The sequence below is a fragment of the Trichosurus vulpecula genome, chromosome 3, assembly GCF_011100635.1.
Source record: "Trichosurus vulpecula isolate mTriVul1 chromosome 3, mTriVul1.pri, whole genome shotgun sequence".
Lineage (NCBI taxonomy): Eukaryota > Metazoa > Chordata > Mammalia > Diprotodontia > Phalangeridae > Trichosurus > Trichosurus vulpecula.
In genome coordinates, this window is record NC_050575.1 from 442,170,931 (window position 1) to 442,243,019 (window position 72,089).

The following is a 72,089-nucleotide window of genomic DNA, read 5'->3' on the forward strand; positions in this document are numbered from 1 at the left end:
AACTACATCTTGCTAAAAGGAACCATAGACAATGAAGTAGTCTCTCTCTCTCTCTCTCTCTCTCTCTCTCTTTCTGTCTCTTTCACACACAACTATATATTATAATTATATACAGATATATAAACACACGTAGAAATATTTAGATATACACAGATATATGTGCATATATATACATATATAATACACACATATATATGTGTGCATATATGTGTGTATGAAACTAATCTAATCTTTAACAAAATCAGTGGATCAAAGAAGTGCTCATAGAATCAATCAACGATGACATTAAAGATAATGAAAGCAACGAGATACCGCAGCAAAACTTTTGGGATGCGGTCAAACCTGTATATAGAGGGAAATTTATATTTCTGAATCCTTACATCAATAAAAGAGAAGATACTAATTAATTGAGCATGCAATAAAAAACTAGAGAAATATACTAAAGATCCTCAATTAAACACCAAGATAGAGACCTTGAGGATGAAAAAAAAAAGATTAATATTAAAAATAAAGGGTAAAACCCTTTGAACTAGATAAAACTAGGAGCAGGTTTCACGGAGGAAAAAAAAAAAACAATCGAATAGATCAAAATGAAGATCAAAAAAAAATGGCCAGGATCAAAAATGAAAGTGTGAATTTATTACAAATGAAGAGGAAATTAAAGCAAGTATTAAGAGCTATTTTGATGGCTAAATTCACCAAAACTGAAAATCTAAGTGAAATGGATGAACATGCCCCAAAATACAAATTGTCCAAATAAGCAAAAGAGGAAATAGAATACTTAAATAACTGCATGTGTGAAAAAAAAATCAAAAACAACAACAACAACAACAAAATAACAAGCCATAAACGAGCTCCTCAAGTAAAAATCCTCAGGACCAGATGGATACGCAAGTGAATTCTACGAAATCCTGATAAACAATCAATTTCAATACTTTATAAATTACTTGAAAAAATAGGGAAAGGAATCCTACCAAATTCCTGCTATGACATAAGTATGACTTTGATATCTAAATCACAAAGAACAAGAACAGAAAGAATCTATGGCCCAAATTCCCCAATATTGATGTGAAATTTTAAAATAAAATAGTAGCACAGAAACTATGCCAACATATCACAAAGATTCTGTACTGGGGTGCTGAAACTAGAGCCTTGAGGCTACATGCGGCCTTCTAGGTCCTTGGGTGAGTCCAAGTTTTACAGAACAAATCCTTTTATTTAAGGGATGTGTCCTGTGAAGTTTGGATTCAGTCAAAGGGCCACACTATAGTCTTAATTGGTCACATTAATTTAAAAAAAAATACCCGTTTATAGATACAGAAAAAAACTTTTTTTTAAAGAAAATACAATGCTTAGTCTTATAAAAACAGTAGAAAGAATAAGAATAAATGGAGCTTTTAAAAATAAGTAGTATTTATCTAAAATCAAGAGCAAATATGATATGTAATGGGGATAAACTAAAAGTCTCAAAAGAACAGGGATGAAATATGGATGCCCCTGATAACCACTATTGTTCAATATTTTACTAGAAATGCTATATATACATATGGAAGGGCAAGCAAAGTGGGACTTTTTATTCTCAGCACTAAGGCAAACAATTGCCTTTGATTGAGTCCTGCCTTTGTTTGTAGGAAGGCCCACACCCTTCTGCTAATTAGGTCGCCAGACCTGTGAAGTCTTTGAGAGGTATGAAAGGTAAAAAAAGGGTATATATATCCAGAGAATACCCATTGAACTCAGAATCAAGAGTTGAGAATGGAGAACTCTTGGAACTGTGGGAGGAGAGGTTTAGCTTTGGGGGCTCACTGATTGGAAGGCTCTTCCTGTGATTTGGCCAGATAAGACTCTGGGTAGCTGTTAAGGAGCACATGGCCCCCACTTTGAAAACGCAGATGTTGGTGCTTCTCTCTAGTAACTATGTATTTATACCTTTGGTCAGATAGCTAGAAGCCTGTTTGTTGATTTGTATTATTTGCTCTGTTTATTTTTTCTCTGTTTGTAATTTCTGTTTTTGTTTTCTCTGAAGTGCAGGTGCTGACTCTTTCCCCTGAACTAAGTGAATCATATATGTATGTTTAATTAAAGTAAGATTGTTAACCCCTTAAAGTTGCTTTCCTTAGAAAAGCAGATCAAAGAACTTGTGCTAGCAGCCCTCTTGTGTGCTGGTGTCACTAGTCTTACATAGCCACAGTAGCGGCAAGTAGCCCCAAGGGGCTACAAATGGTCTGGGGCCGCTCCATGTCTGGGGGCTAGAGGAGAAGGGGATGGGAGGTAGGATCTGGAGGCAGGTCCTAATCCTCCTTCAGTCCAGGACACAACCCATGACCTGGGTCAGGTCCTGCCCCTCCAGGCCCCAGTCCTTCCCTTTTACTGCAGGTGTGTCTGTTTGCTCCTCCTTCTGCCCTTCCTTGTGGCCTCATCTCCTCCTTGTGGCATCCTCCTGGGCATCCCCTCCTTTGGGAAGCCTTGCCTGATAATGCAGGTGTCCGTGCCCCACCCCCTCTCTGAGTGGGTCATATATCTATTCTCCAATTTTGACTCTAAAGTGTGATAGCCCCCCCCCCAGGAGAGAAATGATTGTTTCCTTCTGCTCCACCCCCATCCTCCCCTCCTTAACCCCCTCCCCCCACCCCAGGAGAGAAAGGACTGTTATCTTCTTGTCCTCTCCCCCCCTCCTCCAGCACTGCACACTCCCCAACCACCCCCATTCAAGACAGAAAGGGGTCTTCATGGTCTGTGAGCAGGGCTCACGCCCAGCAGCCCCTCCTCCTCACATTCTCCTTTCCTACCCAGCTCTGCCTCCTGCAGCCTCTGCCCTGCCCCCACAGGTAGGAGCCTAGAGGGAGAGGGAATGGCTCCTGCGCTGACAGCCAGGCCAGGACAGGTGAGTGCCATGTGCTGCTGCCCTGAAATCAGGTGTGGGGTCTGGTTCCTTCTCCTGTGCCATAACCCAGGAAAGTGTGGGTGTCGAGAATCAAGTATTTAGAGCTAAATGACACCATAGCCACCAATTTATCCCCTCCACACACAAAAAAAATACCTGACAATTACTTTGGTGTTTTTTAAAAAAAAAATTGAGTTCTGAATACTCTTCCTCCTTTCAGTCCTTCCCCCACCCATGGAGAAGGCAAATAATAGGATTATCATGTTGATTGTGAAGTGACACAGAATATTCTTATATTGGCCCTGTTCACAAAAATAGTGCAAGAAAAATGAAAGTGAAAAGGAACATGCTTCAGCCTGCACTCCAAGTTGATCAGTAATCATCAAAATGGTTTTATACTGGCTAAGAAATAGTGTTGTGGATTAGTGGAAAGGATTAGCTACATAGTACAGAGTACTAAATTAGCATAGTAACCTAGCATTTGAAAAACCCAGATCCGAGTTTTTTGGACAAAAAGTCACAATTTGATAAAAATTGCTAGAAATAATTGGAAAGCAGTTTGGCAGAAAGTAGGCATAGACCAGTATTTTGCACTAAATATCAACATAAGGTTAAAATAGGTACATGATTTAGAAATAAAGTGTAATATCATAAGCAAAATAGGGGAGAATGCAAAATTTTGTATGTCACATCTATGGATAAGGGAAGAGTTACCAAACAAGAAATAAAGAGGATCAAAAAAAGCATAATGAATAATTTAGATCACATGAAATTAAAAGAAAATATTGCACAGATAAAACCAATTTAGCAACATGTGTTGGTAAGCAAAATGAGCTCTTAGCACTTAGTTCAACCTAATGCTCTTGAAGAGTTTGGTTTTTGTTTCCTTTGAGTAATTCAGTGTATTTCATTGAGTCTCACTAGGTGCTACACCCCAGGCCCAAACCCCTATTAGGTGTAAAACCTATGTGGGTGTGGATTGGTAACTAAGGTAGGGCCCAAGGTGGGCCTAACTAAGGGGAGGTTCTAACACCAGAGTCAATCATAGAAGCCTAAGTTCTGGTCATTCAGACGACATTTGATGATGTCTGAAATTCTTTAAGAAGAGAAGACAGAGCCATTTGCGCAGGGCTCTCACTCTTGCTGGCGTGTGGAGACTCTGGGTAGCTGTAGCTCCTAAAGTCGCATGCTGAGTCTTTGTTAAACTCTGGTAACTATGTATTGGGATTTGAATCAGACAAGGTCTGTCTGCTAATGTTTGTACTTTGTTTGTATTTTGCTCTGAAGTTCAGGGTGCTGGTTTTTTCCCCTGAACTAAGTGAATGACATGTGTATGCTAAATTAAAGTAAGCTTGTCAACCCCTTAATGTTTCTTTCCTTAGTAAAGCAGATCAAAAGAACCTGTGCTTTTGCAGCGTGCTGGTAGCATTCTTGTTCCTGGGCTTGTGTTGGTCTTTCACCCCCCACAACAGCTGCTGGCCGGATTGTTGAAACAAATCATTAAGAGGGAAAAGAGGAAATGCAGTTGGTGATAGTGGGGGGTGCATAGCAAATTTTTCTGATAAATGCCTCATTTTTCAAATGTATAGGGAACTGAGTGAAATTTATAAAAAAGGAATTATTCCGTAATTGACAAATGATCAAATGATATGAATAGTCAGTTTTCAGAGAAAGAAATCAAAGGTTTCTATAGTTGGGTAAAACAAATTTTATGAATTATTATTGATTAGATAAATGCAAATTAAAACAACCCTGAGATATCACCACATACCTATCAGACCTCATAACATGATGAAAAAAAAATGGAAATAACAAATACAAGAAGGGAAGTGGACAAAAATAGATACAGTAATACAATCTTGGAGTTGTGAACTGGTCCAATCATTCTGGAGAAAATTTTGGCCTTATGACCAAAGGGCTAAAACTGTGCAAATCATTTAACCCAACAATACTGCCACTAAGATCTGTATTGCAAAGCATTTTTTTTAAAGCAAAAGAACCTATATGGACAAAAATATGTATATCAGCTTTTTTTGTCATGGCAAAGAATTAAAAATTGAGATGTCCATCAATTGGGGAATGGTTGAAAAAGTTATGGATATACGGTTTTGATGGAATATTATTGTGCTATAAGAAATGATGAGCAGGATGGTATCAGAAAAAAAAAAACTGGAAAGACTTATATGAATTGATCTGGAGTGAAGCTAGTGGAACCAGGAGATTATTGCACACAACAATATCTTAACAGTGATTGTGAAAAATTTAGCTATACTCTTCAATAAAATGCTCACAGACTATCCAAAAGATTCCTGATGAAAAATGTCATCCACTTCCAGGAAGAGAATCCATGAACTCTGATTGCAAATTGAGGTATATGTGTGTGTATATATATATACACATACATACACACACATGTATGTATATGTATATGTTATGTATATGTATGTATATGTATATATATATGTATGTATATATATGTATATCTGTGTGTATATATATATAATTTTTCTTCTTTTTTCTATCATGGCTAATGAGGAAATATGTTATTCATCTGTTATACACATTTCATATATATGTATATATATATATATATAATTGATATCATGTTGCTTGACTTCTCAATTGGTGAGGGATAAACAGAGTTGAAGAACATGGAATTCAAAACTTTTTTTTAAAATGTAGTTAACAATAAATAAATAACAAATTTTATGAAAAAATTATTTTCTTGAAAAAATTACATTGCACCCTATAGGACCATGGTTATAGCCTAATAGCTATATCTATACAGGATTCAAACTTTAGATAAATCCTTTCTGCATCATTACTTTGCTCTGATGAATTAATAATTTTTGCATAATTGTTCTTCTTATAAAAGGGAAGAATCCAGGCCAATATGAGAAGTATCTTACAGTTCTTGAGGATTAGTGGGAAAAGGATTAGCCCTGTTTTCTTAAAAAGCTCCAAGGGCCAAAAGTATACTGAGCTGATGGAACCTACAAAGAGAAAAAACTAAGTCTTGATGATTTTTTTTAAAAGACAAAACAAAACCAACTTCAACAATTAGAACTATATCTCAAAAGAATGGATAGGGCTATCTTGGGAAGAAGTAGGTTTATCTCATTCCAGCTCTTCAGTCAGTGGATGTCTGAATATCTGACATTATTATTATGTGTTATTATTTCATTACACTATACCTATATTATAAATAGGATTCTTTCTTGAATATAGCCTGTTCTAGGCACTCTTGAAGGCTCCTTCCAATCCTATAAATCTATGGTTTTAAATCAAGCAATTTTACCATCATCTAGTTTATATCTTCCCATCATCTCACAGACTATAAGAAGCCTAGAGTAATCAAAATATATGATATTCAAGTTACTTCCATTATATTTTTAGTCAACTTCCTCTCCAAAAGGAAATCAATTTAAGTTGGAAATAATTGTTAAGGAATCCAGCATGGGTTTTAGCAATTACTACTTTTATTTCTAATTACCCACATAGTTTGCCTTTGATAATTGATTCTAGAATTTTAGGAAAAATGATTAGTAGGATTTTTGGCCTGATGTTTATAATATTTCTAACCTTTTAAAATTCAGTAAAATATTTACACTTATACAGTGTCAAGGCATCCTTCCCATTTTCTATTATTGCTCAAAAATTATGGTTAATAGCATAGCATTGATGTTGCTAAGTTCATTCATTACCTAGAAATGAGGGCCAGATAATAAATTTATTGAGGACATGTAGGTACTCACTTAAAAAATATAACTTATCTACCCTGGCTCAGTCCTACATAATGTCTCATCTAGGCTATTTCAACAGACTTCTAATTAACACCCACCTCTTGTCTTTCCTTTCTCCAGTCTTCACATATGTGTCAATTTTTTATGCCTAAAACATAGATCAGAACATGACACTCTCCTGCTCAGAAATAGTCACTGGCTTCCTCTTGCTGCTAGGAAAATTATGAAATACACAGCCTGGCATTTAAAACCCTTCACAATCTATGTCCCACTCATCTTTTATAATTTTCCACTTGAATTGTCTGACCAAAGTCAAACTGGTTTGTTACCTGTTTTCATACACTGTATTCTTTCTCATTGCCTTTGACCTTGGTGAGGATATTAACAAGTGTCTAAAATGGACTGCCTTCTCAATTCCATATCATATGATCATGATCCTTCTTCAAAGCATAGCACAAAATGCCTTTCCTGATTTTCAAGTTTCCTGAATTGTTACGTGTCTTCTGAAAATCATGTCATTATTTTATATACACCTTGCAATTGATGTATACGTATTTTTGTTGAACCATAAGCTCTTTGTGATCAGGGACTTTAATGTGTTAGTGGTTTTTTTTAATTTCTAGTGCCTATCACAGTGTGTTGAACAAAGTAGGCACTTAATATGTTTTTGTATTATATTACATTGTATGTTATTGTGTAGTATTGTATTACATTGTATTGCGAGGTGTATCATTGCATTATATTGACTGGTATATCATACTGTCCACCGTGCAAATATATTTTTGTTCATTCATAGTCATATCATATTGAATTTCATTGGGTCTTTACTTTAAATTTCCTTTTCTCTTATTTCCTATTTTTGCATATTTTTTTCTTTTGGTAGAGAAACAAGAGATTAGTAATTTGACCTCTTTACTTAACAGAGTTCCATAAGCGGTCATTCCCCGCTGGGTATTCTGTGGCACCTAATCTTCTCGTCAGTACCATGAAGGGATAATTCAAACAATTGACTTCAATGTTTGTGGAAGTTAAATGAAATTATGAACATGTCAATTCATAAGGAAAATATTCTGTAAGCATGTTAGTTATTTTAAAGGCAGCACCTTTATCAAGCTTTGCTGGATGTTTGAGTGAAGACTATTCTGTTTTAAGTAGAGGGTGTTAATGTTTTAAACTCTGTCTCTTGAATCAAAGACAGAGTTAAGTGTTTTATAATCCAAAGGTTGCATTCTAAAGGTAAACACTTATTATTATCACTTTTTGCAAGCAGCACTTGACTGGATTATATTTAGGAAGTTCAAAGAGTTGGCATGGTCCCACGGATTAATATAATTTAGCTTAGTGCCTCTAAAAGCATTCATGAATTTTAGGAAGGATATAGATTAACATACAAGATCCTGAAAAAGGAAGCAAGATTTTGCAGATCTCTTTCCATCATGTCTCACAATAACTGGCTTAAAGAACATGTAAGAATTTTTAGTTAAATAAAGAAAAACAATTGATAGGGACTGGCTAACTGTCTTCAAGTGTTTGAAGGGCTTTGATACAGAAAAGGGATGAAATTTATTCTACTTTCTATAGAGGGCAAAACTTGGAGAAATGTTCAGTTACAAGCAGACAAATTTAGACTTGATAGGAAAAAAAAATTCTGACAGAGATTCACTGAAATGGAATAGAGTGTCTCAAGAGGTAGTGCGGTGCTTGTTCATTGCAAGTCTTCAAAGAAAGTCTTGGTGACTATGTGCTTGGTATATTGAAAAAGAACTTTCTTGCAAATAAATAATGGACTTGTTTCTTGTGGTTTCTTCCTATAATGAGATTCTTGTCATTCTCTGAAATGGAGTGGTATGTGAAGCTGATCATTTCTGCCCTTTGAGTTCAACTCAACAATTATACATTGAGTGTATACTTTGAATGAGGGACTTTAGGCCAAAAAAATAGCAGTCCCATTCTTCAAAGACAGTGCAATCCATTGGAGAATATTTCACATGTAAATGAATTTATATGACACAGGCAGAAGGTGATAGAAAAGGGTCATTACAGGAAAGGGACTATAACATTAACTGTGAAAATGAAGATCACTTTGATTCATTTCAATTAATATCGTCATTGAACCCTAGACTTCTCAAATGAATCAAACAAAAGGGTAAAATAAATTTGAACAAGACCTTAAGTAATTTGAGTAGAATAAAATTCTTTCAAAGGCAAATAGTTGGCTCAGTGGATAGAGTGCTGAACCTGAAATTGGGAAGATGTGAGTTTAAATCCAGTTTCACAGACTTCCCAGCTACGTGACACTGGGTAAGTCACTTAACCCTGTCTACTACCTCAGTTTCCTCCTCTGTAAAATGAGCTGGAGAAGGAAATGGGAAATCAGTCCAGTATCTTTGCCAAGAAAACCCCAAATGGGGTCACAAAGAATCAAACAGGGCTGAAACAACTGAATAACAACAAGAACAAAAACAATGAAATTTTTTCAGCTTTGGAGGAATACAAATAGCATCACACCAGATATATCTTGTGATTGGCTACAATAATCAGACACACCACTGGACCCATAATTAAAAGTAAGCTAGTTCTGAATTGTGAATGACAGCATCTGAGCAATTAAGAGGTGGAAAATTCAGGGATAAAGAACTACTTGGTGATATTTATCCTTGAGAGGTGAGGAGGAAGTTTCTCTCCTTCCTGCCTATGAAACATATCATAAATTCGTGGATTTCAAAGCATCAGGAGATTGTTTGTCCCCATTGGATTTGGTAGCAGTGTCTTCAGAGCATCAGTGGGAGACATCAGTATCTGTGTCAGAGTTAAAACCACTCTGAGCACAAATTAGATATTCTCAGAAATGGAAGCTGTAGGATAATGTCAGTGTTCTGATCTTTGCCACCAAGAAGAGAATTGCATGTCAGGAGAATTTTACAAGGATTCCTGTGTGAGAAAAGGACTTCCAGTAACCAGGAGCTGAGAATTCAGTCTTTACCCATGTATGCTCCTTAACTTTAAGAACACTCTCCCCTTAGACATTGTGGGTGCAAGAAAAAAGTAATTTTGTGTTGGGGTGGTGATTCTATGTCAATCATCCTCCTACACTTGTTTAGTAAATGTCCTTTCTAAAATGCAGCTAACTCTGAGTTATAATCAATACTGAGCACTTTGGTGAAAGCCTGTTAACTCTAACCCTCAATACTTATAGAAGGAAAAAAAAAGAGAGCAAATAATTTGTCTAATCTGCATTCAGACTCCATAATTCTTTCTCTAGATGTGCAGAGCATTTTCCATCGTGAATCTTTTGGAGCTGTCTTTGAACCTTGCGTTGATGAGAGGAGTCAAGTCTATCAAAGTTAGTTCTTACAGATACCATGTGTCTGTAATTGAATATTATGATCTCCTGCCTCTGCTCCCCTCACTCAGCATCAGTTCATAGAAGTCTTTCCAGGTTATAATGAAGTCCATCTGCTCCTCAATAATATTCCATTGCATTCATATACTACAATTTGTTTAGCCATTCCTCAATTGATGGGCATCCCCTTGATTTCCAAGTCTTTGCCATCACAAAAAGAGGTGCTATAAATATTTTTGTACATACAGGTCCTTTTCCCACTTGTGTGATCTCTTTGGGATATAGCCCCAGAAGTGGTATTGCTGGGTCAAAGGGTATGCACATTTTTATAGCCCTTTGGGCATGGTTCCAAATTATTCTCCAGAATGGTTTGATCAGTTCACACCACCAACAATGTTCCAATTTTCCCACATCCTCTCCATTTTCCTGTTTTGTCGTGTTAGCCAATCTGACAGGAGAGATGTGGTACCTAAGAGTTTGGGTTTTTTTCCTTCTTTTTTGGTTTCATTTCTCCTTTCTCATGACTCATTCCATTAGTTATAATTCTTCTTTACAACTGGACTATTATGTAAATAAGTTCAATGTGAAGTTATATGTAGAACCTACATTGGATTATATGCCATCTTGGGGAGTAGGAGAGGGAAGGAGAGAAAATTTGGAACCCAAAAAATTGTGGAACTGAGTGTTGTGAATTAAAAATTTAAAAAAAAATTGTAATTAAAAAACAAACAAGCAACAAAAAAGAAGTACTTGTGGAAACTTAAGGGAAGAATAGTAGTCATTATTCTCTAGGGACTTAGCCTGCAAAAACGAATGGGAGTTAGGAATTTAGTCCTGGGGGTTTGATGCTACTCAACAAATATTTATTGATTACCAATTATATCTTACATAGATCCTAAAAAGATACTATTAATTAGTATTGCATGATCAACACCCTAAAGGAAATTAATGTCTATTGGAGAGATAAGAAAAATCACCAATTAACTATAACACAAAGCAGTATGGGAGAAGCTCTATTTTTAGATATTAAATGCTTCAAAATTACAAGTATTAGAAAAAGACAGTAATAAATTAATACAATCCTATAAGATTATAGTGCTAACAATATGCTAAAGTTATTTTTTTAGTGAAAGAAGGTAAATCGTTCCACTAGAAAGACCAGGGAAGGCTTTATGTGTTGCATTAGACTGTGAATGATGCATAATAATTCCACCAATGAAGATGGAAAGGGAACAAATTTGTGGAATAAAGAAACCATCTAAGGACATTCCAATCAGTTGTAGGATGGTACAAATTGTGGGATGAATAAATTTTGGTATATGGGTTTCCTAGAATATGATTTTGCTGTTATAGATGAGACAGTTTTAAAGAGGCATGTAAAAGAAGTATAAACAAAGTAAATGAGTTAGACTAGAAAAACTATAAAAATGAAGTTTTGTAGGACTTAAAAACTCTGCTCAACTAAATGATCCAACATGCTTCCAAGCATTGATAAGAAAAAGCCCTGTTCACTTAATGACAGAGAAATGAGACCAATATGGCAAGATAAGAAATGAATTTTGGTCATGCCCATTGTAAGAATATGGTTAATTTAATTGTGCTTATGTCATACAGAGGTTATGTTTCTTAACACCACTGACATCAAATCCATTGTTATTTAATTACCCCATATTACTATAATGTTTGGGGAATTTTTAGAGAGAACAGATAATTGAAGACATAGAAGCAGATCAGCTCACGAAGAGAGAGAATATAGAAAAATGATCAGAAAAGTGATATCAAAAGGAGAGATATGTGGATAGTGGTCACTGTGGCAATCAGATGTGTTTCATCAAGGAAAAAGTGTGTTCTCCCTGAGATGTCTAAATCCTGAGACAAAGACCTATTCATCCCATGTTATTTATGCACCTCAGTAGGATTAAACTCACATTTGCACATGCAGGGATATAAAAACCAACAAAATGAAAGAAGTAGATAGGAATGTCATTGCAAGATATGTTTTCAGAGCCAGCCTAAGAAAAGAGCTAGCTGAATAAGACTCTCAGAGAAGGGGAAAAAATCTATATTTAAAGTAATTTCTCTGTACTATCAATCATTCAATAAAAAATATTAAACTTCTACTCTCTGTCACATGTTTCAACTGGGCACAGGAAGTCAAACATCAACACTGCCTCTACTCAAGAGGTGTACAATCAGAAAGTAGTTTTTCCATCTGTTTGCAATGAGACATAATTGGATAGTTGTTCCACCAGAAACATTTTTAGATCTCCCCTTCCTAATTATGAGAACCAGTCCATTATATAAGAATATTAAATATTATTGTGAAAAACAAACTCTTTCTTGTTCTCTGTTTCTCTAGGGCCCCCATCATTCTTTTCCCTTTGTGGGGAGTATTGCAACACAAAATAAATTGCAATGTTTAATGTAAGCATATGAGTCCAAACTTTTTTCAGGTACTGTCTACAATAAAGAGATACTAAAATCAATTCTGCTAATGTAGGATACTCTCTTCTCCAGAGCATAATTAACCTATCCAACTGGCATTTTGATATATTCCTTTCTGGGTTCTCTAATTGGTGATTCGTTGGGGTAATGTGCTTTCTGCCTTGCCAATGAAGACATTGTTCCCTTCCCTTGAAATTTGTTGCCTTCATCTTGGCTCCTAATAATTAGCTATTGGGGAGAGTGAAGGAAGTGAGAAGTGAAGAAAAATGAAGGAAAAAGGATTTGATGAACTACAGAAGACTTAAAAGCAGTTTTTTGTTAGGTATTGCCATTTTAAAAGCCAATTCTGCCCCAGGCAATCAATATATTGATTAAATCACATATATTCTCATAGATAAAATATGTAAACATATGCATACCTGAAACGCATACACATACCTGGACATACCCATCTGTATCTATGGCATAGAAATCTAATATAAACACAAATATCCTGTCCCAATGGCCCTGTGACACCCACAGTAGAGTTCTATTTAATGAATGAGTGAAATCTATGTCTAACACGAGGTAGTTGATTTTTATGCACATGGCAGTACAGTTGAAAGTTTTGGACTTCTTCCAGACAACATATGTGAACCTCTCATCATTGAGCCAAATGTTTTTGCCTCTGTTGTTTGTGGTTGACTAGCAGAGGACAAAGATGGCTGATGAGTGAGTATGAGAAGAGAGAGAGAGCAAAAAAGGGAACCAATGATACTGAAGGATTTAATTTCTAATCCTTTAAAGGAATCATGCCATTTTAGCAATAAAGGAAGAACTGAAGCTATACAACAGAATTCTGTACTGGATTGTCACCAGACAGACAGATGATACTAAAAAGTAGTTTGTTTTAAATCCAGAAAACTTTAAATTACTTTGTAAACATAAGTTAAGAGAGGACTCAGAAAGTAATAATACTTACGCCAAGTGACTTCACGTAAAATTGTGTTAAACTTGTGCTTATGGTGTACAAAAAATAAGGATTCCAAACTCATGCTGAGAATTTGGAGAACTTAATAAACATTTATTTTGTCAAGTGCTTACTATTTTAGATAGATATAGACAGATAGATAGATAGATAGATAGATAGATGATAGATGGACAGACAAATGGACTAGACAAACAGAGACGAGAATGCATTTATAAGTGCTTACTATATGCCTGACTCTATTAGGAATCAAAATCAAATAGTCCCTTCCCTCAAAGAACTCTAATGAGATAACAGATATGGGCAAGAAAATTCAAGGTGAATTTAAAGTTAATAGAAGGTAACTTTACAAAGAACAGCGTTAGGAGCTGTAGGGTGTAGGTGAGCAGAAGCAGGAAAAGCCTCCTGGAGGAGCTTGCATTTGAGTTGGGGCTTAATTAAAGCCGGAGTCTGAATTGGAGATTTGGAGGGATAACATTGCAGACTGTGGGTAAATGGCAAGAGAAAAGCTTTGAGGTGGGAGACAGGCTGTGCTATGTGAGTAATACCAAGAAGGGCAGGAAAATTGGATCATAAATACATGGATCTAAATAGAACATATGTCCATCACTGCAATACACAAACACATACACATACATACACGAACATTGCAATAGTACAAATGATCAGTGATGAATGCTTGACTTAGGATGGTGGCTTTGTTATTAGAAACATAGTGCTGGGGAAACAAAATTATAAGATTTTGAAATATATCAGATATGTGGAGTATGCTAAAGCAAAGAGTCAAGGATCACACTGCAGATCAAGCAGGGTGACTGTGTGAATCATGGTGCCTTTCCCAAGCGCAAGGAATTTGAGAAGAGGGTAGGGTTTTTGGTAAAAAGGCAAAATGTCATTTTTTTATACACTCTCTGAGATGCCTATGGATGAAATAAGACTAGCTTAGGAAGGAGATCAGGGCTACAGGGTAGAAAGGATTCATAAGAAGAAGGGGAAAAAGAGTGTCAGATACCACAGAGAAGTCAAGGGGGATGAGGATTAAGAAAAGTCCATGAGATTTGCCAATCAAATAATGATAAATTTAGAGAAGATATATTCAGATGAATTATCAGGTTTTTGAGTCAGTTTGTAGTTTAGAAGAGAATGTGAAAGAGAGGAAGTAGAGTGAGACGAACACTCATAGACGACTTTTGCAAGGTTAGCTGCAGAAAAAAAAGAGATACAAAATGATAGCTAATGGGAATGGTATGATCATGTGAGAATTTTTTGTTTCTTTTGTTTTTAAATGATGGGGGAGAATTGTGTATGCTTGTAGGTGTTTGGAGGAGCTCAAAGATAGGGAGAAGGTAAAGATTAGAGAAATTTAGTTATTGTAATAGTGGGTATGACCTTTTGGAGAAGATGAGTGGAGATGGTATCTAAAGTACATAGGCTTGACAAGAAAATTGATTAACTCATTATAGATTAAAATGAATAAATAGATAGTGAGAAATCATGACAAATTGTTGTGAAATGAGGGAAGATGAGAGGACTTAGTAAATACTTGTCCAGTGCTTGAAATAAACACTAAATTCCTCATCTGTAATTTGTTCTTTATTTTCACTAACTTCAACCTAACATTTCTTCAATTATTTGAAAGTATTATTCTGAGAAGAAGTCAGTAGTTTTCAACAGATTGACTGCCGAAGAAATCCATGACACAAAAAATGTAAAGAACCCCTGAAATGAAGGAACTCTAAGATGGGCAAGATGAACTTTGCTCTCTGAATCTAGGAAACTGTGAGAAAGTGAAAGTAATTTCAGGTATAGGGGGAAAGGGGACTCTAAGAATCTGGGGATGTGTTAGGAAAGGGCTTTTGTAGGGAGCACGTGTTTAGCTGAGTCATGAATGGCCCATTCCCATTCCAAACAATCAAGGTCACCTACCTTGTTATAGGCTGGAGTTGATTTAGAAGACCAGAAGGCTCCTTGTTTGATTCAAGATGGCATGAAATCCTAAAACATCGGATGTAGTAGCAAGGATTGCAACAATGAGTAGAGAGTTTTATTACTTCTAAGTCCTATTTAGCTCTAACTCATATGCAGCCAATCCCTCTTTAGATGTTTTTATTTATTTCTGAATTTGCAAATTCTCCTACTTGCAAAAATTTATTTGTAACTCCAAAATAAATACTTCTGGCATTTCTAAGGGGCAACCATCAAAGAATTCTCCTTCCCCATGGGAACATCATCCTTCCCCTATAAATATACCTTCAGACTGACCCTTTAATTAATTTCCCTCTCCAATAAGCAACTCATTCCAAAGTGCAGGTCCTTAGTGATTCTGTGTTTTGATCTGCAGCTTCAAAGAGGAATCAGAAATCTTTCATATGTTGAAGGACTTTACCTCATACCTTCATTCTGTAGGAACTGACATAGATAGATTCTGCTGCTATGTTCTAGCGTTTGACAGTCAAAGGCATGGGAAGCATCTCTTAACCTTTCCTTGTCCATCTCTGAAGGTCCATCAGACCTGATTTTTTAGGATTTTATGCCCTCTCAAATCAAACAAGAAGTCTTCTGGTCTTCCAAATCATTCCCAGTCTACAACAAGGCAGGAAGCTTAGGTTATATGGAGTGGGAAGGGTCTACATTTTCATATGATCTCATTAAATGTGAAGTCGCTGCACCAAGTTTACTTTATTTTTATATTTACAACAGTCAAAGGCTATGATGTCCACTCTAGAGATTCACTAACCTTTGCAAAAATCAAGCACTGAAAACCATCTTAAAATTAACTAAAATTCTGATAGGCGAAGGGACTGCATCTCTCCAAATGCCAAGCAGGCCACCTGTCTCTAAGTGAAAGCTTCACATCTGTGCTTTGGGGAGTGTGAGGGAGATCAATGTCATCCTGATTTACTATTGGAGAGTGATATAGGCTGGTGAAAATGCCCCCTTATACCAAGAAAGAAAAGAGCGGTGTTGGGGAGAGAGAAATAAGAAGACTCACTTATGGACATAGGAATGAATCCCTTGATGTTGGTGGAATTCTACCAACCCATGTGTTTATTTAATCTGTAGTATTCAAGTGGGCATATCTTGAAATGACTGGAGTCTAATTAGATTATATTTGATCATTGTAAAATATCTACCTTCTTGCTTGTTTCAGTATAAAATTGTTATATTATATGTGACAGTGAGGCTATAGCTTATCCCTTAGTATTTTGAAAAAGTGTAATTGGCTAAGGTAAAATCCACATCTCTCAATTTTTCATTTGTAAAATGGAACCAATTCATTTTATATCTAATAACTAATACAGTATTAATTAATATAATATCTCAGGAACATGGGATGATGGTGATATCATTGGGTACCAATAACTAAAGTGGACAAGATTGTGTGAAACTTTCATCCATACAACTCTCCTTCCTATCTATCAATCTCTTTTGTCCAGATACTAGCAGGGATCACAAGAAGTGGAGAAGCCAGTGGAATGTTTCCCTGACCTGCTCAGATCTTACCAAGATCTTCCTTTCCCCACAGTCCCTCTACCAATATCCTCTCCTTCTTTCCCACTTCTGTCAAAAAGACCACTCTACACATACATTTCTACCTCTTCCAGATTGTATCCTGAGGAACAGTTCATCTCTGACCTTCAAGCCCCCTCCTCCATTCCCAAAGACTATAAGGTCATGCCCACTAGTACCCTGGTTGTGGATGGAGTTGGCTTCTGACGCGGCTTTCATGTACAAGAATGTACTAAATATAGTATTTCTGATAAGATGTTAGAAACTCCACATATTAACATTTGATTTGCCACTGTACTGTGAGGCCCACTGGGCCTTTCCAGCAATTCTTCATCTCCCTATAGGTACTATTTTTCCCAATTAGAAAATGAGTTCCTTGAGAGCAGGGATTTCTCTCATTTCTCTATTTGATTTCCTAGAACTTAGCACAATGCATGGCATATTCTAAGTGCTACATCCATCCATCCATCTATCTATCTATCTATCTATCTATCTATCTATCTATCTATCTATCTATCTTCATCATCACCATCACCATCATCATCATCACCATCATCATCATCATCGGCCTCATCATCATTATCCTCTCTCTCTCTCTCTCTCTCTCTCTCTCTCTCTCTCTCTCTCTCTCTGTCTCTCTTGCTCCCTCTCTGTCTCTCCATTCATTCAAGATAAAAATGAGGGCTGACATTAGCATATCACATTAATGTTTACAAAACACTGTTTCTGTTCTCTAACATGGCAGCCAAGAAAGAGTGATGGATATGGAACTAGAACACCTGTGTTTGTATCAAAGCTTTGCTATTTTCTCTTTACTTGTACATTTTCATTATGGATAAACCTCTGGATTTGGCATCAGGAAGACTTGAGTTCAAAACTGGCCTCAGATACTTGCTAGCTGTGTCCCCTTAGGAAAAGCATTTAACATTTCTCAGACTAAGTTTTCTCATCTATAAAGAGGAAATAGAAATAGTATTTACCTCACAGGGTTGTTGTGAAAATAAAGTGAGATAATACATGTAATATACTTTGTGAACTTTAAGGAACTATGTAAATTCTATTTTTATTATTGATATTACTATGAGGGGCAAGGTCTGGATGATCAGTGCTATATGTGTACTGTAATGATTAACCATCTCATAATAGATAGCACTTTTCAAAAAAAAATCCACTGGTGAAACTATACAAAGATTGTAGAAAAGGTTAATTCTATGTTAGGAACATAATAGCCACAAAATGCTGGATGCTCTAAAGTATATACAAATAACATCTATTTTTGTACGCCAAAATGTTAAGCTGAGTGCTTAATTAAATATAATTTTAATTGTCATCCTCTTTGAAAAATAGAAATGGTTGTCACAAAACAGCAAGAGAGAACACAGAATTTTGGTGCCTATTTCAATGTAAGAGAGGATGGGGAAATTCCCCCCAACCAACACAACCTTTCATTGTATCTAAAGGAATGCTCTTGCTCCCAGATGTTTCAGTTCCTTTATTTTAGGCTGTTGAAATTTCTTCTGATTCTGCCAATCAAGTTATATGTAGTTCTACATTTCTTCTTTCTTGAATCAGATTTAATGCCTGGGGCAAGATCTGAACAATCTAAGGAAGGTGATTCTCTTGGCCTACTGTTTAGGGGCAAGAGATTCATCCATGTTGACGCAACATCAAATACAATGGTTTAAAAGACCCAAGTTTTCCCAATGACCTATTTATTCAGCTGACTTTCCTGAATGGTTGCTAATCCTAGATGTTACTTAAGTCCTATTAATATAGTAGTAGTAGTAGCAGCAGCAGCAGCAGCAGTAGTAGTAGTAGTAGTAATATTACTCATTTTGACTCTGGTAGGTAGTGCAGCAGATAGAGTATGAGGCCTTGGGAAAGTCAGCAAACCTCTATCTACTTCTGTTTCCTCAGTTGCAAAATTGGGATCATAATGATGATATAATATTTATAATTTATAAAGATATAATATTTATAATAACTTATTATAATGAGATAATATGTATAAAGTGCTTAGCACAGTGCCTGCCATAGTACTTGCTTAACAAATGTTTGTACTTTTTAGTACTATTATAAATACTAGTAATTATAATAATAAAATACATAATAACATGTATCTGGAGCTTTAAGTTTTGCAAAGCACTTCACATATATTATCTCATTTTAAGCAATCAAAAATATTGTGAGTCAGGTTCACTTATTATCTCATTGCCCAGAGTCACAGAAAAGCCTGAGAGAGCATTAGAACTCAAATCTTCCTGACTCTGGGTCCAGCACTCTATCGTCTATACAGCAGATACATGGACAAATATGATCACTATGTGACTCATTCATGCAAATAACTTAGAGATTCCTCTACCACATGACTAAATGAAAGGTAAAGTTAAGGGGTTCTGTGGTATAATCTGGGATTTCTATTCAGAAGACATGGGTTTAAATCCCCTCTGGATGATTTAAAGATTGTGTAAATTTTGACAAGTAACAGTAGGGAACATCAATTAAGAGACAGAGAAGTAAAAAAAGTTTGGAAATCACACAGTCCAACTTCCTCTTTTTATACATGGGTAAACTGAGCCTCAGAAAGTTGTAGAGATTTGGTCAAGGTCAATGACTGTAACAACAATGTGGCTAGCATCTACTGTGGCTGTGTAAGATCAACAACAAAAGCACACAGAAGGGCTGCCAACAGAGGTTCTTTAATCTGATTTTTTTTGAACATCTGCTTTTACAACTTTGAGTTCCAAATTTTCTCCCCCTCTTCCTTCCCCACCCACCTTCCCTAAGAAGGCAAGCAATTCAACATAGGCCACATGTGTATCATTATGTAAAAACTTTCTACAATACCCATGTTGTAAAAGACTAACTGTATTTTCCTCCTTCCTATCCTATCCCCCTTTATTCAATTTTTTCCCTTGACCCTGTCCTTTTTCGAAAGTGTTAGCTTTTGATTACCTCCTCTCCCTATCTACCCTCCTTTCTATCATTCCCCCTTTCTTATCTCCTTCATCCTTCTTTCCTGTGGGGTAAGATAAGCAATTGAGTGTGTATGTTATTCCCTCCTCAGATCAAATCCAATGAGAGCAAAATTCACTCATTCCCCCTCACCTGCCCCCTCTTCCCTTCCTACAGAGCTGCTTTTTCTTGCCACTTTTATGCAAGATAATTTACCCCATTCTATCTCTCCCTTTCTTCCTCTCTCAATATATTACTCTCCCATCCCTTAATTTGATTTTATTTTTTTAGGTATCATCCCTTCATATTCAACTCCCCCATGCCCTCTGTCTATATATATACATACATACACATATATATGTGTATATATATACATATATATATATGTGTGTGTGTGTGTGTGTGTGTGTATGTGTGTGTGTATGTATGTATGTATGTATGTATGTATGTATATTCCCTTCAGCTACCCTAATACTGAGATCTCATGAATTATACACATTATTTTTCCATGTAGGAATGTAAACAAAACAGTTCAACTTTAGTAAGTCCCATATGAATTCTCTTTCTTATTTACCTTTTCATGCTTCTCTTGATTCTTGTGTTTGAAAGTCAAATTTTCTATTCAGCTCTGGTCTTTTCACTGAGAAAACTTGAAAGTCCTCTATTTTATTGAAAATCTATATTTTGCCATGGAGCAAGATACTCAGTTTTGCTGGATAGGTGATTCTTGGCTTTATTCCTAGCTCCACTGACCTCTGGAATATCATATTCCAAGCCCTTCAATCCCTTAATATAGAAGCTGCTAGATCTTGGGTTATTCTGATTGGGTTTCCACAATACTCAAATTGTTTCTTTCTGGCTGCTTGCAGTATTTTCTCCTTGATCTGGGAGCTCTGGCATTTGGCAACAATATTCCTAGGAGTTTTCTTTTTAGGTTCTTTTTGAGGAGGAGATCAGTCGATTCTTTCAATTTCTATTTTACCTCTGGCTCTAGGATATCATGGCAGTTCTCCTTGATAATTACTTGAAAGATGATATCTAAGGTCTTTTTTTATCATGGCTTTCAGTAGTCCAAAAATTTTTAAATTATCTCTCCTGGATCTATTTTCCAGGTCAGTGGTTTTTCCAATGAGATATTTCACATTGTCCTCCATTTTTTCATTCCTTTGCTTCTGTTTTATAATATCTTGAATTTTCATAAAGTGACTAGCTTCCACTTGCTCCAATCTAATTTTTAAGGTAGTATATTCTTCAGTGGTCTTTTGGACCTCCTTTTCCATTTGTCTAGTTCTGCCTTTCAAGTCATTCTTCTCCTCATTGGCTTTTTGGAGCTCTTTTGCCATTTGAGTTAGTCTATTTTTTAAGGTGTCATTTTCTTCAGTATTTTTTGGGTCTCCTTTAGCAAGTCATTGACTTTTCATGATTTTTTTGCATCACTCTCATTTCCCTTCCCAATTATTCCTGTGCTTCTCTCACTTGCTTTTCCAAATTCTTTTTGAGCTCTACCATGGGCTGAGACAAGTTCATGTTTTTCTTGGAGCCTTTTGATGTAGGCTCTTTGACTTTGTTGACTTCTTCTGGCTGTATGTTTTGGTCTTCTTTGTCACCAAAGAAAGATTCCAAAGTCTGAGTCTGAATCTGATATCATTTTCGCTGCCTGGCCATGTTCCCAGCCAACTACTTGACCATTGAATTTTTCATCAGGATATGACTGCTTGTAGAGTATAGAGTACTTTGTCCCAAGCTTGAGGGGCTGCACTGTTTTTTCAGAGCTATTTCTCCACAGCAAGATCTTCCACACCAGTGCTCCTCCTCCCCCAAGAACTGCCAACCCAGACTGTGGCTCAAATCTGAGCAGGTTCTGCACTACCCATAACTCCTTTCACTCTGTCACCACAGTTTTTTTTTTCCCATTAACCTTCTCTGTTGGTTTTTTAACCATTAACCTTCTCTTTGGTGTTTGTGGGTTGAGAAGGCTGGTAACTGCCACGGCTCACTGATTCAGGATGCTGGGGCCTTTTCCACGCAGCTTTTGGTCTGGTTGGTCCAGGCGCAGCCCACGTTGGGCTCTGCTCCCAACTACATGTGATAGACCTTATCCAGCGACCATCCAGGCTGTCCTGGGCTGGAGCCCTTCTTCCCTCTCCTATTTTGTCGGTTCTGAAGTTTTAAAATTTGTTCATAGTCATGTTTATAGGTTTGTGGAGGGTCCTGGGGGAGAGCTTTAGGCACGACCCTGCTTTCTAGCTGCCCTCTTGGCTCTGCCTGATCTGCTTTTCTAAGGAAAGCAATTCTAAGGGGTTAACGATCTTATATCACTCACTTAGTTCAAGGGGGAAAGATGAGCCCTGAACCTCAGAGCCAATATAAAGAGAAATTACAAATCACACATATCATATAAAACTTTCAAACAACACAAACCAGTCTATCCATAGTAATACACAGTTACCAGAGAAGCACCGTCATCACTCTGCGTTTATCAAAGGCGGGGGCGGGGGGGGCGGGTCTTTTTCAGCAGCTTGCCCAGAGTCTGGTCACTCCTTCAATGGGCGCATCCCCAAAGGTCAAAGGCCAACCTTCCAGTACATACACCCTGTTCAGGACCCCGAGGGCTCTAGGTTCACCATTTAGGGTGTGCTGCCATATACATTGTTTCCAATCAATGAGTCTCGATCCCACTTTACCTGCCCCATTCAAACAAAGGCCAGACTCGTCAAAGGCACTGAAGAGAAGACAGCAAAAAATCTTGCCCTGATTACCATTCCAGTGACACATAATGTCATTTGACCACCATCACCTTCAGTTTCCTCATATTTTAAATTATGTTAATGGATTTAAATGTATCTAAATCTATGAACCATAGACTTATACGAGAAGAGCAGTGGGCCACCTAGTTTAACCCTCTTATTTTAGAGATGAGAAAGATGAGGCCTAGAGATAGTAAGTAACTTCCTGAAGGTCCCAGTGGTCATGGCAGAGACCAGATTGAAATCTTGGTCCTCTGACTCCATAGTCAGTTCTCTTTGCACTATTTCTTGGCTCCAATTAAATTTTAAGGCCCATTTTAGCTATAAATTGAATAATTCAATCCTTCTGTATTTGTTGATTATGAATTTGAAAATTCTGCTCTTTGCTAAAATTTATTTGCAACTTCAAAGTGAACATTCTTGGTTTTTCCATGGTTATGTATACACAGTGATGAAAAATTTGAGTCACCTGATGTATACCTTCCCGGCTAAGGTCGTACAAGGTCATGCTCTTCCTTCTTATTGAAGATCTCATACTGTAAACAAGTATCCTTTTTGCAGTCTGTTTAGTGCCATATTTCTTTTTTGCATTTTTGTGGGGATTTTTGTTGGTGAGGACTCTATTGTTCAAAATGACTCTTAAGTATAATGTTGGAATGTTATCTATGTGCCTAAGTTTAAGAATGGCATGATGAGCCCTATGGTGAGATTGCAGGCAGGAAAGATCTTCAAATCTAAATGACTATTACACACACACACACACACACACACGTGTATATATACTCATACAAACACATATATACATATATGTATGAGTGTGTGTGTGTGTGTGTGTGTGTTAGATAAGTTTCATTTGGTCATGATTTCTACTGCTGTTGGCTGTGAGTTTAATGCTAAAGAATCAATAATACAGCACATCCAGAAAAAAAAAAAAAAAAACAACTTTGCTGATCTGTACATAGGACTGCTCCAGAAAGTGCTAGAGTAAATGTGACCAGAGCCTCCCAGCAACATAACCCTGTATTTCCCTGAGGAGGAATGGTTCGGTATTTGCTAATTCAGTGTTTGTGGTGACTTTATAGAATATAACTAACTATAATGATGAGAATCAACTGTGCTTCAATGTGACCAAAACCTTTCCCTTGTCTCTAGCTTATTTATATTTTCTTCTCTTTATCAGAATACCTTTCATTGTAGTAATCAACATTTTTCATATGGAATAGGATATGTCCCTTCTTTGATTTACTTCCAAGCAAAATTTAGAATGTTCAGATGAATTTATTTGTATTCTTTTTTTTTTCAGAAATTAAGAAAAAAAGCAACCTATATAGTCAAACATTTTCTGATTTTTCCATAGCTATAAAAAAATTCATATCCTGCCTCCTACTGATACCTTTATGTTTTCAATCTTTTAATAGACTTCTAAAGACAGGAGTGAGACACCATGATATGAACAAGGTTAGGAATCCCAGTATTCAAATTTGATCTTTGACCCATACAACATGTGAGAACATGTGCAAATTACTTAATGTCTCATTGCTCTAGGTAATTCTATAAGATACTAAATTAAAGAGGAGTTATAGTCTCTGCCTCAGGGGAGGGAGTCACCATAGTGGAAGAGACCTATTACAATGAAGTCACTGGAAAAGTTTGCCTTCCCCCATTTTGCCTGAAGGAAGATATTTGTTTTTATTGATATTAATCATATTAATAACAGTCCTTACTATATCATAAAATTAGTGCAAGATGGGAGCTTAGACATCAGGTGCTCTAATCCTCTAATTTTTAGAAAAGGAAATTGAGGAAAGGAGATGTTGTGATCTGCCAAATTCCTGTAAGCCACAGAATAAGGATTTTAACTGAAATCCTTTATATTTCTTGATGGACTATGTAAATACTTTTAATTTAATTTACTTTTTACTAAACCAATTATTTCATTGGCTTGGGGACTTTCTGGTGAGAAAACTCTCTCTACTAATATAGGTGGTACCTAAAATGTAAGTTACAGTCCTATAGATTTTCCTAATAATGAGAAAATATGTGATCATCCCAGAATCATCTATCTATTATGTTTTAGAGAAGGGAATTGAAGCCATGTTGCTCTAATTCCAAGGCTGAATCCTTTCACTATGCTCAGCTACTATGACCTTTTTTGTTGGTTTATTTGTTTCAGCAAGTTTTCACTTGATTCTTCTAAGACCACATTTTGGACTCTGTTGGAGCTTCCAAGATCTTATGATTTACTTTAGTTTCTACATGAAGAAGGCTGCGCTCAAAAATAGGCCTTCTTATTTCATTTCAGTGTCAAAGTATGACTGCAGTGGCTTATAATTCATAATATTAAATCAAACTAAAATGTGCATGTCTATGACGCCAAAATTCCATTTACATTTAAAGAAGCTGAATCTTTTTGGAGAAAAAAAAACACCCAAAGTTTGTGGTTGGTGATAAGGTTTATATGTGTGTGTTTCTGTATATGTCTATTTAGTACTTCAGCGGGTGGAAATTAAGAAGAATTGTATGTTTAAAAGGCAATTTTCCTTGTAATTTGCTTGAAGAAATACTTAATTTTTATTTTCTGCTGATTCTTCCATATTGAGGATATAGCCTTGTATTTATCTGGCTTTGTTCTCTATATTCAATTTCTTTGTGTATTTCACAAATCACTACTATTTCTCCCACTGATTGTTCTTTAAGGTAATAGATTTAACACAAAAGCAATTAAAAACCCACTAATGAGCTATGATTCTTTATATTGTCTCCAAATTGCTCTTGCAACTATGGGAGTAAAGCAGTGCATAATTTTCTGTTGTTTCTTCCGTACTTCATCCTTTCTTTTCCCAGGCCAGTGGGGAATTGGTCCTTTAAATGCTAGTTTTCTCCTGGAATTATTGGTTTCTAAACAGATTCTTCTAGGGGTGGACTGGGGAAAGATCATGCATCCTGGTCTTTCAAAGAAAGATGAATTCCTTGAGAAATTGAAAAAAAATACTAATAGCCCATTTTTTGGTGTCAGTGGAAAGAACTCTGCTTTTGAAGGCAAAGGAAATACATGTACATCCCTGGTGTGCCATTTATTTCACACGTGACCTTGGGCAAAGCATCTCATTGGACATGCCACTTACTGAGAACACTTCCTGATAACCAGCAGCTCTTTAAATCATTTCTGGTGGTTTCTTTCAAGACTTATCCCTAGTATTACCTTCTGTTAAAGTCTCCCCCCTTTCCCAATTTCTAGTTCTTTCCCCTTTAAGGTTACTTTGGAACTCATAAATATACATAATATGATACACACATATGTATATACACATATTTATAAATATATGTATATATAAAATGTACTATAATATATATGTTGTATATCATATATATACATACATAAACATATTTATGTGTGTTTTGTGTATGCATGTAGATACAGACACACATGTATGTATGTATGTATGCAGATATGTATGATCTCTTCAGTAGAATGTAGGTTACTTAAGGGGAGAAAATTCATTTCTTCTTCTTTGGAGTTGATTGAGTAGGAGAAGGACCTGATCAGATCCCTTCTCTCTGGAGGTCTTAAAGCAATGACTCAGTAACAATTTGTTGGCTATTTCGAAGTGAGGATTTCTTTAGTGTGGGTGTTGGACCACATGGTTGCTGTTGTGTCTCTCCCAACTCTCATGTTCTGTGCTTCGGTGATGGATCCTTAAAATTACTGTAGCAAAAATATGTTGGATGGAATGGAGTGGGCAAACAGGTCAAGAAGTGAGCGGGTTGTTTGCTCTTAGTGAGAAGGGATGAGTACCTGAACTGAAGGAATAGCTCTGTGAGTGAAGCAAAAAAGTCAGATGAGGAACATGTTAAAGAGGTAGAAATGGCAAGATCTGACAGTTAATTGGCCAGGTAGGGTGAGTGCAAGTGAGAACTTAAGGGTAACAATGAGCTTATAAATCTAGCAGGGTTAAGATGGTAGTTCTTTTGATAGGAATAGCAAGGTTTGGACGGGGATTTGGTATGGAAAAGATAATGAATTCCAATTTGGACAGGTTAAATCCAAATGTAATGGGAGGTCAGAGAAAGGGGAACATTATAAGATAGAACCACTGGAGAAATTCCATGGCGATAGCCTGGTGGGTTTTGTGGTCTAATGCCCTGAGTTAGAAACCTGGCTCTTCTACTCACAAGTTGTTGCTTATACCAGTCATCTACCCTCCCAGAGCTGGTCTCAGTTTCCTGCTTTGTAAAATAAAAACATTGGACTAGATGATGCCTGAGGACTCTTCTATCTCTAGATCCAATGATTTAATGAAACTAGTTAGTAAAAGATCAGGAACTTGAATTGAATCCTCAGAACCTATTTGCAATGGTCATTCCACTGCATTCTATTGTCTCCTTTCAAGGAAAATTTTTTTTGGATAAATAAATAAACAAGCTGTGAAACTCCCTACTCCTGAGCACCTCTGAATCAAAAAGACTTTATTAAGATTCATAAAGTAATTAGAGCCATTAGGCCAAATCCTCTTGTCAGTTTCTTGTGCCCGGTGGCCCATTAAAGTCAATGGGAATTGCCTGTTTTTAGCTTTGGGCAAAATCTGGCCCATTGTGCATAAGAATAGCATCTGCAATTAAACTAGCTGAGATAAAAATTAAAAGGCCCATCAATTTTCATGCTTCAGAGCCTAAGATTAGAAGCAGATGGTGCCAGGGAGCTTCTCCTGTGGCATAGAATTGCACTAATGGACAGGTGCATCGTGGTCATCTTCTTTTGGCCTCTCTCCTCCTTATATTGCTCACAAACAGTTGCTAGTGAGAGCTAGGGCACCAGGACAAATGACGTATTCGCCCTTCTCCAAGGAGAAAATCCTGCTTTCTGTAGCATATTGGGAGTCAGGGGCTCCAAGCAATGGTGACCATTTCCATTCAGTCCATTTGGAACAACAGCTTGTCATTCAGCCTCAGGAATTGCACTCCTCCCCCTTGTATTTTTTTTAGAAATCTGTATGAATGAATTTGCCTCATCTGCAGTCTTGAGAAGATCCTTCCTACTTCCTATCTCAGCCAAAAGAGCAAAATAGGGCTACCCATTCCAGATTGTACCGGCTCGGAATTAAATCGTCTGTTGACTCTGCAGATAGAAGATGCAGAATTAAATAACCACTCACCCAGCTCTCAATCAGCACTAGTGTTGAAGTACGACCTATGATGAATCTGAAAACTTGAAACATCTGTCTTGAAGTGATCACAATCATGGTGGAAGAAATAAAATCTACACATATGAAAGTGAAGATGAGGATGATGAAGATGATGTTGAAAACAACTAAAATTTTAAGTGCTGTTAGCAAAGTGCTTTACATATATTTTGTCATTTGAGTTTAACCATAACTCTGAGATATATGCTATGATCCTTTTTATAGTTGAGGAAACTAAGGCAGATCTGGGTTAAGTGACTTAGCCAGAGTCACACAGCTAGTAAGTGTCTTAGCAAGGATTCAAACTCAGGTGTTCTAATTTCAAGTCCAGCATCCAATCCACTATACCACCTTGGAACCTATATGATCACAATAGTTATCGTTATGATGAAACCGTTATAGAATTAACCAATATGGATTTATTCAATACTTTACCCATGTCCTTCGCTAAGTGCTGGGGATACAAAGAAGAAACCAAAATGGCCTTCAAAGATCTGTTCTATTGAAGAGGACAACACGTATATCCGTAGAGACCTTACCGGAGAAGGCAGCCGGGAGGACTAGGAAGCCTGTGGACGATTTGTGTAGAACTCATTTTTTAAGTGTTGAAGGAATACAGGGATTCTAAGAAGTAGAGTGGAGGAGAGAGAGCATCCCCAAGCATGGCAGAAAGTCAGGGCAAAGGTGTGGAGATGGGAGATGGAGCATTATGTGGAAAGAACACAGAAGGCTTGGTGCTAAGAAATTTACCCTAATGTGCCCTGACTCTGACTCCTATTAGCAGGCAACAGCACCTTTTAATAACCCCCAAGAAACTCCTTAAGTATATTAAGTAACAGGTGAGTTGGTCGGTTGTTGCCCTTTATTCTAAAAGAAACCAAGATGACATCAATCATTTAAATTCAACAAGTAATAAAAGACTTGTCAAAAAGAAACCAAGATGACATCAGTCATTTCAACAACTAGTGCAAAATACAGCAAGTACAAGATGTGCCAGACAACGACTAATAAAAGACACTGCCAGAAACTAAGCATTAGAGATGAAGAGAGAAAGAGAGAAGATGAGAGAGAGATACAGAGAGAGAGAGAGACAGAGAGACAGAGACAGACAGAGAGAGACAGAGAGAGAGAGAGAGACAGAGACAGAGAGACAGAGACAGAGAGACAGAGACAGAGACAGACAGAGACAGAGAGACAGAGACAGAGAGAGACAGAGAGAGAGACAGAGAGAGACAGAGACAGACAGAGAGAGAGACAGACAGAGACAGACAGAGACAGAGACAGAGAGAGACAGAGAGACAGAAACAGAGACAGAGAAACAGGGAGAAACAGAGATAGAGAAAGAGACAGAGAGACAGAGAGAGACAAACACACACACACACACAGAGACAGAGAGAGAGAGACAAAGGAGACAGAGACAGAAAGAGAGAGAGAGAGAGAGAGAGAGAGAGAGAGAGAGAGAGAGAGAGAGAGAGAGAGAGAGCACCTAACTTCTTCCTTGCAAGGACTCAAGGTATAATGTGTCCAGCTGTGGTTGATCAGACCAATATGAGTTTGGAATCTTCTACCACAGGTTGGCACACATAGTCCACATGTGTGGAGATTTCTCCAAATTTGCAAATGTCATGTTTCTTTTGAGCTAGTGCAATCCTGCTTCTCTCAGAGCACATCACCTTCTTTGATGTGGGCACATGACATGGGGCAATCCTTTGTCAGTGTCTCCCATGTCACAAATCAATTATAAAGCTCTTCAGAAAAACCTTGAGACTGTCCTTGTATTTCTTCTTCTACCGTTTATGTGAAGGCTTGCCTTGTGTGAGTGTAAGATGAATTTTAGTATAAGTAAGGTAGATTTTAGTGTGTGTAAAGTGGATTTTTGTTATCATTTATTGGAGTTCAGTTTCCCAGGATCTATGACCGTAACAACCTCAGTTTCCCAGGATCCGTGGCCATAACAATCTGTTTCCCAGGTACTAGTTATGAGTTCCCAGGCCCATGGTTCAAAATATCTCCACCAAGCTTGTGCAGCATTATATAAGGATAAATAATATAAAAATGTGTGCTGAAACTATGAATATCCACTGCAACTGAGCAGTGAGATGTAGGGATGAGGTGATGTAAATTTGTGAGGCTATTGCTGGCAATATGCCTTCTTTGTCTGATACCCTATAAAATAGGTGGTCAGTGGTCAGTGAGTTGGGGAACCTTTATGGTTGAATGCACAAGCTGGATTGCTGTGCTCCTTGACCAGCCCCCATCAAGGATCAGGATGGGAGGGGATCTGTGTTTGCCTCAACTGGCCCCCAATGAGGCTTAAGGGGATTTAGGGGAACCCTTTTGGGTTGAATGTACAACTTGTGCCTGTCTCAATTGTCTCCATCGAGATGTAGGAGTAGTTGACCCCACCCCCTTCTCACCAGCCACTGTAAGAAGGGTGATTAGGGAATACTGTAGGAGTTTGTAGTGCTTCTGTTATCAGAATATAGTTAGAGAAAACTAGACTAGAATAAAGCTTATTATTAACCCCTTTGAAGTTGTCTTTCCTGTTCGACCAAATCAAAAGCGAACCTGTCAGAGGCTGGAGTCCAAAACTCCAGTGCCTCCTGTGTTATCTGTCTAACAGTGAGTTATCCATGAAAAGGTGAATTAAAAAGCTTCAGGAGTACAGGAAGTTTTATACGTAGACTTCTGTAAATTAATCATTTTCCCCCACTTTCCAAAATAGTTCTGCTTGTCTTTGCCTCCATGGAACATCACTCCTACCCCCATCTCTCCATCCCAAAGATAAACTAATCACTTGAAATCCCTTAGTACAGTCCCTGGAACATAGTATTTGCTTAATAAGTGTTTATTGATTGATTGATTGAAATCTCATCACCCTGCAGATTGACTCGGCTTTTGATATTCAACAAGTCAACTCACTCTCAGTTGCCTTTCCCCTCTGATTGAAGGACATAAAATCCCTCCCAAAGCCTTCCTTTTTTGCGGGCTCATAATTTTCTAGCAGGTAGCACCATTTTCCACCATCAGTTCTGCTTAACTTCAGATCTACAGATGCTGGGTATACCCTGGTGGCCTCTTCACCCTCCATTTTCCTATAGTGTATTGTACAATGGGAACATTGTAAACCGTAAGCTCCTTGAGGTTAAGGAATCTCTCTCTCTCTCTCTCTCTCTCTCTCTCTCTTTCTCCTCTCTCTCTCTCTGTCATGCTTAACACAGCATCTGACACATCACAGATATTTAAATTTTCTGGTTGTTGTTGAATGGAATCAATCACTAAACATTTATTATAATTATTAGATGTTATGATAGAGGCAAAAATGAAACAACCTTTGCTCTCAAGGGGCTGAAGTTGTATTTGGGGAAAAAGTAAACACATAAGCACATATTAAATCTTAATGAAGCACAAGGTAATCTCTGGGGGAAAATATTCTTTAAAGGAATAACAATAGTAATAGACCAATCAAGTGGCAAGCTGTGAGAGACCTGATATAAGCAAGAACTCTGACTAGGGCAAGCTCAGTGTGGACAGGAATAGATATAAATGTTTCATGTAGGAAATGATTCTTTTACCTTCAAGCAGCTTCTGGCCTCGCCTTACTGCTGAGCTGCAGAGGATATCTCAGCAACATGAAACAGGACTGAGGAATGTGTGTGGATTGGGTCTTTTAGCAGGTTGCCAAGGATCTAAACTCTACCCCTGACTGCAAAGGAAAGTTACAGTATATAATTTTTGCTAAGTGATTTTATAAATGAATCTATGATAAAATCACAGGTGCATAGTGTTTTCCCCTGTGTAAATATATGCATGCATGCAAATTGATCCTTATGTCTTCAGATCATTCTATTTAAATCAGCCTTGGATACTCAGCATCTTCCCAACTCCCTCAGCCTCCTCTTGTCTCTGAATAGAGAGCTAGCGGATAGAGCTCTGAACTCCTACCAAAGCTTTCCTTTAAAGAAGACAAGATCAGGACTCTCTAACTCACTCTCCACTTTCCACCTTCAATTCTGCATGATGTGAACTCAGAACAAAATGCACTGTCCTCACCCCTACCCCACCCATGTCCCTCCAGATCCCCCTCTCCTTTTCAGCTTCTATTTGTTCCAGTTGTCTTCTTAAAACCTACTGGACTTGATGGGTTCTTCTTCCCCTAGAGACCCAAGGAGCACCTAATCTATGCCCATTCTTCCTGACTACCCATTTCTATTGTGGGTATGTCCCCTCTATGAATCTGGATTACTTTATTTTTTTCTCTCCTTCTGGATCCTTCTATCCGTTGGTGGTCTTCCTTCCTTTCTTCCCTCCTTCCTTCCTTCCCTCCTTCCTTCCTTCCCTCCTTCCTTCCTTCCCTCCTTCCTTCCTTCCCTCCTTCCTTCTTTCCTTCCTTCCTTTCTTCCTTCCTTTCTTCCCTCCATCCTTCCTTCCTTCCTTCCTTCCTTTCTTCCTTCCTTCCTTCCTTCCCTCCTCCATACCTTCCTTCTTTTATTTCTTCCTTCCTTCCTTCCTTCTTTCCTTCCTTCCTTTCTTTCTTCCTTCATTTCTTCCCTCCTTCCTTCCTTCCTTCCTTCCTTCCTTCCTTCCTTCCTTTCTTCCCTCCTTCCTTCCTTCCTTCCTTCCTTCCTTCCTTCCTTCCTTCCTTCCTTCCTTCCTTTCTTCCCTCCTTCATTCCTTCCTTCCTTCCTTCCCTCCATCCTTCCTTCCTTTCTTCCCTCCTTCATTCCTTCCTTCCTTTATTCCTTCCTTCCTTCCTTCCTTCCTTCCTTGTACTACAACTTTGACTGTCAAACCTCACTCAGACTACATTAAGACACAAGTATACACATACATAACCATATACATTCATGCATGCATATCATAGTTTCTAATATAGAATGAATATATTTGTATGTATATATCTATAAGCTAGGTGGATATAAATGATATAGAGATGAATATGGCTACATTCAATAAGCATAAATATTATGCCCTACGGTAGGTTTGGGTTCATTCCTGAGTCCTTGGGCAGCTTAGAAAACAAAATGTTATAATTAGACCTGCAGAGACGCAAGGAGAAAGCTTCTCCCTCAGCCCAGCCCACTCCTTCCCATATCTCCAACAAAATGCATGCTCCCTTTTGTAAAGGGACCCATGGGACTTCTGTTAGTCTTGCTTCTCATCCATATCACCACTTCTTATCTATATCATCATGGGCAAGAGCCATGACCTTAGCTTTCTTTGCATTCTACTCAATGCTTGTAAACACAGAATACATAGTAGGTGGTGAATAAAGAGAAGCTCACTAGCTTCATCAGTGGTGGATTAATAGGAAAATCTTCCTCTACTACTCTCCTCATCTCCCTAAACCTTAGAAACTGTGTGCCAACTCTTACCTCTACCCCACATCCTCACATCCCCTGCTTCTGACCCAGGGGCCTCCAACAGACAGGTTTTCATGATACTAGTCTTGAAGAAGTAACAAACAGAGATTAGATATTAAGATAAGTTTATTAAAGCAGACAGGCACTGCATGACAGAAATTCTACTCTAACTTCCCTCCATCCTAACTACATCCTCAAGAAGGAACTGAATTCTTTTAATACCCAAAGCTCATCTTGTTTCCAGTTTCATTTCTTTTCTCATCTGTGCTTCAAAGGAAAAGAAAAAGCGAGTCAAGTCATCAAGTACCTTCTCCTGATGAGCACTTGTATTCTCAGTGGTTTTTATTCTATTAACTTCCATCAGAATGTTGGTTCCTGTATAATATGCTATTTGTTACAAGCTATCTGCCCCATATTTCCTTCTCTGTGGGTCTCTTCAAAACGACTAAAGCTAAATCATTCATAACCCAAGTTATTGGCTTAATGATCAACAATTGTGCAATGTTATGCCTCCCCAGTGACATGTTTCTACTGACATGGAGTCCTTCGATGCCTTGTGTTGAAGAAATAAAAGAATGTATATTAGAGAAAGATTCCCCCATACCACCACAATCCCACATCCATATGTGTACTTTAGATTGCCTTCAAGTCCTATTGCACTTATAACCAATCACATACTTTCTCTCCTTCTAGTCTAGTTAGATATAAGCCTGAATGGAGAGAGTAGGTCAGTAGCTAAATTCAAATCTTAAGGCTGATCATAATGACTTCAATGGAATGATGCAGGAGGCTACAGGACATAGCTGTATAAGACTGAATTCCTCAGGCTCATCCCACTGCTCCTTTTCCCTGCCACTTCTCCCTTCTCTAGTCTTTGCCTTAGCCACTTAAAAATATATATTCTCAGATATTACTACAGATTCTTGCACATAGTAAGGGCTTAAAAAGTGCTTGTTGGCATAATTGGATTATAGCACACATCCATCTTTGTGCCTAATATCCATAGCTCAGCTGAGTGCCATTTCATCCATGGGTGGGGATTGGAGGTGCAGTATAATTACTCCCTACTTTCACATAACAGAGAATCTCAGGGCCTTCTTACTTCCCTGCCCCATGGCCTACAGAGGGAATGAGGCTGTTGTTCCTGTCTCCCATCTGTGATGAACCATCTGGCTACATCAGCAACCATGGTTTTAGAATCAACCTGCTGTGAGTCTGGCTGATGTGATTGGACAGACATGTGATGAGTCTATTTGCATATTACTTACACACTATTAATAACTTAATGCCTTTAGCCTGCTGTTCTTCAGGTCCCGAAAGTAGCAGTTCAGAAACAGACCCAGTCAATTCACAAAGAGAATATACTCAAAATCAGCTGCATTTCTTCCTTGAGGGTTTATTTAAGGCAACCAGCTGACTCAATCAAATCAGTCAAGGCACTGGTTAATTCAAGTTAAAAAAAGAAGGCAAACAGAGCAATTCAAGCCAAGCAATAAACTAGACAGAACACTATGAAGTTAGTTTATTTAAGTGTGGCCAAGGGACAATGAATGGACAGCACTTGTGATGAATTGAAGTAAATGTAGTAAAGAAGATTCGATGAATTCACCTCCTCCCACAACCCAGAACATTGGATACTCCTCCCACCCACACGAGTGTATGTAGGGATGGCATGGCTAAGTGTCACACAAGATAGGCAGGTATTAAAGGATTGTGATATGCATTTTGAAGGAATGTTGATGAGAGATTGCTCTCATCAAGTACAGGGTACCTAGCTTATGTTATAATATCTTCTGCTTATATGACTTGATTTGGGGACTGAGTTTCATAATGGTTGTTGTTGCTTTTTTTCATTTTTTTTATTTTTAGTTTACAGCACTCAGTTCCACAAGTTTTTGAGTACCAAATTTTCTCTCTCTCCTTCTCCTCCCCCCACCCCTCCAAGACGGCATGTAATCCAATATAGGTTATACATATACCTTTGTGTTAAACTTTTTTACAAAATAATCAAGTTGTAAAGAAGAATTATAATCAATGTGAATCATGAGAAAGAAGAAACAAAACCAAAAGAGGGAAAAAAGAGACAGCAAATGGTTTTCCTCAATCTGCTTTCTGACTCCGTAATTTTTCCTTTGGATGGGCATAGCTTTTTCCATCTTGAGTCTTTTGGAGCTGTCTTTGAACCTTGCATTGATGAGAGGAGCCAAGTCTCTCAAAGTTTGTCCTTACATATACCCTAGGTCTGTAATCATGTTTAATATTCTCCTCCTTCTTCTCCACTCCCTCAGCATCGGTTCACATAAGCCTTTCCAGGTTATAATGAAGTCTGTCTGCTCCTCAGTTCTTATAGCACAATAGTATTCCATTACATTCATATACCAAAATTTGTCTAGGCATTCCTCAATGATGGGAATCCCCTTGATTTCCAATTCTTTGCCACCACAAAAAGAGGTGCTATAGATATTTTTGTACATACTGGTCCATTTTCTACTTGTGGGATCTCTTTGGGATACAGCCCTAGAAGTGGTATTGCTGGGTCAAAGGGTAAGTACATTTTTATAGCCCTTTGGGCATAGTTCCAAATTGCTATCCAGAATGGCTAGATCAGTTCACAACTCCACCAACAATGTAACAATGTACCAATTTTCCCACATCCTCTCCAGCATTTATGATTTTCCTGTTTTGTCATGTTAGCCAATCTGACAGGAGAGATGTGGTAGTAAGGGTTGTTTTGATTTGCATTTCTCTAATCGATAGTGATTTCTAGCATTTTTTTTCATATTACTATGGATATCTTTAATTTCTTCCTCTGAAAACTGTGTTCATATCCTTTGACTATTTCCCATTGGGGAATGACTTGTATTCCTATAAATTTGACTCAATTCCCCACATCTTTTAGATATGAGGTCTTTGTCAGAGACACTGGTTTTAAAGATTCTTTCTCAATTTTCTGCTTCCCTCCTAATCTTTGTTACGTTGACTTTGATTGTCCAAAAACTTTTCAATTTAACATAATCAAAATTATCCATTTTCCATTTTGTAACACTCTCTGTGTCTTGTTTGTTCATGAATTCTTCCCTTCTTCCTAAATCTGACAGGTAAGCTATTCCTTGCTCTCCCAAATCAGAGTATCAGCCTTTATTCCTAAATCATGAACCCATTTTCACTTTAATTTGGTATATGGGGTAGGATATTGGTCTATGCCTAATTTCTATCATACTGTTTCACAGTTTCCCCAGCAGTTTTGGTGAAATAGTGAATTCTTAAACCAGAAGCCGGACTCTTTGGGTTTATCAAAGAATAGATTGCTATTTTCATTGACTACTGAGTCTTGTGTAACTAACCTATTCCACTGATCCACCCCTCTATTTCTTAGCCAATACCAAGTAGTTTTGATGACTGCTGGTTTATAATGCAGTTTCATATTTGCTATGGCTAGGCCACCTTCCCTAGCATTTCTTTTTATTGATTCCCTTGATATTCTGGACCTTTTGTTCTTCCAAATGAATTTTGTTATTATTTTATCCAGCTCTTCAAAATAATTTTTGATTGTTTGATTGGTATGACACTGAATAAGTAAATTAATTTAGGTAAAATTGTCATTTTTATTGTATTAGCTCAGCCTAACCATGAGCAACTGATTTTTGTCTGTTTATTTATATCTGACTTTATTTGTGTGAAAAGTGTTTCATAATTGTGTTCATGTAGGCCCTGAGTTTGTCTTGGCAGATAGACTCCCAAATATATTATAGTGTCTACAGTAACTTGAAATGGAATTTCTCTTTCTATCACTTGCTGTTGGGCTTTGTTAGTAATGTATAGGAATGCTGATGATTTATGTTTATTTTATATCCTGCAACGTTGCTAAAGTTATTTATCATTTCAAGTAGCTTTTAATTTGATTCTCTAGGATTCTCTGAGTAACTCATCATATTATCTGCAAAGAGTGATAACTTAGTTTCTTCCTTGCTTATTCTAATTCCTTCAATTTCTTTTTGCTTTGTTTTGTTGTTGTTGTTGTATTAGGAGCTATGTATTTTAGAGATCATTGAATCCATTTTTTTCGCTTGATAAGGGAAAGGAGACACAGAAAGGTTATGTGACATGCCCAGGGAAACACAGCTACGTTTTGGCAGATCCAGAACTCAAGGTTTACTTCCATTAATTTCCTGTCCAGGGCCCATTCAAAGCACAACAAATTTAAAAATAATTTAGTTCAAACTCCTTATTTAAAAGAATGAGAAATTGAGGACCTGGGAGTAGAAACAGCTCAGAACTAGTCAAATGGGTAATACAAGGCAAATTCAATGTTTGACCCCAGATCCTTGGACTCCAAATTATTAGGTGGTCTTTCTATTCTACCATGCTGGTATGAACTAAGGTTCCAAAGAAAGACCTCAGTCTGTCTAGTTTGAAAAGGAGTTGCTTCAACAAATCAAGATATATATACACACACACATATACACACATATGTTGACCATCAACTGTATCTCTGGCACTAAACAAAATCTTAATATTCAGCTCTAAAAATTACCCTGATACTATAAAATTCAGTCTAAATATGCCCAAGAAGATGAAAAAATTTAAGTCTGGAGTTATATATTAGAGAACTTTTTATTCCCATGGTATTCAGTTAGATTCCTTTTGTGTCTTCATTTTGTCATCTATTAATCTAGAGACTTATCATAATGCCTTGCCCATGGGAGTTGTTGCTTAAGAATTCGTTGTTTAAAGAAGTAAAATCTAGTGATCTAGCAGCATCTATCAGGAGTTCCTAAAACACATAATATTATAAAGTTGAAGGAGTCTGATCAATCCTCTAGACTACTCATACATCCACTTCAGGAATGTTTTTTTAACAATTTCACCAAATAATAAATCCTTTGCATAAAAGCTTAAATTGGTAAAAAAGCAGATGATGAGGTTGGAAGTTGAGTGAGAGGAGAGGAAGTGGAGATGTCTATTGTAAGTGGTCCTTTCAAGAAATTGTGCCTCAAAGGGCAGAAGAGAATATGAGATTATAGTTATTGGGGAGACTTGGATCAATTCATTAATTTATTTATCCTGAAAACTGTAATCATATATCTCTTCTGCCTTTTGTGACAAATTTCTTGACAGTACCACCTTTAGATGTCTCTATTACTTCTCCTCTCAATCAATGGTCCCTTACAATCTCACTTCCAACCTCATCATCATCCCACCCAAATTGCTCTCTCCAAGGTTACCAGTGGTTTTCTACTTGCTAAAACCAATTGTTTTGTCTCAGTCCTCCTCATTTTTGACTTCTCTGAGGCCTTTGACACTGTTGGTCTGTCAATCACAATATATTCCTTGATATTGTTCTCTCTAGTTTTTTAGAACCTTTCTCTCCTGATTCCTTAAAATTTTAGTTTTTTAGTTTCTATATATTATGAATATAATTTATTTGTACATATTCAATTTAATTCATAAAAAAATGTTGGGCACTGGGAATACAAATAAGAAAGACAGTCCCTGACCTCAAGGAGTTTACAATTAAATTGGAAGAAGACAATATACAAAAGAAAGCTGAAAATAGGGAAGGAAAAGGGCTAAGGAGGGGAGGCTACTAGAGAGTATGGTATTCCATTGAGTTTAAATCAAACAGAGCTGCTGGTGGAAAATAGAAACACTTGGAAAATTCTAAAAGTTCAGAACCCTGGAAGGGCTTTGGGAGCTGTTTACTGTTCCACCATCCAGCCCTCCAATCAGAGGCGAGAATTGACTGTGGGAGTTGAGAATTCTTTGAGTATCACATTCTAAGCCATTCATCGTGTTGATCAGATTCCACATGATCTGCTTATCCTGGACAGGGCATGATGTGCCATGGAGTCTGCCAAGCAGGGATGCAAATATTTACTTGTTTTCTCCCTGATTATGTTGTGAGATACATGAAAACAGGGCTTCTCTTTTGCTTTTACTTGTACACCTAATGCTAGGAACTGAGCCTGGCACAAAGTAGGTACTTAATAAATTCTTATCAAATGAATGACTGAAGAATGTCTATTAATTATTTTTTTATGATGTGTTATATTTTGTGCTGTGATGAGAACACAGAAAAAAAAATAAAACAGGGTAGGCTCTGTCCTCGAAAAAGTTTACATTCCAATAGGGCATATCAGTGTCCAGGAAAGGAGTTATAGCCAGAAGGATGATGAAGGGAACACAGAAGGAGTCAGACTAGCAATAAGCATTTATTTAGCACTAACTGTATACCCAGCATAATGATATTAAGTAGTATACCTTTTCCAAAGGCAATTATAAGGTCAGCTTACATTTCTTAAAAGATAAGTGAAAAAATGGTGGTAGAGAAGGGCTAATATGAATGTGGAGGAAAGTATAAATGGTGAGGATGAAAATATGAGCAGGGGTACAAATCTCACGGCATACACTTGGCCTATGTCCTAGGACCTAGCAGACAGAAGTGACTCCATGTATGACCACCGAATGGCCTATATTAATACATGGAAATTCCTATTAATTCAACAATGGACTTGGGTACGTTAGGATTAGGAATGAAAGGTTAGCAGACTATCAGCTTAGCATAATTTGTCTATTTTAAATATATTGTTAACAAACTTTTCTAATCATAGTTCCCTTGTTTCGTCCAGGTAAGTTTTGTCCAGACCACCACCTCCTGAGGCACTGGCCCCTACATCCTTCTTCTACTTTGTCTCATAAATCAGCCTAGAAATGAACATCAAATATTAGATCTGAGACCCTTGAGATCCAGGCCCTAAGTCAGATTACACAGCCCACTCTGTTCCTGAGCCACCACTACTCCCATCACCACCATCATCAAGTGCCCCTGGGACTAGAAGGTGAGCTGTTCACACATTTGCATGCCTGTGAATAATAAATTTCCTTATTTGGGATTCTTTGAGTGCTTATCTCCCTTTGTAGAACCTGACATTTCCCTTACACACTTTGCTCCCACGCATGGTCACTGGCAACTCAATTAGAAAGTTGTGTGATGCATCAGGGGAGGGCTAAAAATGACCATGGAAAGATGGGCCACATTCGACTGTTGACTATTTAAAGGTGTTGGATAAGGGCAGTGACTGAGTCTGTGATTTACAGAGCTGGCTGGGTCTATGAATGATTACATGATTTGTCCAGGGTCACACAACCAATATGTCAAAACTGGTACATGAACTCAGTTTTTCTTGGCTTCAAGATGAGTTTTCTACCTGAGCTTTCTATCTGTGTCAACATTTTCCATTTCCTTTTTAGGAAGTTCTTTAAATTGGACCATTTTTCCTTCTCTCATTTTTACCTTAAGTTCTTTGGTTCATTTAGTGGAATAATACAGAATGCCTGCTACATTTTCTTTGGACATGCCTTCAAATATTTGCACATAGAGTGCATGGAGAAAATAAATACATATACTCGGGTAATTTTAGCTCACACAAAACTGAGAATATTGTACTTACAACATCCCATGTCACATCTACTTCAATTTGGAGGACTGCAGGTATGGCATATCTGCATTATGGAATTAATAGAATATAATATTTGAAAGGACTTTTGAAATTGTCTAGGCTAGCTCCCAAATCATTGAAAGGTTTCACTCAGCCATTCCTATCTATTGGTTACCAGTCACAGAATACTCCATTGATGGTCCTCATTACCTTCCAGTGCAGTCCACTTAATTGGGAATCAATGCTTCCATACATTGAGTCCAAATTTATTCTTCCTAATCTATTCTTCCTAACGATTTTAGCAACTGGCCGTCATTTTGCCTTCTAGATTGAGGAATCAGACTTTTGTAGGATCAAATTTTTAAAGCTTTGATGACACTCAGAGGACCTCTAGATGTGAATATTTATGTTACACAAGAGGACACTGAAGCCAATGTGCTAGTTATCTAGATAGTAAATTCCAAGTGCTATACTGGAACCTGAGGCATCTGTGTTGAGAATCCTTGCTTTCTACTGTGGCACACCACCTCCCAACTCTGATCCTTGTTCCTTCTTTTTTCATGACTCCTTGATAAATATTTGAAAGTAATTCAATCCTTCCCTTAGTCATCTCAGAATTAACAATGCCCCTATCTGCCTTTTTTGTCACAACAGCTACAGCTGTTATGGTGAGATGGGGAGGCATGGTTAACGTCATCTCCTTACAGCACCAAATACAACTCATGAATGGAAGAAATTTCAGATATTTTGTTATCTCAACTGGACCTGAATAAATAATGCTCACCAATGCACCTTTTCCTTTGTGGGAGTCTTTTTTTATGATTAAGGCTCCTTAGGCATTGATTTCTACTTTAGGGTAACTTTTATTATTAACCGTAATTATTAGGACAGCCTGTAATTCTTGCCTTTGTTATTTGTAAGCTCAGGAATTATCCAACTGTTAGGATATTTTGGCCTTATCTGGAGCTGAAATATGCCTCTCTGAAGATTGTAGCTTTTTTCTAAAACCATCCAGCAAGTGCTTTATTTGACATACACACACACACACACACACACACACACACACACACACACTATCTGGACATTGAAAGCTCAAAGAGTTTTTTGCTATGGAGTCAGAAGACCTTGATTCAAATCCTGACTCTCTTTTAATTGTGGACATTAGTTGATATTAGGCTCATTGAGCCTTTGGTTTCATGTCTCGCTCTAACTTTGTCTCCTCCTGGGAATTAGGCAGCAGTGGTTCATGTTACGAAGTACATAACTCTCCACCCATGGAAGAGGTTATCTTTGCCATTTAAGGAAGGCATTTCTTACCAAAGCGGTTTTACTCCAGGCCAAAAAGATGGGAAAGATGATCAGATTTTTAAAGCTTGTCTTTACGTAGTGCAGTATTATATCAGAAAGTGGAGATGAAGTATAATGTGAAATCAATGAAGTGAGATTGTTGCAGACAGGAAAAGCAGGGCAGGTTTAATGGAGGAAGTAAAATTCAAGGAACAGAAAGGAATTTTGTAGCTATGGAGAGAAAATACATCCAAATCTGAGTAACCAGGATGGTAAAGAGATTAAAGGCCATGTCCTACTGGCATAGAGCAGTTGAAGGATTTGAAGCTGTATTAGGAGGGCAGAGTTTATAATCTCAAAGAGGATCATAAACATGTCTGAAAGGTTCGGAACCGCTGGATATAAGAAACTCTCAAAGTAGAAGGTAGAAGAATCAAAACATATATTTAGGCTCCACAGTAACCAACCCATGAACCAGCAACCCCATTTTGATATATTGATCAAAAGCTTCCAAGCCCAATAAGTACGCCTTGAAAGAGTAACCAGGAGGCTACAGAAAAGCATGATTGCGTAAAGCAAAATCATGCTTCCCCCTCTATGGTAAAAAGATTACCCACTGGCCTGAAGTCCTTGTTCAGCTTCCTCCCGTAGGTCAGCTCTGCCACTGGCAGCTCGTGCTTCAGCTGTGGCTGTGGCTGTAGCTGTAGCTGTAGCAGCCTCTGGCTCCAACGGGAGCTACTTTTAACCATCCAGCTTCTGCGGGGGGTGTAAGGTACGCCGGGGAAAGCACAGGTTCTTTCAATCTGCTTAAGCAAGGTGAAGGGGTTGACCAGGAAAGCACAGGTTCTTTCCATCAGCTTAAGCAAGGGAAGCAAGGTGAAGGGGCCGACAAGCTTACTCCAGTCCAACATACAAACAGTATTCAGTTCAGGGGAAAAAGCCAAACTAGTCAAGGGCACTTGTTGACTAAGTGCTAAGGAGCCCATTTTTGGTTGCCAATACAGAAGCTATTTAGCTGAGATTAGAGCAGACTAAAGAGGCTAGATGACAGTTATCTTTAAATATGCGAATGGTTACGCCATATAAGAATGGCTCTGCTTGGTCACATAGGGTGGCATGTTTATGTTTACCATAGGGTGGAAAACAACAAGGACGACGACAACACGCCTCAGGAATCTGTGCTATTCCAATGCAGAAGACCATGCCTTTTTCTCAAGTAAGTCCTTCGTCAACGATGGTCTTCAGGTAGGACACTAATGTTGAGGAGCTTGAAGAGGAGGTAATGTTCTCAGAGCATTCAAAGGATTCTTCCTGTAGCCAGCCCACAAGGAGCCTTGAAGAACCTGTTTTAAGGAACATATGATGGTTTATAATGGAGTAGTCCTGATGCCTACCTTATTGTATATCCAAATAATCTAGAACTGTGTCCTTCCTGAGAGAGTGATGAAGACAAGCTTTCAACTGGAGTCTGGGCCAGAAATAAGTATAAATATAAAGGGTGCTAACATGTCCATTGGATCCCTTCTTCTGTCTCTGTCTTTCTCTCTTTGTCTCTGATGCTCTCTCTCTCTGTCTCTCTCCCTCCACCTGCCTCTCTCTCTCTCTCTCTCTCTCTCTCTCTCTCTCTCTCCCTCCATGGTGGTGATCAAAGCAAGGACTTCAATAAAAGCCTCCAAGTGTGAAGAAAGAGGTAGTATCTGAGTTTACTCTCTCTAACCAGGTGGACTTAATATCTTAATATCAGGAGCTCATACAATAACATTTTTTTTTCTCCTGTGCCTGTTGTGTTTCAGTTGTTCTTGTTCTTAGGTGAATGAGTGAGCTTTGCAAAATTGTTAGGGCACCACAATTCCAGCATAGGCCTTGAGAAGCAACCTTCAGCATTCAGCTGAGGAATGAACCAAGCAGTTAGCAAAACCCTGTGTCCTGAAACAAGAGGGTATGGTTCATGCAGTGCCTGATCAACATTCAGAAATAAACTTCTTTATAGCAGCTACTTTCAGTTTGAACCCACTATCCCCAGGGACCAAGATGATAGAAGAGTGAGTGTATTTTCATTTCTCATATTTCACACTTCTATTCATGCTATATCTTAGAAAATAGCACCTTTCGGGGCAGCTGGGTGGTGCAGTGAGTAGAGCACCGGCCCTGGAGTCAGGAGGACCTGAGTTCAAATCCGGCCTCAGACACTTAACACACTGACTAGCTGTGTGACCTTGGGCAAGTCACTTAACCCTAATTGCCCTGCCTTCTCCCCTGAACAAAAGAAAATAACACCTCTCAAAAGCCATTTGATGCTAATTTATTAAATCAATATTGGAGTGCTAACCAATACTATCAATGATATTGTGGAGATACCATTAACTTTCTCTGGCAATTGATATGAGGGAGAATAGACTAGGATGAGGGCTCAACCTGACAGCATTACGATACTCCTATCAACATGGAGTACTACTAGATCCTTTAGTGAAGCAATAGCCACATTCTGGAGACCCAACTTGCCAGTTGTGAGTGGCAGTTGGGATAAGGACCCTCAGCGGACAGATGAAATTCTCCAATATCATTTGGACAAGATGATTTCTGAGGTTATTTTGGCATCTGAGATTCTGTGATATTCTACAATATTTCAAACCTTCTTTCTGTTCACCATCCTTTGATGTATCACTCCCCATTCATACACTCACCATTCTATAATCATAAACTCCTCAAAATAATGTGTGCATACTATTTTTGTTTAAAGACATACAGTATATACCTCTTGCCAACATTTCTAGTCAATTCCACTTCATGCCCCTTCGTGTACTCTCAGTTTTAATCACACTGGCTTATTAAGTGTTGCTCCTATGTGGATAGCTTCTCATAGCACAGCAGAAAAATGTCAAATTTAGTCAATGGAACTAGATTCAACTCCTGGGTATCTCTTACTAGTTGTCACCTCCAGCAAACCCTTTAACCTCTTCAGGCTTTATTTGCTCAGATGAAAATAAGGAGGATGAACCAAATGACTTCAACACTTCCTTCTAGCTTGACATCTTTGATCCTATGACCACTTTCCATATATTTATATGGCTTTACTCCAACTGATAGAATTCTTTCCCTCTCCACTTCTGTCAGGTAGAAAACTTGCCTTTTAAAATTATAGCCTAAGTGTCTCCTCCAATATGTAGCCTTTGCTGATTCCCCCACTCCTAATAAACCACTATCTTGGTCACTGAGAGTATATTCTTCTATCATAAAGTATCCCTTGGGATACTTGGATATATATATATATATATATATATATATATATATATATATATATATATATATATATATATATACACACACACACACATACATGTTGGATATATATCTATATATATATACACACATACATACATATTCATATGCATTATATATATATATATATATATGTATATATATATATATATATATATATATATATATATATATATATATATCCTACACTCTGGGGGCTGGTACCCTTATATACCTGATACTGAAATTTCTTTCCATTCTGAATTGGTTACTTATCCAGAGGATGTTATCCCTGAATGGTTTGGACTCTTCTTTAGTGTGTCTCTTAGTTACAATTGCAGCCATTGCAATCAGTGACTACTTTTTTGTGACAATACTTATTGTCAATGTTGTTCAGTCATCTCAGTTATGTTTGATTCTTCATGACCTCATATGAGGCTTTCTTAGCAAAGATATTGTAACGGTTTGCTATTGATTTCTCCACATTATTTTGCAAATGAAGAAACTGAGGTAAACAGGATTGAGTGACTTGCCTAGAATCACAGAGCTAATAAGTGCCTGAGGGCAAATGAATCTTAATGACTTCAGGCCTGGCACTCCATCTATTGTACCATGTAACTGCCCATGTGAAAATGCTATGGGCATCAATCAAAATTATGGGAATTAACACCAATTGGAATTGACAAAAGTTGAATGAATGGTTCCAAACTAGCCTTATATATTACAAAAATGTGTCTTAATTCTTTCAGTCAATCAAAAAATGCATCCTAACTGACATAATCCATATTTATTGAATATCAAAGTATTTTATTCATTTCAAATTGATTAAGGATTTATTTGGACCTAGTGTATGTTTATTTAATGATTGATTGTTTTGTTCTAGCTATCTAGGTCTTCTGTTATTACTTGGAATGTGGGTGGACCTCAACCTTTACATGATAAATGCATTCATTTAATTAATATACTGTGGCTGATAAAGTGGAAGACTACTTATAGCTCCAGAAGACTAACAGGTATCTATCAACCATGTCTTAAAATTTCTAATAAAAGAAAAAAAAGTTTTATACAGACAAACTTACCCACAGAAAATAATTGCAATAAAGTGTTTTTCTCTCTATTTTCTCCTTCATCATTTCAACCTCATCCAAGAAAATGTCAGATTGCTATCTACTGCTAGTTCATAAATTGAAATAAGTCAGGGGAAATGTATTATTTGTTCTAAATATGTTGAATGGATGATTTCAAAATGTGTTATTTCAATTGACAATCCCACTTCCTACAATTCTGACAAAAACTCCAAGCTCCCTTTCTACCATCATTCAGGACTGGAGCTCAATTAGATGTTCTGTGCCACATAACAACCTCTTAATGTTCCAACCAGGACTAGAGATCCTTAGCCAAACAGAAAAAGGTGCTATTTAGGGTCCTCCAGAACAGTTCTTGGAAGATGATGATGGACTAATCATTTCAGGGAAAAATGTCTGAGTCGTTTCTCAGTGATCATTTGGGAATGATGCAGTGCAGCTGCAAACAGGAGTGTTTCAATTCTCAGGCTTGAAGCCATAAGCTCAGCCTCTGGGGTTGGCAGTATTTTTTCAGGCATTCTCTCCTTACTCACTGTGGCTGCATGGCACTTACTGCCTACCTATGGTTGCTATGTTCAATTATTCATGATGCAAACTCTCCTAGTCTGGGGGAGGGGGACACTATGCCTGCTTTCCAAATCAGCTATCACCTGAGTGTGCAGGGATAAGGAATAGTGGCAGCTTTGGCTTCACTGAGTTGTGTGTCCCCTTCTGGCTAGTTTGAGGGAATCATAAAACTGCTTGCAACTGCCTTGTGGAGAATACTCTCCAAAGGTCTGGAGAAGAGATGAACAACTTTTTTGTGCAGGTGTTTCACAGGGCTTCCTTCTGGGGTTTTATGACACATTAATCTTAGAATTTGGAAGTGGATATGTTTGACTATTATCTGATGACCTCCTGCTGTAAAACAGCAGAGTAAAATAATGAAACGGTTCTGCCAACCACCCAAATGTATCTGTCAGTCACCACAAACCTTTTCCATATGCAACTTTTAATTTTTTAATTTACCATATATTAAAAATCTACCTCATTATTTCCTTTACTAAATGCATATTTTCAGGTAGGTAGGTAGTTCAGTGGACAGAGCACCAGACTTGGGATAAGGAAGACCTCAAACACTTACTAACTGCTTAACACTAGGCAGGTCACTCAACCTCTGTTTACCTTCATTGCTTTTATGTCTAATATGGCCATAATACTAGCACCTACTAACAGGATTGTTGTGAGCAGATGAGATACCCTATGTAATGTTTTTTTTCTAAATCTTAATGGACTACAAAAATGCTTGTGACAGTCTATTATTATTACTTCTGCTACTATGATTTTCACCAGATTGAGAAGACTTTGAGCATTCTATTTCTTTAGCAGTAAAAGAAGAGAACCAATACTCATTTAGATCTTAGTTTTTACATAGAAATGGCTTCCAGTTCAAAGGAGCATGAACCTAGAGTGGAAATGGACCTCGGAGGGCATCTAAGCCAACTCTCTTCATTACAGATGAAAAAGTTAGACTCAGAGTGGCTGAGCTTCTTTTCCAAAATCATATAGTTAGCATGAAGATTTGTACCAAGGACCTCTCACTGCAGGGAATGGAGTGTTTCTACTGTGTCTTCTTATTTTCCATATGAAGAATCTGAGGCATAGAAAGGTTAATTGACTTGACAAAGGTCACACAGGGACTTAATAAGAGAGAGAGGCATGATGTGCACTCATGTTCTCTAGCCCCCAACCCATCATTCTTAATACTACAACATGCTGTCTGCCACTATTCACACCTCCCTATGTTCTAGTGGGTATCACAAGAGATAATGTGATAAGATTTATATTTTATAAACTTTACAGTATTACAAAAGTTAACTTTTATCTTTTATTTTAACAGTAAGTAAATAGACCTTCATTTTGTTAACATCAGGCTTCTTCTGTTTCCTGTTATATTGACTAGTTTGACATTGACCACACAGAATGACAAAATTAGAAGCAGAAAGAATGGGACAGCTAGGTGACGCAGTGGAAAGAGCACTAGCCTGGGAGTTAAAAAAGACCTGAGTTCAAATCTGGTCTTAAACACTTACTAGCTAGTGTGATCCTGGGCAAGTCACTCAAGTTGTCTTTAAAAGGGAAAGAAAGAAATGCACGGAGCCTCAGACTTCATAGAGTCCAACATCCTCAATTTATGGTTGAGGAAACTGAAACTCAAAGATGTCAAGCAAGTTGCCCAAATCACACAGGGACACATAATAGGTATCAAGTAGACATTTTGCTAATTGAATTGAGCAGCACATTCTAGTGGCATTTGGCTTAAACTTGGAGTCACAATAGCTGAATTCTAATTTTGTCTTTGACACTAATTAGCTGTGTAACCATATTTTTTCAAGTCTTTTGGCTAAAGTGTTCTCATTTATAAAATGACAGGGTTATGTTATAGGACATATGGTATAAGGAGGCCAAAGACAGAAAGCCATATCTCATATAACAGTATCTTTGTGTTCAGAACATATACCATGAGGTGGTCAATGACAGAAAGCCAGATCTCATATAATAATACATTCATAGCAGTACTACAGAAGAGGAAATAAAATATGACAGATTTGGGAATAATTAAACAAATTTTGATATATTAATATGGGGAAATATTATAACAAGAAATGAAAATTATGAAGATTTCTATGAATGGATACAGATCAAAGACCAAAAAATATCGTTCATTCTCCTCAAAAATTTGTAAAAAAAAAAAAAAAAAAAGCAAAGGGCAATTGAAATTACATTAATTTCAATGAACATTGCTACTCACCAAAAACTAAGGAATAAAGATATGTTCCTCTTCTGAGTAGGGTAATGGGGAAAAGTATTTTTGGCATAGTGCATACACTATCAGATGTGGTTGCTTTGTCAATTGATTTTGCTCACTTTTTCCCCTTCTGAAACAGAAGATTCAATGATGGGGGTGGGTGGATAGTTGTAAGCTCGGAAATTAGTGTGGTAAAAAATACATAAGTAAAAATATGATTAAAATATTAAGTGCAATGATCTAGAACAGAGATGTCAAAGTTACTGCAGACCAGCTGGTAGAAAACTCTCCCAGTGCTGCTGAAACCAAATTAAAATATAATTTGGAAATATTTAACAAAATAAATAAAAATACAGCAGAACATAGAAAATGTTGATGTGTAATCTTCTAAGTAAATATGCCACCCTCAGGAATCTCTGTCTTTATAGACTGTGTAATGTCCCCATTTCTATTTGAGTTTGACAACAGTCTAAAGCATTGCACTCATTCATAAATTGGAAGGTGTGGAGTTATAGCTTAGAAGTCATGTATTATGATGCACTCATTTTACAAGTAGTTGGAACCAAAGCCCAGAGAAAAAGTGGCTTGCAAAGAGATGCAAAAAGCCAATGAGGAGGAAAATGCCTTTGAAAGCAGAATTTGCCAAATGGAAAAGGAGGTCCAAAAGCTCACTGAAGAAAATAATTCCTTAAAAATTAGAATGGAGCAAATGGAAGCTAATGACTTCATGAGAAATCAAGAAATTATAAAACAGAATCAAAATAATGAAAAAATAGAAAACAATGTGAAATATCTCTTTGGGAAAACAACTGAACTGGAAGATAGATACAGGAGTGATAATTTAAAAAAAAATTGGGCTACCTGAAAGCTATGATCAAAAAAGAGCCTAAAAATCATCTTTCAAGAAATTATCATTCCAGTGTTTCTAACTGCCCTAATATTCTAAAACCAGAGAGTAAAATAGAAGTTGAAAGAATCTACCATCACCTCTTGGAAAAGATCTCAAAAGGAAAATTCTTAGGAATATAGTAGCCAAATTCCAGAGTTCCCAGGTCAAGGAGAAAATATTGCAAGCAGCCAGAATGAAATAATTCAAATATTGTGCAAACACAATCAGGATAACACAAGATTTAGCAGCTTCTACATTAAGGGACTGAAGGGCTTGGAATATGATATTCCAGAGGTCAGAGGATCTAGGATTAAAACCAAAAATCAACTGAGTATAATACTTCCAGGGGGAAAAAATGGATATTCAATGAAATAGAGAATTTTCAAACATTCTTGATGAAAAGACAAGACAATTTGACTTTCAAATGCAACACTCAAGAGAAGCATGAAAAGGTAAAGAAATCATAGGGACTTATTTAAGTTGACCTGTTTACATGCCTACATGGAAAGATGATATTTGTAACTCTTGAGAAACTTCTCAGTATTAGGGTAGTTGAAGGAATACATACACACACACACACACACACACACACACACATACACACAGATAGATAGATAGATGGATGGATATAGATTGATAGATGTAGATAGAGCTATATCTATATATCTCTCATATATACACATATGTATATATACATACACATATACATGCATACATGCACACATATATTTCCATTCCTACACACGCAGACACACAGACACACACACACACACACACACACACACACACACACACAGGGCACAGGGTGAGTGTAATATGAAGTGATGATGTTTAAAAATAAAATTAAGGGGTGAGAGAGGAATATATTGGGAGAAGGAGAAAGGGAGAGATAGAATGAGGTAAATTACCTCTCATAAAAAAGGCAAGAAAAAGCTGTTACAATGGAGGGGAAGAGAGGGGAGGTGAAAGGGAATAAATGAACCTTACTCCCATTGGATCTGGCTTAAGGAGAGAATAGTACACACACAATTGGGGATCTTACTCTACAGGAAAGGAGGGGGGAAGAGGATAAGAGGTGGGGGTGATAGAAGGGAGGGCAGATAGCGGGATGGGACAGTTAGAAGAAAACACTTTTGAAAATAGACAGGGTCAAAAGAGACAATAGAATAAATAGGGAGGGGCAGGATAGAATGGAGGGAAATGCAGTTAGTCTTTCACAACATGACTTTTATGGAAGTGTTTTACATAATGCAACATGTATAAGCTATATTGAATTGTTTGCCTTCTCAATGAGGTTGGGTGGTGAAGGAAGAAGGGAGGGAATTTGTAATTTAAAGTTTTAAAAACAAATGTCAAAAATTGTTTTTACATGCAACTGAGAAATGAGGTATACAGGCAATGGGGTATAGAAATCTATCTTGCCCTACAAGGAAGTAAAGAGGAAGGGTATAAGGGGCAGGGCATGATAGAAAGAAGGGCAGACTGGGGGAAGGGGTAATCCGAATGCATGCCATGTTGGGGTGGGGAGGGGAAAGATGGGGAGAACATTTGGAATTCAAATTCTTGTGTAAATGAATATTGAAAACTAAAAATAAATAAATCAATTTAGACTTCTCATTACTATTACCATAAAAAAGACAGAAAATGTGGCTTGCCCAAAGCCACCTAAATCATAGTGATAATGACAATAATAGCTAGCATTTATATAGCACTTCTGGGTTTGTGGGGCACTACATTTTTCCTTCATTTGGTCCTCAAAACACCCTGGGAGGAAGGCACCATATTACCCTCATTTTACAGATGTGAAAACTGAGGGTGAAAGAGGTTAGTGACTTCCCTAGGGTCATATATCTAGCAAGCTCATAAGCATCTAAGGCAGGATTTGAACTCTCATCTTTCTGTTCCCAATTAAATACCTACTCATCTCCCTAGCTGCTTAGAAGATACAAGGCAAAGATTGCAACCTGGGCCCTCTGATTTCGAAGCTAATGCCATTTGCATTGTCATGTTATCATATTTGTTACAAATAGAATAGAAACTTAAGGAGGAATGTTTTGGCCTAATGGGATGTAATTTCCTTGTGGAAAGGCATCGTTTCATTTTTGTAGTCAAGTCCGTATGTATTTATTAAGTCCTTGGTGTGTGCCAGGTACTGTGTTAATCATCAGAGATGCAAAGAACGATAAGAAAGTTCTACCCTCAAGGTACTTACAATCTAATGGGGGAAGACAACATGGAAATCCAAATAGAAAAGTGGGGGGTGGGGAAGAAGGTACCTGGTAGCCATAGGCATGATGGAAAAGTCCAAAAAAGTAGAGAAAGATGGAAAGTGAATAGATGGCTGATCTGGGTTCCTTCCTTAAATGTCCTTTCTGTAATGAGGTCTTTACTCCCCAATCTGAGGAAGAGAGGGGTACCAGGGGCAGAGGGTACTGAAAATGTGTGAGTTCTAGTATTGGTATCCTCAGTGCCCAGCACAGTGCTTATCACTTGGGAGATACTTAATAAAAGGCTTTTGACTGATTATTGACGGCAGGGTGTTTCAACAGGAAGGGGAAAAGTAGAATTATGACAGAAGAGATGTAGGGGGAATGAATGCTGATGCTACTCGCTACTACATAATTACAAGGGTACAGAGCTTCTGCTTCTTCCCTGCCCCTTCCTTAATCTTTCCTGCCAACAACATTATTATGCATAGGACTTGTGCCGTTTGACAGAACCATTACAGAGACATTCCAAGCCTAGCTTGCTAAAACAGAACGTTCCCTAAATGAGAATAAATCACTTTCCTGAAAGGTCACCCACTTTCTTCCAGCACATCCCTAGCTTAACACATGGTGAATGATGCAGTCTATAATTTGGGCTTACGATCCACATTGTTGGTACTGCCATTAGTCACTAGAAACATTTGACAGAGTCTTCTTCTCAACCCGAATGCTGACATTCTATTGGCAGTTATGAGGGTAAGCACAATATTGTTATGCACATCCCCATATTTTCCACGCTTCTTATTTGCCATTCCTGTGCTAAATCAGCCTGATTTCTATTCTCTGGATTCCATCCTCATGTGGGGCAAAATCCATAGCCCTAAACATTTCTAAATTGAAAATGGTGGCTCTTTCCATCAACGTTCTGTACAAAGTAATTACAGTGACCCCCTTCTGCTTATGAACTCTTGTCCCAGCCCCCCATGGCTCTGAATCCCATTAGACATGCTGTTGCTTCTGAGAGGAAGTTTACACTATCATTACTGCAGCCTGCTGAATGTTGGCACTTCTTTGGCCTGTTATATATTATAACAAAAGGGGCATAAACTGGAATTGATTTCATTAGAGAAATTTAACACCCACAAAATAATGGTGCTGATTCTTCTTTAGGGACACAATCACATTACAGTGTTGCTTCCCTAAATTAAAAAATGCTATCAAGTCAGCAGTAAATTCTGGAGTGTGTTACTGAGCAAACTCCAAAGGCCATTTAGAGGCCAGAAGCAAACATATATCAACAGAAACAAATTAGACAGAAAGTTTAAGAATCAGCTTTTGTTCCAGGAAACTTTGATGAGTACATCATCTTCTCAATCAAGGGTTCCCCTGCCCTGCTTCTAATACTCTGCTTAATTCTATGACTCAGCAAACAATTCCATTAACAATGACAGACTCCTTTGGAATGCAGGTCAAACACGTGAATGGTTCTAAGGATTCAGGAGTTTGTGAATGTTTGAATTGTCAACTTTGTCACCTTTTCATATATCTCTGTATCTCTGTCATTCTCTATGTCTGTCTGTCTTTCACTGTCTCTGTCTCACTCCCTCTCTCTCTCCCTTTGTTTTCCCTTTTACCTCCCTTCTTCCTTTCCTTCAGGTAGCTAGGTGGCGTTGGCACTGGAGCCAGACAGACTTGGTTCCAATTTCAGACTCAGACACTTGCTAATTGTTTGACCCTGGCCAAGTCACTTAATGTTTTTCTCCCTTGGTTTTCTGAAATATAAAATGATAATAGTTACTACACCTAATTTGTTGTCATGAGTAACAAGTGAGATAATATTTGTAAAGTATTTACCACAGTGCCTGACACTGTCAGCTTGAAGAAAGAGCTTGGTGTGATCTTCAGAATCTACCTAAGACTATTCAAATGGAAGAAATTTGGTTTCCTAGCATGACACTGGTAGATTGTCCAGTTTTCACAGGCATATAACAATGAGGCCCCCACAATGACTCTGTAGACCTTTGGTTCACCAGGCAGCCTAATCCCTTCTCCTTCCCATACTTTCCTTTGAAGCTTCTCAAATACTGAGCCAGCTCTGGCAATGTGTGCTGTCAACATCATCATCTATGTTTGTATCCCTAGAAAGTGTGCTACTAAGGTAAGTGAGCTTATCAACAGCATTCAGAATTTCTTCATTTGTTGTAACTGATGGTACCACACATGAACGGTGTTGGCTAGGGGACAACTTCTGTTTTCTCGGTATTAAATATAAGGTGAAAATTAGCATAAACCATAGAAAATGTCTATTGAGTCAGCCTCAGAGGCTACATTGCATGCACAATTATCTGTGAAAACAAAAAAAAAGCTGTGTGCCAACTGTCCCTCCACTTGAGTCTTGGCTTATAGCCTGTTCTAATAAAGTAATTTACCATCAATATGATACCTAACCTTGAAACCATTTTTGTCCTCATTGAAGACATCTGGCAACATAACTAAAACAAAATGTAAAAAGCATGGGAGGAAGCACACAATCATGCTTCATTCCATTGCTGTCTCAAAAAGCACAAGAGCATCATCCATTATCCATGCAAACCTGTTATCATAGAATGGGCACATGATACTGATGAACTTGACCAGGCAACCAAGTGATTCCACGATCTTCCACAAGCCCTCATAGCTGACAGTATCAAAGGCTTGGGTCAGATCAACAAATGTTGGGTACGGACATCTGTTCCGCAAGTAGCACTTTTCCTGGAGTTGTTGGACAGCAAACACAATATCCACCATTGCTTGGCCCTTTCTGAAGCCACATGGGCTCTCAGGCAGATGGCATCTTCCATATGAAGAATCAGCCTATTAAGGAGGACTCTGGGAAGAATTTTTTTGCTGACAATAACAAAGAGAGAGATCCCCATGCGACTGTTAGTAGATAACCTATTTTATTTTCCTTATAGAGATAGACAATAGAGGCATCCTTGAACTCTTGAGGGATAACTTCCTCTTGCCATATAACGCACAAGGTTTTAGTCACCTTTTATATGAGCAGTAGACCTGCCTTGTAAATCTCGGCTGGAACAGAATCAGTATTAAGTGCTTTGCCACATGAGAGCAGCCTAATCATATTCAAAACCTCATCTTCATTTAGAAGTTCAGCTAGGGAGGGATTGAATTCAACTTTAGTAAATGGTCGATGGCTTGAACATTGGTTGATTATGATCTATTGAGAATACTATGGAAGTGTTCAGCCCATCTCTCTAGGATCATGTCATTATCACTAATCAATTTGGCTCCATTATCACTGAATAGTTGAGATACACTGTATATCTTTGGCCCATAAATAGCCTTTAGGGCCTCATAAAACCCTTGTGGTTGCTACTATCAGCATAAAACATAATTTCATCTGCATTATTACTGAGCCAAGAATGCTGCATCTCTCTACGCTTTACTTGCACTTTACTTTTGATGGAGTTAAGAATTGCTTTCTTAGAGACTGATGAACTAATCTGTTGGTAAACCCTATGGAGTTAGCATGTTTCATTTAGTAGCTTTACAATTTCTCCATCATTTTCATAAAATCAATCTTGATGTTTGTGAGTGTTCTGGCTCAGATGAGTAAGTGTGACACTTTATACCGCATCTCTCAAAGCTCTACTGTTACCAACCATGTGTTATCTTGGCCTTCCTTCCTAGTTAGCAACAAACTGTTCCCACTCAGAAAAGCACTCTCATCTATTGACATAAAGTCTTCTAGTAGTCCTCTTATCTTTGGGCCAATGCTGTTGCTAAATGTAAATATTTAGCTTGGAGAGATAAGTCTATGATCAGTCCAGCACTTTGTGCAACACACCTCCTTCATCATTCTGTCATTTGTTTGCTGTAAGGGTATATCCATGAAGTTTTAATGCATTTAGGCAAATGGAAGAAAGTGTTGGTGATGAGAAGTTCACGAGACACACAAGTCTTCAGCTCTTACTTCAGTAAGCTGACCTTCATTTTTTGTTTCACTCAGGGCTATTTGGATGAGATAGCTACTAAGTTCTCTCACAGCAAGAATTGTTTGTCTTTCAGGTCTACCAGATTTTATGTTGTCCATAAGCAGGCACACATTCCATATACCAAGGGTGAGAGAAATCATCTTTGCAAAAATTTTTGTAGTTGTCTATGTTTCAACCCTCTCCTCCTGCCAGGAAGTGAGCATTGTGGTCTTTTAAAAAAAGGCTCTCTTCCTGGGAATTCTGTACAACAATGAAGTCACAAAAGTGGTTTTTTTAAAAAAAAGATATGTATAAGAAATTGCCTGGACTAGAACTTAGCGTATATTTTTTCACTAGTCCAGAACTTTGCCTCCACACTCTGAATTCATAAACACACACACACACACACACACACACACACACACACACACACACTCACAGGAAGAGAGAGAAATACGGGGGTGGGAGAGAGAGAGAGAGAGAGAGAGAGAGAGAGAATGTACCTACCACACTATACTCCACACTGTTTGTTTGGTTATGTTTAAGTTAACGACAAAGCAGACAACTGAAAGTATATATGTTTATTTGATATAATTTAATTACATATATAGACTATTATTTCAATGAAATTGAATTGTGGCCATTCTTGTCCTTCTTTGATCTGCCAGTTCACACTAGTTTACACACTGGGACATGTTCTTATAGCTACATTTCCTCAAAACTATGGTGGAGTCATGTAAGTCATGTCTAACTGTTTTTGACCACATTTCGGTGTTTTCTTGGCAAAGATACTGGGGTTGTTTGCCATTTCCTTCTCTAGATCATTTTACAGATGGGTATCTGAGGCAAGCAGGGCTAAGTGACTAGCCCAGGGTCATACATCTATAAGAATTTACCTTCAGTGTGGTAGCTGACCTTGATATTGAATTCTTCCTCAATGAAAGCATTTGACAACATGGATGAAAACATGCTAAAAACCATAGTAGAAAGGACACAGCCTTGTTTCAACTTCATCGGTGACTGAGAAAGTGCAGGAGCATTATTCATTATCCAGAACCTGGGCAAGCGTGACATCATGAAACTGATGTACAGTACTGATGAACTTCTTTGGGAAACCAAATTTCGACATAATTTTTCACAAGCCTCACAACTGACAGCATCAAAAGACTTGCTGACATCTACAAATATTGTGTACAGACCTCTGTTTTGCTTCTGGCATTTCTCCTGGAGTTGTCAGGCAGCAAGCGCTGTATTGACCATTCCTCAGTCCTTTCTGAAGCCACACTGGCTCTGATGTAGAGGACCACCTTCCAGGTGAAAGACCAGCCTATTCAGGAGGACTATGGCGAGAATCTTGCCAGCAAAGACTTAGGGAGAGACCCCCCTGTGATTGTCATGGGACAATATAATTCCTTTAACTTTATAGAGATGGGCAATGGAGGAATCCTTGGACTCCTGGGGGATAACCTCCTCTCGCCATATAATGTGGAAAATTTCAGTCAGCTTTTTTAATGAGCAATGGGCCCCCTACCTTGTAAATATCAGCTGAAATAGAATCAGCACCAGTTGCTTTGCCACACAAAAGGAGCTTGATGGCATTCCAAACGTCTTCTTCAGCTGGAATTTTAGCTAGGGAGGGAATGGCTTCAACCTGAGGTAAATGGTCAATGACTTGAGCATTGATTGATGGTCTATGGAGAACTTTATGGAAGTGTTCAGCCCATCTCTCTAGGATCATGTCCTCATCACTAATTAATGTGGCTCCATCAGCACTAAGTAGTTGAGATGCACCATAGGTTTTTCACCCATAAATAGCTTTCAGGACATCATAAAAGCACTTTGGATTGTTACTATCAGCATAAAACTGAATTTCATCTGCCTTCTTACTGAGCCACTCTAATGGCTTCATTTTTTCATATCTGTGAACCTGGACAGTCTACCAGCACCATGTCACAAAACTGAATCACTTCCATTTCTATTGTCTTAGGAAGATTCCGAAGATCACCTAGCAGGATAAAGTACCCGATACTAAGGTCTTTTCTCAAAGTAAACTGCCAAACATTCAAACTCTACTGCAGAGGGCACGACTTTGATGGGCTGGCCATGTTGTTCAAATGCCAAACATATGCTTGCCAAAAAGATTATTTTACAGAGAACTCACACAGGACAAGTGCTCACCTGATGGTCAGATAAAGTGATAAAAGGACACTCTCAAGGTCTCCCTAAAGAACTTTGGACTTGATTGTGGGCATGGGAGACATTGTCACAGGACTGCCCAGCATAGTGTGCCCTCTTCAGAGAAGGTGTTGCAGTCTCCAGGCAAAGCAGAATTGAAGTAGCTCAAAAGAAAAAGAGATGCTCAAATTTAGAGAAGCTACCCCAAATTTTCACATGGACTATTTGTGCCTGACCTGGGGTAGAGTATTCCAAGGTTGTATTGGTCTATTCACCCACAGTCAGACACACTGTAACTTGAATCTAACATAGTGATGTCATCTTGGTCCTCTTTGCAAATTAAGGACAACAGCCAACACCTAAAAAAGTGTTTGAGGCCAGATTTGAATTCAGGAAGATGAGTCTTTCTGATTCCAAGTCCAGTGCTCTATCCACTGTGGCATCCACTTCTCCTTTCCTCAAACTATCTGATGCTAAATAAAATGAGGGTATGAAAACATATATCCTTGCTTTGTTACAGAGGGCATTAAGGTGGTGCAGAGGATAGAGTATCCAGACTTGAGTTGGGATGTTCTGAGTTTAAATACAGCCTTGGACACTTATGAGCTGTGTGACCCTAGGCAAGTCACTTAACTCTACCTTAGTTCTTCATCTGTAAAATGAGCTGGAGAAGTAAAGAACAAACCATTCCAGTATCTTTGTCAAGAAAACCTTAAATAGGGTTCTGAAGAGTCAGGCAATATTCGCTAGAGAAAACTTTAACTTTACTGGAAAAATTATTTCAGAATCATAGATAGAACATCTCAGAGGATGGATATAGCCCAAGAATTATTCTGGGGGTCATAGAACTTTAGACATTTTGTAATTTCTCATTTTAAGTGTATTTCCATGTTTGGCTAGAAAATAGCTTTGATATTTTTCCCCTTAAGATTAGAGGAATTTTCTCCTTTTCTTTCTTTAATTGAACTTGTTGATTCGTTCTCCTAATTCAAGCTTACCAGATAGAATAGTTAATTTACCAAAACTTGGCAATTGGAAAAGAGTTTATAGGATCTGCTTGATGCTTTGGACAGAATAATAAATTAAGAATACACAAATTTTGTCCACCAAGAGCTGATAATATAAGGAAATAGGAAAAAAACAACATTTATCTATTAAAAAAAGATTATGGAATCACTCAACCATTTTGCAAAATAATAGCCAATTTAGTTGACTTTTTTCCTCTGTTTGGATTTTATTTATTCAGTCCAATCCAATAAAAATTTATCAAGCATACAATATGTGCCATACACTTTATTAAACACCTGGGATTCAAATAATTAAAAGACAGTTCTTGCCATCAAGGAGGTTACAATCTAAAGGGGGAGATAATACACAAAAGGATGTAGGAAAGTGGGGACAGAGCAGGAAGACAATACAAATGGGTACTCACATCCTGCTCCATGAAGTGGAATCCAGGCAGAGTAGCAGATGTAGAGTGAGCTAAAAGTCTTGTTTTTGTCCTCTATAAAGGAAGGCATTGGGAGGAGACTGAGAATATATGCTCCAGTCCTCTAATCAGAGGGGAGAGGAGGCTGAGTGAGAAGGTGTCGACTGAGGCTTGAATTAATAGAATGATGGTGAATTTAGAAGTGATGATCTTATCCCATCATGTTCTGTGAAACTGAAACCAGGCACAGCAGAAAATGCAAAGTGGAGACCTCCTCTGGATTTAAATCCGTAATTCTACTCTTGCAAGTGAAAATATACTGTCTTTATTGAAAATGTTTTATGCAAAAAAGACTTTATAAAATATATTGAAGCATGTGGATAGTTGTCATCTTTGAATACAAAATGTCCATATCAAACTACTGGATTGAAAAAAAATAATCAATGGAATGTTGTTCAGTGTGTGTGATCTACTCTAGAACTCTTTAGAGGACCCATGAGCCTCCAGTAGGATTCGCATGGCTGGATTTGGGGCCAAGTATTTGGAGAGAGATTCAGTCATCCCTCATTTTAATGGTAGGCTAGAGCATGAACATGAGTCATCTGAGAACCAGGATAAAACCACCAAATGATTTCCCAGAGGCCATGTAACAGATGATAATGACTACTGCCTCCTGCTGTGTTAATGCAAAGAGGCATTGGAACTGGTGACCTAAGGAAACAGCAACAGTAACGGAAAAGTGTACAACTCCCAATCTGCCTGGAGTTGAAATCATCCTTTGCATCAGATACATGGCGCGGGAGTGCTGAGCCCCAAATATCTGGCTTTTTTAACATCGCAATTTATAGGATTACAAGATGTTTTAACTGGAAAAGCAACTTGGACTGAACCCCTCATGTTGTAGATGATGACAGAGAGGCCCAAAGAGGGTAATTGGCTCAAGTTCACAAAGTGATTTAATGGTAGAGTGCAGGCTGAAATCCTTATCTTCTAAGTTGTAACATGGTGTTCTGTCAGCTATGCCATTTTATTTAGATGAATTTAATTGGTTACCTTCTGTGCTGTATTTCAACATATTCCCTTTCGTTCTTCTTTTTTCTTCCAGTGAAACAGTCACTAGACTATTAATCAGAATATATTGATCCAAGGTTCTCCTCCATCACTCCTTGGTCAATTCATTTAACTTGTCAAGTCCCATTTTCCTCAAATGTAAAATGGTGATCCAACTCAACTTACAAAACAACTACTGGGGCAAGATGCTATGTTCCATTCTGCTGAGGGAAGAATAAAAAGTTCCCCAAGTCCTGCCTTTAAGAAACATCAATCTATTAAGCAAAACAACATCTATTTCATTTTATCCATTGCAAAAGGTTTCTGTGAACTTTGCATAAGAAAATTAAATCTTTAGAAAACAGTGAATTTTCAATTTGAGGAAAACTCCCCCCCACACATATACACATACACTTAAGGTTTAAAATTTTAAAGTTGTAGGCTTAGGGATGACATAGTCTTTAGTGATCTTTTAATTTAATAGCACAATTTTGTGGACAAGGAAAGCGAAGCCCGAAGAGAAGAAATGGTTTATGCTGCAAACAAGTGGAAAATCAGGACTCAAATTCAGTTCTGTGGAGTGGCATTCTAGTGATTTTTCTTTCCTTCCATCATAATAATCTGGCTTTGACTGCATTGTTTCTGTGGTTTAATCTGAGAGACAGTTATAGGTAAAACTGTATTATAATGAGGACTTTCTGATCCATTCCATAATAAATGTCACCTTTGGACATCACCTTGGATGGGTTCCCAGGTAGATCTCAATTTATTCTGGAGGAGTTCACATTAAAGTGGCTCACATTAAAGTGATTTTCCACTGCAGTTAGTAATGTGATGAGTCACTCTGAAGTTGCTAAAAATTAGCTCAAAATCTTTGGTAGGTCTATCTGTGCTGAATTATAGTAGGAAATAAAATGCCACAGTTCCTCAGTTTCTTTATCTGAAAACAGTGACAATTATGTCTATAGTACCTCCATTCCATTAGTCTTAGCTTTCTTTTCTATAAAAAATGGGCAGCTATGTGGCACAATTGATGGAGTCAGAAAGTTCAGATGGCGCCTCAGACACTGACTAGCTGTGTGACACTGTGCAAGTAATTCACCTCTGCCTGTCTTAGTTTCGTCAACTGTCAAAAGCGGATAATAATAGCACCTACCTCCCAGGATTGTTGTGAGAATGAAATGAAATATTTGTAAAGTACCTAGCACACTGACTCACACACAAGAGGCACAATATAAATGCTAGCTGTTATCTTTATCATTATTAATATCATTTAAATGAGTGGCATTAAATGCGTGCGATCTTATTGGCCATTCCAACTCTCTATATAATGTTATGGGGGGAAATGTTAGCTACATTCATAGACTATCCCCCACGAGGATGTTTAATGGATGGTGTGCTGTAAAAAATAAAGCTCTCATAGTATTCTCATTCATTCAGTACACTGGAAGATTAATTACATCACCAAAATCGTCATTTCCACCACCAATTCAGATTGTGATCCCACTGTGCCTCAGTAGATGGTAGTTTCGTTAAAGGCATTTCCATTAAAGAGGGTTTGCTTTCCTATATGACCCCGTTCACTTTTCCTGCTATGTAGAGGTTCCAATAGAAATTTTCTTACCTAGGATTTTTAGAGGTAATAGCATAGTTTAGTTACATTTTGGAGTGATCTATTAAAATGCCATGAAATAATGTTTCTTCCACTAAAATCTTTATTCAAAGTGAGAATTATTATTGCGTGAAGTGGAAGAAAGGGAATACTGAATTCTATGACTCAAGAGTCTATACCCCAGCATATGCTGCCAAGATGGAAAACCTTTGATAATTAGTCCAGGGATAAAAAAAAGTAAAAAGTATTTATTAAGTGCTACTATGTGCCATAGTTCCCATCAATGGAATGATCTAATTCACCAAAAAGTTTCAAGGCCAATTTGGCTGCAGAGTAATGAACATTTTAGTCATAATAACTCTCAAATATATTGTGTCAATTCAAATAGTAGAAGGGCAAAAATGTACATCACTGAAGTGTGTGGAGTGACACAATCAGAGAATTATAGATTTCTGGAGCATTGAAATTATGTAGGGTATTAGCACACTGACCTCAAGATGCTTGGCACATAATAGGTTATTTACTCAATGGTTTTACCTTTCCTTACCTAATGGCAGCTAGTTGTCTCATTTATAGACATAACAATTGGAAGGAGCTTTGGAAGCAAGTTCTCCTCATCCATTTGTTTTCCATGATGAAAAACTGGAGGCCAAGGGGAGGGAAGGGATATGTCCAACATCCAGTTGCTGGTCAATAACAGATCCAGAGTTGGCCCAACATCCCAGCCAAGGCTCTACCCAACTCTCTGAACTGCTATTCATGGTGTTCAAATGCAAATCGTAGAGATTAAAGAGAAACACAAGCTCTGCAAAATGCAGACGTTCTAAGCTTCATTGATTCCTGTCCTATCAGTCATTTCTGTTGTGTCTTAGTCTTTATAATCCCATTTGAAGTTTTGTTGGCAAAGATACTGGAGTGGTTTGCCATTTCCTTTCCAGCTCATTTTACAGATGAGGAAACTGAGGTGAACAGGGTAAAGTGACTTGCCCAGGGTCATATAGCTAGTAATTGAGAACTATGTTTGAACTCAAGAAGATGAGTCTTCCCAATTCCAGGCCCAGCACTCTATCCCCTGAGCCACTTAGGTGCCCAGGACTTATTCATATAATTAATTAAATACTTATGTTTGGTCATTAGAAATAGATATATTTTTACTGCCTTCCTTAATTTTTTCAAAGTAGGATTAATTCAATATTCCAAATAAAGTGTTGCCTATGATTTATGTCTAAATCAACCCAATTCTTCAACACTTAAAGCAACAGGCATTATAATAAATGTTGCAGATACCAAGGAGGCAAAAAAGTCCCCACTTTCAAGTAGCTCACAATCTGTTGGGTGAGAGAACAAAAGAACAAGAAACTACAGAGAAGATCTAGATGGGACACATTGTAGAAAGGGTAGCTAGGTGGCACAGTGGATAAAGCACTGGGCTTGGAATCAGGAAAGCTCATCCTCATGAGTTCAAAGCTGACATCAGACACTTATTAGCTGTGTGACCTCAGGCAAGTCAGTGACCCTGTTTGCCTCACTTTGTCATCTGTAAAGTGAGCTGGAGGAGGCAATGAAAAACCAGCTCAGTATCTCTGCCAAGAAAACCTCAAATGGGGTTTAAAAAGAGTTGGATAAAGCTGGAATGACTGAAAAACAGTGAAAAAAATTGGAGATGATGATTTTATTATGGATTTCTGCTTGTAGAATGATGAGATTTATTCCACCTGTGTGACAATAAGCAAGTCACTTAATGTCTCTTGGTCTCATTTTCTTCATCTAAAAAACTCGGGACAATAACGTGTATAACTATGATACTATTGAAGTTGTGATAAGCCTTTGACCTCTAGACTCTTGGCAAATGCCCATAACCACACTATCTGAACTTTAGTTTCTAATCCCCAATTCTTGCCACTAAGTATGTTCACCTGCTGTTTTGGCCAAGTAGCCACATAGTGTAAGGGAGCTGCTCCCACTGAGTCGTGTGAACTCTGATACAGGTTCTATGAAGAAAATAGGGAATGACTCGTAAAGTGATGTTAAGGTTAGGACTGTTGTACAGTGGACTTATCAGCTTCCAACCTTTTAGTGTACTTCAGGATAACTAGATTGCCCAGTAGTGAAAGCCCTAGGTCTGGATTCGGGAAGAGCTGAGTTCAAATTAGGCCTCAGGAATTTACTAGCCATGCAATCCTGGGGAAGTCACTTAAGCTTCCTCTTCCTCAGTCCTCAGATAATAATAGTGTCTATATCACAGGATTTTTGTGAGGATAAAATGAGATTTTTGTAAGGGGCTTAACACAGTGCCTGGAAAACAGTAGGTGCTCCATAAATGCTTATTTCCCCATGTGGTCTTAAGAACTAAGAAAGTTTGTAGAACAGCTCAAAGTACAATATTCTTCCCAGGGACACACCCAGTGCAGAGTCACACACTCAGACATAGAAGGAAAATCACGCAGTGAAGCAAACTCCTCAGGCTCATTGGTATGGCAGAACCTTTCGTACCTGGCCCCTGTGCTCTCATTCTTTCAAGAGCAGAGTTCTGTCATTACCATGTGACATGCTACTCCAAACACAAGTTCAGAAGCAAAAATTCTTCCTGACTACTTTTTTCCTTCAACTTAAAGACGGATTCAAAGTAGGAGAGAAGTTAGTATATTGACCAGGGCTACTGTCAACAGCCCTGCCCTTACCAACTCCTTGATGATGGAAACATTATGACCAGATCTGGCCTGTTGCCACATATAAGACATCTTTAATACATAACCAATAAAAAATGCTCCTATTAACATAACCTACAGACAAAAAAATGCACACACACACACACACACACACACACACACAAAATTCATTCGTAGAGGCATCATCATATAGAAACTAAGTCCTTGCTATTCATACCTTAGAAAAAAAGAGTCAGTCAACCTTCATGAATAGGCTACATGGCCACATGGCAAGGAGAGTTTATGGAGATGGAATTAGTGTTCAGATTTGAGTTTCCTGATATGCCCATTGAGATCCCTTCCCACTATGAGAATTTCTAATTGCTTTTTGGGCAGTATGGTATAGAGTAGAAATAATTTACCAGGAATTCACAATTAAAGAGGCATCAAAAGTAGGATTTCCTAATCAAACACCACAATATAAATCTCAGAATCACCTAAGCAGGGAGAGGAGTCAGAGGAACCCAAAGAGTACTAGTAAAGATTTGAAAAATGATACATTGGCAATTACAATGACATTTTTTCTCCTACAAAACTTCATGTCACATTGTAATAAATGTATGTATGCACCCAAGTATATGTGTATATATTCATTCATATGCACACCCCTCTATACATGTGTATGAACACGTGTTTGTGCATATAAGTAGAATGACCATATGTATACATGTGTTACAGATGCATACGTCCACATTTGTGCATATACATATGTACATACACAGATAGATGGATGGATAAATGGATCGATCCCATCTTTCTCAGGGCTTCAATTTTCTCATCTTCAAATAAAATAATTTAGGTGAAATCATCTCCAAGGTCCCATGATCATTGACATAATGTTTTATGTAAATAATAATAAATATCATTTTTTATTTTCTTTTTTTTTAAATTTAACTGTCTTTATTAACATTTCTCCATCATTTTCTTAAAACTCCATAATCAACAAAACAATAAATCAAGCCCAGATATGTACTGTTTATCAATTTCTTCAGTGTAAATGTTCACACTGAATTTTTTTTATAATAACATAAATTTCACATTTATTTATTTATTTATTTTGAATGTTTTTTTTTTTAATTATTAGTTTACAACACATGGTTCCACATAATTTTGAGTTCCAGATTTTCTCCCCTCCTTCCCTCCTCCCTCCCCAAGACGGCATGGAATCTCATATAAATACCATGTATAACCTCTCATTGAATTAATTTATACACTAATCAAGTTGTGGAGAAGAATTATGACCAATGGAACGAATCATGAGAAAGAAGAGACAGAACCAAAAAAAAAAGAAACAAACCCAAAAACAAACACAAAAGAGAAGAAAAAAGGCGAGCATGTAGTGTGCCTCAATCTGCATTCAAACTTCACAGTTCTTTCTCTGGATGAAGATAGCATTCTCCATCGTGAGTCCCCTGGAGTTGTCCTTGCACCTTGCGTTAGTGAGAAGAGCGAAGTCCGTCAGGGTTGCTCCTCATGGAATCCATATATCTGTGGTTGTGTACAATGTTCTCCTGACTCTGCTCCCCTCACTCAGCATTATGTCGTGTAGGTTTTTCCAGGTTGTTACGAAGTCCGTATCATCCCCATTTCTTATGGCACAATAGTATTCCATTACCTTCATATACCACAGCTTGTTCAGCCATTCCCCAATTGATGGGCATCCCTTTGATTTCAAGTTCTTGGCTACCACAAAGAGAGCCCCTATAAATATCTTTGTACATATGAGTCCCTTTCCGTCTTGTGTGATTTCTTTGGGATATAACCCTAGAAGTGGTATTGCTGGGTGAAAGGGTATGAACATTCCTATGACCCTTTGAGCATAGTTCCAAATTACTCTCCAAAATGGCTGGATCAGCTCACAACTCCACCAGCAATGCAACAATGTTCCAATTTCCCCACATCCTTTCCAGCATTTATCATTTTCCTGTTTTGTTATTTTAACCAATCTTACAGGAGAGATGTGGTATCCAAGAGTTGTTTTGATTTGCATTTCTCTAATCAGTAGTCATCCAGAGCATTTTTTCAAATGCCTATAGATAGCTTTAATTTCTTCCTCTGAAAACTGCCTGTTCATATCCTTTGACCATTTCTCAATTGGGGAATGGCTTGTATTCCTATATATTTGGCTCAGTTCCCTGTATATTTTAGAAATGAGGCCTTTATCTGAGATATTAGTTGCAAAGATTTTCTCCCAGTTTTCTGCTTCCCTCCTAATTTTTGTTGCATTGGCTTTTTTTGTACAAAAACCTTTCAATTTAACATAATCAAAATTATCTATTTTGCATTTTGTAATGCTCTCTATCTCTTGTTGGGTCATGAATTCTTTTCTTTTGCATAAATCTGATAAGTAAACTATTCCTTTATCTCCCAAATTACTCATAGTATCAGCCTTTACTCCTAGATCTTGAACCCATTTTGACTTTATTCTGGTATATGGTGTAAGATATTGGTCTATGCCCAGTTTCTGCCCTACCCTTTTCCAATTTTCCCAACAGTTTTTGTGAAATAGTGAATTCTTGGCCCAGAAGCTGGCCTCTTTGGGTTTATCAAAGAGTAGATTGCTATAGTTGTTGACTTCTCCATCTTGCGTTCCTGTCCTACTCCAATGATCCACACCCCTATTTCTTATTCAGTACCAGGTAGTTTTGATGACTGCTGCTCTGTAGCACAGTTTAATATGTGGTATGGCTAGGCCACCTTCTCTAGCATATCTTTTCATTAATACCCTAGATATTCTAGACCTCCTGTTTTTTCCAGATGAATTTTGTTATTATTTTGTCCAGCACACTAAAATAATTTTTTGGTAGTTCGATTGGTATGGCACTGAATAGATAGATTAATTTAGGTAAAATTGTCATTTTTATTATATTAGCTCAGCCTAACCATGAGCAACTGATATTTTTTCCATTTATTTAGATCTGACTTTATTCGCATGAAAAGTGTTTCATAGTTATGTTCGTATAGGCCCTGGGTTTGTCTTGGCAAATAGACTCCCAAATATTTTATAGTGTCTACAGTAACTTTGAATGGAATTTCTCTTTCTATGTCTTGCTGTTGGGCTTTGTCAGTAATGTATAGGAATGCTGAGGATTTATGTGGGTTTATTTTATATCCTGCAACTTTGCTAAAGTTGTTTATTATTTCAAGTAGTTTTTTACTTGATTCTCTAGGATTCTCTAGATAAATCATCATATCATCTGCAAAAAGTGATAATTTAGTTTCTTCTTTTCCTATTCTAATTCCTTCAATTTCCTTTTCTTCTCTTATTGCTACAGCTAACGTTTCTAGTACCAACTTGAATAATAGGGGTGATAATGGACATCCTTGTTTCACCCCTGATCTTATTGGGAATGCATCTAGCTTATCCCCATTACAAATAATGCTTGTTGATGGTTTTAGGTCGATGCTATTTATAATTTTAAGGAAGGTTCCATTTATTCCTAGGCTTTTTAGTGTTTTTAATAGGAATGGGTGTTGTACTTTGTCAAAGGCTTGTTCTGTGCCTATTGAGATGATCATATGGTTTCTGCTAGTTTTGTTGTTGATATGGTCATTTATGATAATAGTTTTCCTAATATTGAACCAGCCTTGCATTCCTGGAATAAATCCTACCTGGTCATAGTGGATTATTCTCGTGATGAGTTGCTGCAATCTTTTTGCTAATATTTTATTTAAAATTTTAGCATCAATATTCATCAGAGAAATTGGTCTATAATTTTCTTTCTCTGTTTTGATTCTACCTGCTTTGGGTATTAGTACCATACTTGTGTCATAAAAATAATTTGGTAGGACTCCCTCTATAACTATTTTCCCAAATAGTCTACAAAGTATTGGAATTAGTTGTTCTTTAAATGTTTGATAGAATTCACATGTAAAACCATCTGGCCCTGGAGATTTTTTCCTAGGTAGTTCATTGATGGCATGCTCAATTTCTTTTTCTGAGACGGGGTTATTTAGAAATTTTACTTCCTTTTCTGTTAACCTGGGCAGTTTATGTTTTTGTAGACATTCATCCATATCTCTAAGGTTGTGAAATTTATGGGCATACAGTTGGGCAAAATAATTCTTAATTATTGTTTTGATTTCTTCTTCATTAGAGGTGAACTCACCTTTTTCATTTTTGATACTGGTAATTTGATTTCCTTCTTTCTTTTTTTTAATCAAATTGGCCAAAGGTTTATCAATTTTATTGTTTTTTTCATAAAACCAGTTCTTTGTTTAATTTATTAATTCAATAGTTTTCTTGGTTTCAATTTTATTAATCTCTCCTTTGATTTTCAGTATTTCTAATTTGTTATTCAATTGGGGGTTTTCAATTTGCTCTTTTTCTAGCTTTTTCAGTTGTATGCCCAGATCATTGATCTCCTTTTTCCCTATTTTATTCATGTCAGCATTTAGGGATATAAAACTTCCCCTAAGAACTGCTTTTGCTGCATCCCATAAGTTTTGGTATGTTGTTTCATCATTGTCATTCTCTTGAATGAAGTTATTAATTGTTTCTCTGATTTGTTCTTTGGCCCACTCATTCTTTAGAATTAGATTATTTAGTTTCCAATTAGGTTTTAGCTTATTTTCCATGGTTCTTTATTAAAAATGATTCTTATTGAATCATGATCTGAAAAGGATGCTTCGACTACTTCTTCCTTTTTGCACTGGAGTGTGAGGTTTTTCTGCCCTAGTACATGGTCAATTTTTGAGTATGTGCCATGTACTTTTGAGAAGAAAGTATATTCCTTTTTATCACCATTCAGTTTTCTCCAGAGGGCTATCATATCTGCCTTTTCTAAAATTCTGTTTGCCTTCTTAACTTTTTTCTTATTTATTTTGAGGTTAGATTTATCTAGTTCAGAAAGTGGGAGGTTGAGGTCTCCAATATTATAGTTTTGCTGTCCATTTCTTCCTGTAACTCCCTTAACCTCTCCTCTAAGAATGTGTATGCCTTACCACTTGGTGCATATATGTTAAGCAATGATATTGCTTCATTGTTTATGGTGCTTTTTAGCAGGATATAATGTTCTTATCTCTTTTAATTAAATCTATCTTTACTTTTGCTTTGTCTGAGATTAGGATTGCTACACCTCCTTTTTTTACTTTAGCTGAGGCACAGTACATTTTACTCCAGCCTTTTACCTTTACCCTATGTGTATCCCACTGTTTCAAGTGCGTTTCTTGTAAACAGCATATTGTAGGATTATGGTTTGTAATCCATTCTGCTATCTGCTTCTGTTTTATGAGAGTGTTCATCCCCTTCACGTTCAGTGTTATGATTTCTGTGTCTTTTTCTCCATCCCAGTTCCCCCTGTTTATGCTTTTATTTCTCCCTTTCCCCTTCTCCTCTTCAACAAAATTTTGCTTTTGACCACCGCCTTCCTCAGTTTACCCTCCCTCTTTATTCCCCTCCCTTATCTTACCGTTTTCCACTTGCTACTTCTCCCCTCCCTTCTGACCACCCCACTCCCTTTTCCCCCCCTTCCCCTCCTACTTCCCATAGGACAAGTTAGATTTCTAAACTTATCGGGGTATGTTATTCCCTTCTTGAACTGAATCAGATGACAGTAAAGCTCAAATACTGCTCTTATCCCTCCCTTCTTTCCCTCTACTATAATATGTTTTTGTGCCACTTCATTTGGTGTAATTTACCCTGTTCTACTACCTCCTTACCTCTTCTCTCATAGCCCTCCCTTTATATCTCTTACTTATATATTTTATCTTTACATCAGTTAATTTATACAGGCATTCACCACCTATGTATATCCCTTTCAATTGTCATATCTGTACCATTCTCAAGACTGACATATATATATATATATATATATATATATATATATATATATATATACATAAGATGATATAATCCCACATAAAGTGGTTGGCCGGCTGGGTCAGTGCTAGGGGAATCAACACTGATGTGATGCCAAGCATGGTGGGACTTTTTGCCATTTTTTTTTCTTTTGGAATGCTTCTCAGCACTAAGGCAGCCAGATAATTTTTTGTTGTTTTTTTTGTTTTTTATAATTAGATTTTTTATTTTTAGTTTACAACACTTAGTTCCACATGTTCTTGAGTTTCAAATTTTCTTCCCTTCCCTCCCCTCCCCCTACTGCCCCAAGACAGCATGCAGTCTGATATAGATTCTACATAAACCTTCACATTAAACTTATTTATGCAATAGTCAAGTTACAAAGAAGAATTATGGCCAATGGAAGGAATCATGAGAGAGAAGAAACAATACCAAAGAAAAGAGGAATCAAGAGAGAGCAAGTAGTTTGCCTCAATCTGCATTCAGACTCCACAGTTGTTCCTCTGGATGTAGATAGCTCTTTCCATTATGAGTCCTTTGGAGCTCTCTTTGAGTCCTGTATTGCTGAGGAGAGCCAAGCCCACCAAAGTTAGTCATCACAGAATCAATATGTCTGTGGTTGTGTATAATGTTCTCCTGGTTCTGCTCCTCTCACTCAGCATCAGATCATGTAGGTCTTTCCAGGTTATTATGAATTCCGTATCCTCCCCATTTCTTATAGCACAATAATATTCCATTACATTCATATACCACAACTTGCTCAGCCATTCCCCAATTAATGGGTATTCCCTTGATTCCCAATTCTTTGCCACCACAAAAAGAGCAGCTATAAATATTTTTTTTATAAAGGTCCCTTTTGCACTTGTGTGATCTCTTTGGGATATAGCCCTAGGAGTGGTAGTGCTGGGTCAAAGAGTATGCACATTTTTATAGCCCTTTGGGCAGGCAGTCAGATACTGTTGATGAGCCTTGCTTGTCAAATGTAATGGCAAGCAAAGTAGAACTTTTTTCCGTCTTTTGTCTTGGAATGCTTCTCAGTACAGAGGTAATCAAGTGCTTTTGATGAATCTTGCCTTTGTTTCCAATCAGGAGTCTTTGAATTAAGAATCTTTGATGATCTGCTTAAGGAAAAAGAAAGACCCAGGCCCCAGGCCCTACACCCTTTTACTAAGTAGCTATTAAGCTCCAGGGCCCTGAGAAGTGTGTGTGTGTGTGTGTGTGTGTGTATGATCTGAGGTTGGTGTTTTGTTT